Source organism: Nicotiana tabacum, chromosome 12, assembly GCF_000715075.1.
Source record: "Nicotiana tabacum cultivar K326 chromosome 12, ASM71507v2, whole genome shotgun sequence".
NCBI lineage: Eukaryota > Viridiplantae > Streptophyta > Magnoliopsida > Solanales > Solanaceae > Nicotiana > Nicotiana tabacum.
In genome coordinates this window covers 7,272,440-7,344,036 of record NC_134091.1, presented here as the reverse complement: position 1 = coordinate 7,344,036, position 71,597 = coordinate 7,272,440, and the positions used below count along the sequence as shown (strand labels likewise).

General features: G+C 37.4%; 4 protein-coding genes across 14 annotated transcripts in view; all 4 read left to right on the top strand.

Annotated features, from left to right (window-relative positions):
* The window catches only part of LOC107776186 (protein BASIC PENTACYSTEINE6), a 4,723-nt gene extending 1,672 nt beyond the window's left edge, over nt 1–3,051 (top strand). For 5 of the 6 annotated variants that reach the window (XM_075226110.1, XM_075226111.1, XM_016596045.2 and 2 more), the window contains exons 2-4: nt 414–470; nt 754–894; nt 1,915–3,051. In XM_075226110.1, coding sequence (XP_075082211.1) covers nt 841–894; nt 1,915–2,844 — 984 coding nt within the window. In that variant the 5' untranslated portion in view covers nt 414–470; nt 754–840 and the 3' untranslated portion in view covers nt 2,845–3,051. Of the gene's footprint in view, nt 471–753; nt 895–1,914 lie in introns of all 6 variants that reach the window. The other variant, XM_016596042.2, reaches the window with a different exon arrangement.
* Nucleotides 3,052–23,698: 20,647 nt separating this feature from the next.
* On the top strand, nt 23,699–28,164 carry LOC107776185 (bZIP transcription factor 30). Of its 5 annotated transcripts, XM_075226108.1 has the most exons (6): nt 23,777–23,916; nt 24,147–24,254; nt 24,351–25,181; nt 25,317–25,449; nt 25,532–25,616; nt 27,708–28,164. In XM_075226108.1, exons 2-6 carry the CDS (start codon nt 24,190–24,192, stop codon nt 27,923–27,925), a joined length of 1,332 nt encoding a protein of 443 aa, XP_075082209.1. In that variant the 5' UTR covers nt 23,777–23,916; nt 24,147–24,189; the 3' UTR covers nt 27,926–28,164. The 5 variants fall into 5 exon arrangements, with proteins under 5 accessions (XP_016451526.1, XP_016451523.1, XP_016451522.1 ...); XM_016596040.2 differs by lacking the exon at nt 24,147–24,254 and having other exon boundaries at nt 23,699–23,916; XM_016596037.2 differs by having other exon boundaries at nt 23,749–23,916; nt 24,147–25,181.
* A 1,600-nt stretch (nt 28,165–29,764) lies between these two features.
* On the top strand, nt 29,765–40,920 carry LOC107776184 (uncharacterized). Of its 2 annotated transcripts, none has more exons than XM_016596035.2 (16): nt 29,765–30,327; nt 30,581–30,642; nt 30,723–30,790; nt 31,575–31,696; nt 33,502–33,607; nt 33,739–33,790; nt 35,701–35,818; nt 35,901–35,931; nt 36,022–36,045; nt 36,178–36,329; nt 37,849–37,930; nt 38,436–38,558; nt 38,640–38,693; nt 38,774–38,843; nt 39,054–39,087; nt 40,166–40,920. In XM_016596035.2, exons 1-16 carry the CDS (start codon nt 30,141–30,143, stop codon nt 40,504–40,506), a joined length of 1,626 nt encoding a protein of 541 aa, XP_016451521.2. In that variant the 5' UTR covers nt 29,765–30,140; the 3' UTR covers nt 40,507–40,920. The 2 variants fall into 2 exon arrangements, with proteins under 2 accessions (XP_016451521.2, XP_075082208.1); XM_075226107.1 differs by having other exon boundaries at nt 36,022–36,046; nt 36,206–36,329.
* A 25,900-nt stretch (nt 40,921–66,820) lies between these two features.
* Nucleotides 66,821–71,597, top strand: part of LOC107775883 (protein IQ-DOMAIN 32) — a 6,062-nt gene continuing 1,285 nt past the window's right edge. The window contains exons 1-5 of the mRNA XM_016595681.2: nt 66,821–67,172; nt 68,597–69,238; nt 69,345–69,533; nt 69,785–69,871; nt 69,982–71,596. Coding sequence (XP_016451167.2) covers nt 67,083–67,172; nt 68,597–69,238; nt 69,345–69,533; nt 69,785–69,871; nt 69,982–71,596 — 2,623 coding nt within the window. The 5' untranslated portion in view covers nt 66,821–67,082. The remainder of the gene's footprint in view (nt 67,173–68,596; nt 69,239–69,344; nt 69,534–69,784; nt 69,872–69,981; nt 71,597) is intronic.

Genomic DNA, 71,597 nt, shown 5'->3' with positions numbered 1-71,597 from the left:
CACCATTTAGCTGTTCCAACAGATTCTGCTGAAATAATTTTGAAAATACTTAGTCCTGAGTCTTATCCCGAATTAGCTTATTCATATCTGTTCTGCCTTTCAGCACCTCCTATGAATTTAATTCTACACGTTTTATGTCATGTCACTCGGTTGAAATCTGATTATCAGAATTGCTTTATCTTGTCCTAACTCGTAACTAATCTGCGCTTTCATTTCCCCTTCTGGGATGGATATTAAATTTTTATGTCAAGTCCGGATTATTGTAATCTCTGGACCTCTACCTATTTAACAGCACAAATATGTGTATTTCCACCGTCACCAAAGCGTTAAAAATCTCCCGTTCTTTGCTTGTCCCTGCTTCCTTACGTTTCTCTCAAGGTCAATGGAGCTAACGATGAGTGTTTGTCTTTCAGGTTCTTTACGATTCAGCCTTGATTAAGAGAATGCAGATCTGAGTCTGTTGGTTGTTGGTAAGTTTGTGATTGCTGAATTCATTTATTATCTCAAAGCTCTAAATCTATGTATATGCTTCCTGAAATGGAATGGATTAAAATTGTTGGATTTTTTCCCCTTTTTACAACTCTTGTGTTTCCGTTATTTTCTTTTGTTAAGAGCATTTGAAGAGAAAGGTTCGATGGTTGATTCTTCCTGCTCGTGTAGTTTTTTAAGTATTAGAGATATATGGCATCCGGCGACACTATCCATGCCGTGAAGAAGATGTGACGTGTTTTATTTTCTAAATTTTGGCGACAGGGATTGATTTTCCTTGATGAGTATATGTCAGTTTTATCGGAGTGAAGGCTGAAATTGATTTTGACATTAACCACCCACATATATCTTATGGATGACAGTGGGCATCGTGATAACGGAAGGCATAAACCGCCTCAGGGTCAGGTATGTAGCAGCAGTTAAAGTTGATTTCCAGTTTCTTAGTTTGGATCTTAACTAGGATTCCCAGGTGTTGTAACCAGAGGAGAATCCAAGATTTAAACTTGATGAGTTCAATCTTTATGTTCTTTGTTGAAAACCCGTTGAACTTTAAAAACTATGGGTTCAAAATGTACCATTTACTGAAGTTTTAGAGATGTTACACATGTATATCTAAGCGTTGAACACGTACCTTCTTATTTACATCCGTCACTGATAGTAACTAATTATAGCCTGTTTGGCCAAGCTTCTCAAGACAAAAAAAGTGCTTTTTTTCCCAAAAGCATTTTTTTTTCCTAATTTGAGGTGTTTGGCGAAGCTTATTTGGGAAAAAAAAGTGCTTTTGGGAAGAAGCAGAAGCAGTTTCAGAGAAGCAGAAAAAAGTAGCTGCTTTCCAAAAGCAGAAGCAGTTTTGGCTTTTCTTCTTACCTAAAATACCCTTAACAAAATATAGTATATACCAAAATAACCCTTAAACCTAATACTTAGGATATTGATTTATAAATATTTCTTCTTATTTTTTAGGAAACTTTCTAATATATAGTGTCTTTAGGGGTGAATGCTTTTATATTTGTTGAAGGAATTTTAATATATTTAACTTATATTAAAAGAATTAAGTACTTTTTAATTTTATTTTCATATTTTACTTAAATAAAATGAATTTTTTTTAATTATTGCATGTAATAACAAAATTTTAATATTATTTATTTACTTATAATATTAATTATTAAGTAAATCTATTCATGTCCTTATTCGTAATTTGACACTTAAAAGCACTTTCTAAAAAGCTTGGCCAAACACAAATTATTTCTCAAAAGTGCTTTTCAGACTGATTAGCCAAACACAAACTGATTCTCTTCAAAAGTACTTTTTTCAAAAGCACTTCTCAAAATAAGCTGATTTCTCCAGCTTGGCCAAACAGGCTATAAAGGCTCCGTTGAATCTGTTATATGAACAGTGGATTCAGTTTTTTCCCCCATATTTCAGTGGTTGATGCAGCATCAGCCATCAATGAAGCAGATAATGGCAATCATGGCAGAAAGAGATGCCGCCATACAAGAGCGGAATCTGGCCCTTTCTGAAAAAAAGGCTGCCTTGGCAGAGCGCGACATGGCTATCCTTCAGCGGGATTCAGCAATAGCAGAACGAAATAATGCAATCATGGAACGGGATAACGCTATTGCTACTCTTCAGTATCGGGAAAGCTCGATAAGTGGTGGTGGTCAGATTGCCCGGGGAGTGGTAAAACACATGCACCATCCTCAACAACATGTACATGTACATCATCAGCCACATATGGGAGAACCTACATATAACCCGAGAGACATGCACGTGAATGAATCCATGCCAGTTTCACCTGTTGCACCGGAGCCCACAAAGCCCCGTCGGAACAAAAGAGCTAAGGAGCCAAAGGCAATGACGGGTTCCAAGAAGACTCCAAAAGCATCAAAGAAAGTAAAAAGGGAAACTGAAGATCTTAACCAAACGACATTTGGCAAGTCACAAGAGTGGAAGGGTGCACAAGAGATGGGCGATGCAAGTGATGACCTTAATAGGCAGTTAGCTGTGTCAAAACCCGATTGGAAGGATCAAGACCTGGGGCTAAACCAAGTCGCATTCGATGAAACAACAATGCCAGTCCCAGTTTGTTCCTGCACTGGAGTTTTAAGACCTTGCTATAAATGGGGAAACGGAGGTTGGCAATCCTCATGTTGCACGACCAATTTGTCGATGTATCCTCTACCAGCCGTTCCTAACAAGCGACATGCCCGAATTGGTGGTCGAAAAATGAGTGGAAGTGCATTCACCAAGCTGCTTAGTCGTCTGGCGGCAGAAGGCCATGATCTATCAAATCCAGTCGATCTCAAGAACCACTGGGCAAAGCATGGGACGAACCGCTACATCACCATCAAATAATGTTACCGCTCATTACATTCCTTTATTGTGGGTGAGAGAAGGATTCTATTAGCGCAAATTTAAGTTTATCGTCCTAAAATGTCAGCTGTTTGCTTCATAGTTGTATCAACGGGAGATAACTGTAAAGAAGCATTGTATTCAGGAAACTTTCTGTTGTATCAAACGTTGATGTTAATTTATTGAATATCTAGTGTGATGGTTTTATAAGGTTCTTGACTCTGTTTACAGTAGTTTGCTTCTTTTTGCTGGCCTTCTCTATTTTAAAACCTTGCAGATAATATCTGTCCCAACTATTCTCTTTTGTTTACTGCCATAAAAAAACTTGTTCTAACATTGTTGCACTACAACAACGACAAACCCAGTATAATCACACATAGAGGGTTCTGGGGAGGATAGTGTGTTCTTACCCCTATCTTGTAGAGATAGAGAGGTTGTTTCCAATAGACCCTCGGCTCAGAGAAGCATGAGCATCATAATAATGAAGAGAAAAACAAGCGCAACAACGAGAAGTCACGTTAAAGCAGCATAAATAAAAACCAGACAGTAAGATGACCAAAGTGAAAGAAACGACAAGTAGTCATAAAAATCAAATACCAACAAAATATGAAAGTACGTACTAATACTACTGATAAGAACACGGAGGACACTAAACTAACTAACCTACTATCATAATCCTCGACCTCCGTACCTTCCTATCAAGGGTCATGTCCTCGGTCAGCTGAAGATGTGTCACGTCTTGCCTAATCACCTCTCCCCAATTCTTCTTCGGTCTGCCTCTACCTCTCCTCAGGCCCTCCAGTGACAACCTCTCACATCTCATTGACTGAGGTGTCTGTGCTCCTCCTCTTCATATGTCCAAGCCATCGAAGCTTCGTTTTCCGCATCTTGTCGTCAATAGGGTCAAACCCATCTTGTCCCAAATAACTTCATTCCTAAGGGGTTCTAACATTGTTACTCTCTTAACTAATTTTCGTTTTCTTTTGTATGAGAACAACGATTAGACAACAATAATGAACGCAATAGGACTCTAAGGTGTTGTTTGGTTCGAAGACAAGTTAGTCAAAAATTAGCAACGCGGGGATTAGTAATACGGAGATTCTTTTTCTTCTTATTGGATCTTTTCAAGAAAAATAAGAAATAAATTATATTCGGTTTGGTTTTTAATCTATTTATCTATCTATATCTATATCTATCTACATCTATATCTATATTATTATAAAAGCACGAATAATTTATGCTAAATGTTGAACGACTAAAATATCCTCGAAATATTGATCAACTTTTATGCCCTTAAATATTTGTATAATTTAAGGATCTAATTGTACATTACCTAAAGATGGAATTCTTTTTCGATTTAAACTACACATACACCGGCCCTACAAACTTGATCCTACCTGGATTTGAAAGACACGTCCATAATTCCCTCTTTTTTTATGTGTAAGATGCTTATATGCATATAATGAAATTGCATACATGGAGCTATAACCTCTTTTTGTATTTTGTATTTGTTTTATTTCCTGTATGGTTTTATTGCTATCTCACAAAAATTGAGTCATTATGTGTTGAAATAGGGAGGAAAAAAGTTAAATAAAAAGCTTAAAGTTTTGATTAGACCAACCATAATAAAATTATTCATCTTTGAAGCCTAAAAATTTACATATAACAAATTATTTAGAATTCCAAGGTCCTTAAATGCAGTAAAGTTTTATTATACCTTCGTAATTGATGGAGTTTTATACCTTAAAAATATCAGTCCCTCGAGAAAGGTAATAGATGAGTTTTTCATGTATAAGAAACTTATTAGTATATGAATAAGTCTTTTCAAAATTTATAGTAAAAACAACTAAAGAGACATACTCCTATATTTATTAGTCTTTCTAAAATCAATCCTAAACAAAGATAGAGAGGATACAAGCATGACGAACTATACCAAGTAAGGGAGCAATACATGCCTCCTTACATTAATTTGATGAATGAAAGCAAATTAAAGCTTATGCAGTTAGATTTCTACGATTTCAGTATCTATTTTATAGTTCAACTAAATATGTTCTGAATATTAATGCGGTTAAAAATATTACTACTTTTTTACGCAAAGTTTCTACTACATGACAATAATTCTATGGACGACGTGGCAACACACGTCTATAGAGACTAGTTATATTAAAAGCACGAAGGCCATTAGCGAAATGTTATTCGCTTTTTTTACCCTTTAAAAATTAATTTCACACTGGACAAAATAGTCATTTAATTATTTTTCTAATATTTAAGAGTTTAAAATCAACTAAATGTTTTATTATTAAATCCAACATAAAAGCCTCCACCAACCACCCTTTATTATTTATTTTTCCAGATTACTCCATGCCTAGATTTAAAATCTAGGCATTCAAAATCTCTGAAAGGATCACATTAAAAGACCAAGTCATTCAAGGACTATTCTGTATTTTGAAGCAATCTTCCTGCATTTCCAACTTTTATTTAAATTTTTATTTATGCTGGTTTGATTCTCGGATTGGCACTCAAGCCAGATTGTGTTATTAAAACGATATGGTATAAGGTAGAACCGTAGAAGGAATAACAACTCTAATCAATGATAAGTCAATAAAAACATGAAATCTCTGTGTAAAATATTGATCACCTTTTTACTATTTAAAAATAAAGTTTACATTAAATATAATACTCATATTATATTTTTTAAATATTTAGACCTTTAAAATTAACTAAAATTAGAATATTATTTTGTTAATTGAACTATTTAAAAATTCTTAATATTAAGTAATTTAAAATTAAGTAGGACTTGACTTATATTAATTCTTTCCACAATTAAATGATATAAAATAATTATAACTCCTTCCTTCATATTGGAATATTTAATATCTTTTCTCGACAAAATAATCCTGAAACTCTTCTACTTTATTTTTTGCTTCTTAAAATATAAAACTTGCACATACATATTCCACACGAAAAGTATGATGGGAATTCAGTAACTTTTCATAAATTATTAAATCAGAGAAGTGATTATGTTTGAATAATTTGTTTGTCTTATTAAATTTCATGTTTTAGGAATGCTTTCTTTGCCCACACACGTTTCGCAAAGTTATATAAATGATAAATTATTTTACCATTTTAGTAACTAAACCTCGCTACATAAATAATATTGAAATATTTGAGGGGAGATAAATTGAAAAGACAGAAGATATAATTTTTCAATTTGTGTTATTCGATAAACTTTGAAGAATCCTAATAAAAGTATAGTTAACCATATCTATGTCTTCTCAAATGAATTTGAGAATTTATTTTCAAAGATATTTCCATAAAATCTCTTAAATCTTTAAGATTGTGTTCTTGTTCAAACTAAAAGGTACATGTGATATTTTATGAAATTGAACTTAAAAAAAATTATAAAATTGGAAGAAAGTTTAAGGTGGAATACATGCACCACATTCTACTATAGAATAGGATTCTATTCAATCACCAGCGATATAATTATTTCAACCAAAGACCTAAGAGGATCATATATCATGGCAAAGGAGGCTATGGACGAAGAAAACCGTAACTGTTGTGTCCGTCTGGCGGATCCAGGGCCTAACGACTGTCATTGTTGTGTTGGAGAAGACGATGGCGCTAATTTTCCTCCCATTGCGCGCGTTTATAGGTACAACAACAACATACCCAGTAAAATTCCACTAGTGGGGTCTGAGGAGGGTAAGATGTACGCAGACCTTACCCCTACCCCGAAGGGTAGAGAGGCTGTTTCCGGGAGACCCTCGGCTCAACATAAGAGACAATAATATCAGAAAAGAAACGAAAGAAGAGATCTGTAACAACTTTTGTAGGTGTTCAATGTTAATTTTTGGATTACTAACTTTTGTTTCGTATATAGTAGTAGTATATATAGTTGCAGTCATAATAGGTGATCGCTGCAACGCGACCTGTGGTTATCTGAGCATACCCATTTTCTTTTGCTTTTTGACTGTTATTTTGTGTCTTACACGTCCGTAAGATTTGGAATATAGAATGAGAAGAAGTAATTTCTGGTAGACGAACAAGTTTAGGAGTCAATTCTACTGTTTTCCCCGTTGTTTAATTATAATACTAAGTGTTAGTGATTTCCCAGTTCCTTGTACTCTTTATTGTATTTTGGTGATTATATTTTCTTGGTTATTAATACAATGAGGTGGGAACAATTAATGTCAGATTTGTTACTTACCGTAATAATACTTTTATAAATATGTAGAGGTTAAAAATATGTTTGTAGCCCGGTGCATAAAGTATTCTGTGTTTACGTAGGGTCTGAATATTAAAAAGATAGTTTGCAAAGATAAAATTTCAATGGTTAATTACCTCCCTCAATGATTGACAGTAAGGAACAAATTAAAAATAAAAGAAGTTTGAAGTCATTGGTGCACTCCATAGTGACAACAACAACAACTCAGTGAGATCCCACAAATAGGGTTTGGAAGGGGGATAATGTGTACCCTACCCTTAACCTAGGGGTAGAAATGCTGTTTTTGAAAGACCCTCGGCCAGAGAGGAAGAATAGGAACAAACAAAAACAACAACAAGGCCAGGAAAATGATACTAACAATGTAAGAACCGGAGAAAAACAAATGGGAGAAAGCCGAAGATAGTACTAAAACAACCCTAATACTGACACTCTAAGAATCGAAGACAGTGTACTAATCAGTTAGCCCTAATAAACCTGGAATAGATCAGAAAACACACTACGATCTACTACCATTCTACCCTAATCTTTAACCATGTCCTTGGTAAGCTGAAGTCGTGTCATGTCCTTGTTTGCCTCGAAAATACGAGTAATAATTAAATTTGATTAGTGATTTTAAAGATATGTGATTTAGTTCAATACCAATTAATAATCAAGAAATAAGAAGTAGAAATGAAAGGTAGAAGTGAATCAAACCAATGTTACTTAGCAGCAGTGACCTCGAGGTGGCTTAGGGCAGTAAGAACAATAAAATAGGAAAAATCAAGTAAGAACAATAAAGTTAAAGGACAATTCTGATGAATAGTAGGCAAAAAGTAGAGAGTATATTCTTTGCTCAGTGATGATAAAATCATGTTACAAATGATTGGGGTCCCCTTTATATAATAGGGGAACCCAAAATAAGGAATATTTCTATTTACAGTAAGGAATATTCTTGATACAGTTGTCTAACCGCCTAGTACGGAATCGTACAATCATATTCCGGGATTTGCGCCATGACTTTGGGACGTGGAATGAATCTAACTTGTTCTGGTACAAATCTATAATGGTACTATTTCAGGGTCGAGCACACTCGACCTCGGTATGCATCGTGCTTCGTCTTCGAACTATGGTCTGGTCCCTCGAGCTCGAACTCGATCTTACCCGGACTTTGACTTAGGACGGGCCCTCGAGTATATGATTGAAGACATTCGATCTCGACCGTATACAGATAGTCCCCGCATTTCTTAGAGTAAGATGATAAGAAACGATTTGAATCTCGATCTCCTCGATGTCTTGATCATGTTGCCAGTCTCGTGATGTCAGCGTCTGAAGTGACTGAAAGGTTGCATCTGCGCAGCTTCCTAGGTCATTAATTAGAGGTGGCAGACGGTCGGTCTTTTGGCTTCCCCAATACGTTTAAGTGACCTTTATAAATAGGCCAACTTCATGATTTTTGCAAACTTTATTTCTTAATTCATTCCCAAATCTTGTTAGCTCCTTCAACTTCCCTGAAATCACACTCTTCTTAATTTGTTCTTTACTCTATCATCAACCTTTCCTTATTCATTCGAATCACAATGGCTAAAACATCCAAAACAGTTCCCCAACAATAAAAGGCCTCTTCTTCATCACGACCATGCATAAGTAAATCGGTGGTGCCACCTCGCATCGAGGAGTGCATTCCCCCGCCGTGTGAAATAACATTTGATTTTAAAATCGGAAAACCTGTATCGACACTAGGACGATGTGAGCCTATGTCTCGATACATCTGTTTGATAACCAAGGATGAGCTCGAGCAGGTAAAAAAATGTTGCATCTGGGGTGACAAAGATGTGGTGATCCCTTCCCTGGAAGAGGACATCACTACCCATAAAGCAGGGTATTTAAGCATGCACACCTACCCATTCACGCTGGGTCCCGCAGATCCAACTCTGGGTCTCGTAGATCCAGTTATTCTTGATTTCTGCCAACGGTATCAAGTGACGCTTGGCCAGATCTACCCTTCATTCTGGCGGATTGTTCATTTGATCAGATTCTTTTTTAGCCAGGTCAAGGGGATGACTTTCACTCTTGACCATTTAACGAGGTTGTATAGTCCTCGACCATACCGAGGTAGCTTGATAAAACTGCAACGCCGATCCTTAAAATCTCTCTTCTCCAGTATCAATAAGGACAAAGACCGATGATGGATGAGCTGATTTATCCGAGTCAGGACCTCTGACTTGATTCCTACCGAGAGGATGTCATTCCCCGGGGAATGGAACATGAAACGTAAGTACATGGCGACTTTATACCTTGCTTTCCTTTTTCTTTCATGATTTTATCTTTTTCTCGATATAACCCTTCTCCGATAGTGCAACTATCACTTGGATTCCTGGAGCGGTCCCAGACCTCGAGGGTTGGGTCCGCAAACTGGCCTCTACTTCTTCATATGCGGAGCGCTGCTGGCACGATTTAGCTAAGGGCCGATGGGAGGCAAAAAACCACGGTGAGTTTTCTTGTTTGTTTACTTGTGTTCCTCAATGCAATACTTACTTCATTTCTATGCATGCCTCGGAGAAGCTATTGAAATGCAGCCGCCCCACCTGGTGAAGAAGAGATCTCAAAGCCTCCCAAAGAAAAGAAGAGAAAGAGGGGGTCACCTGTAAATACACCAAAGCGGAAGAAAAGCACGGTTCGAAAGCCCAAGGCCGATACTGTGGCCTTATCTCCAGAAATATCCCAATGCCTCCGACACCAGGAAGAAGAAAAAGACGATCACTGCCTGTTGGTTGCTCATGAAAGAGGAAGACCTGATGCTTTGAAGACCGCTGAACCTGTGGTGGCAGAGATGGTTCGTCCTCGAACTGAAGAAATCTCTGAGGGGAGCTCGAGAAAAATCAACATAGACGATTCACCGCAAGGACCCGTCTTTTCCGAGGGGCAACTCCGAGATGCCCAGGACATAGAGACTCTTGATGTAATAATGATCCATGAAGGGCATGATATCTTTCGAGAGTGCTTCGCTGGGATCGAGGATGGCCCCGACCCAGATGCTTCTTTCATTTTTGATGAGGCCCGACGCCTCTTCAAACAAGTAAGTATTTGTCCTTTGAAATCATGCTTGTATTTTATCCTTGTTGTTCTAAATCTAACCTATCCCTTTTTGTGAAGGTCGTCGTGCTTCATAAGAAAGCATTCTCTAAGTCTCGAGCTGAGCTTGCTCAATGTGAGGCCGAGCTTAAAAAGATCTCGGAAGAGAGGGGCATTCTTAAAATCATTTATGCCAAGAAAGAGGGGAAGATCAGCGATCTCCGAGTCGAGTTAACGAAAGCTTCTCAAGAACGGACCGAGCTTGTTGAAAAGGTAATACAGCCTTCGAAGGTCGGTTGTGTACTTGTTTGTTTTGATGACTAATATTTCAGTTATGCAGTTTCAGCAGAAGGGCGAGTTGGTGGAGCAGCTTTGGGAGGAGCTAAAAGTGAAGGAGGCCGAGACCCTAGAGTGGAGGCAAGGCATGGACAGTCTCGCCTCTGAGAAAGAAACTCTTCGAGAGCATTTGGCTTCACTTGAACGCCGGTTTCAAAAAGTGAAGGAGGAGAGCCTAGCTCGAGGCCGCAAAATCAAAGAGCTTAAAACTAAATCTGCTGTTGAACTGGCCCAAGCCAAATCTGACGCTGAGGCAATTGCATCTTCATACCGAGCTGACGCCAAGGCATCCAACACCCGGGTAAGAGAGATCTCTACTGTGACTGAAGTCAAGTTATCATGTGCACTCGACCATGCGAGGTGATAGTCCCGTAGAGAGACCCTCGAGGAGGTGCATGCTCGCGACTTCGATTTCTCTGCCGACATTGAAAAGGCAAAGGCCTTGGAAGAAGAGGTCACCGCTTTGCTTTCTAATGACGAGGATTCAGCCAGTGGCTCTGATAGTGGGGGAGACAAAGAAGAAGACCCCGAAGATGAGGCTCTTGAAGGTGCGGATCCCGGAGATGCAGTTGACGAAGATGCGACCCCGGAGTAGTTTTAGGTTTCTTTATTTTGTTCTTGTGTAAGGACTCCTCGTGGTATTGTTATTTTTTTGTAAAACTCCCCTTATAAATATAAGGCATCCTTTTGTTTTATCCTCGACTTGTGTTGAATTTTGTTCTCATTTGTGGAAGATTTCGATAATTCAAATAATCAGCTCGAGTACCGGTTTGGACTCAGAACGTAGTAAACCCTTAGGTTTTTATTTGATCAATATAATACCCTTTAGGGTTTTGTTAATCCTCGAGCTAAATTTAAATTGATTTGACGTGAGCTCGGGACATAGGAGTTTCCGAGTCCGAGTCAAGTGCGAACGAGGCCTCGACCTATATATGTTTTGACCCTTAAGCCTTTTAAGTTGGCCCTTAGGCTCTTATACATCGGCCCTTAGGCTCTTAGACATCGGCCTTTAGGCTCTTTAAGTTGACCCTTAGGCTTTTTAAGTTGGGCCATTTCGGCCTCTAAAATAGCTATAATTTTTTCCTCTTTTCTGTCTAAAAGACTTAGTAAAACTTTTGTATGCCTTAGCATGTATTTTTTGTACCCATTGGGTTTTTCGAGGGTTCGACGTATTGGAACCTTATTAGTAATTTGTTTGTGTAAATATAATCGAATACCTCTTGATGTTTTTGCGAAGGCTGATGTTTATCGAAGCCTTTAAATTATTCGAGGGCTGAATTTATCGAAGCCCTTAGGTATTTCGAGGGCTAAATTTATCGAAGCCCTTTATATTTTGCTTTTGCCGAGGGTAGCCTGATTTAATCAGTTTTTCAATGATTGAAGGCTTTTAATTTATGGCGAAAGTCGGATGTCTCCAAGCCGTATTATTTTGGCCGTAGCCTTTATACGACCGTAGTTTTTGATATGGCCGTAGCCTTCGAGTATGTCACTTGGACTTGTTTCCCGATAACTTTTCAAACTTGTCAGAAAAGTTAGTCCCCAAGTATATTGGCCTTTGTTTCGAGGGGGTGCTTCTTTGAGGTCTTATGGGTCCGAGTTTTCAACAACTCGGATGTATTAACTGTCAATGACAGTCCTCGAGTATATCAGGGTGTTTTGGCCCTTGAGTCGCTTCCCGTAGAATTGTAAGTGTAGAGCTCGTATGATAGTAAACTTCTTTGAGATACAAAGTGTTTTTGATATAACCAGAACGCTTCTTCAAATAATTGATACATGCGTACATGTTTTGTCGTCGGGGCTCGACTATTCTATATGGACACAGTTCATTTGACCGTTTGACCCATTACAAAGTTCTCCTTTCGAGGCCCTCTTAAGAGTGAAGTATTTTTCTCAAAAATATAACCTCCGAGGCTGATGCCCCCCAGTATTCGTGGTTGATTGAAAAGAAGCCTTAGATACTGTTGAGTTCTCCTTAGGTAGCACATAATTGTTGTCTCATTAAAAACCTTGCCGGTAAAACCCATTTGGGACAAAATCCAATCTAATGGAAAAAGAGTGCAACACATGCTTTAAAACCTAAGGCCTTCGTGTGAAAAGGGGTGTCTTTGAGATCGCGTGCCTTCGACAGCTTCGATCGAAAGATATGTAATAAGTTAGTTTTAAACTTAAACGGACAAAAGGATAAATTCATACCTTAGTAGTAGTATCGCCTGAGTAACGATATGTTCCAATTGTTTGGCAGTTGTTGGCCTTCCATTTTGCTAAGTTTGTAAGATCCTTTACTGACAACCCCGAGGACTCGGTACGGTCCTTCCCAATTCGGGCCTAGTTTCCCTTTATTTGGGTCTCGAGTATTGAGGGTGACTTTCCGTATGACTAAGTCCCCGATTCTAAAATATCGAAGGTTGGTTCTTTTATTGTAGTATCTCTTGATCCTTTGTTTTTGCGCGGCCATCCGAACAAGCACCGTTTCTCGCTTTTCATCTAACAACTCGAGGCTAGCATTCATGGACTCGTGGTTTGACTCCTCCATTGCATGCCAAAATCTGGCGTTGGGTTCCCCAACCTCGACAAGGATGAGGGCCTCAGAGCCATATACTAGAGAAAATGGGGTGGCCCCCGTGCTAGACTTCGATGTTGTCCGATATGCCCAAAGGACCTCAGGTAAAACTTCTCTCCATTTTCCCTTTGCATCGTCTAACCTTTCTTTAGGTTTTGAATGATGGTTTTGTTTGTTGACTCGGCATGCCCATTTCCAGTCGGGTGGTACGGTGTTGATAAAATTCTCTTTATTTTATGTGCTTCGAGGAACTCCGTTACCTTGCTGCCGACGAATTATTTTCCGTTGTCACATACAATATCGACAGGTATCCTGAATCGGCATATGATGTGGTCCCAGATAAAGTCAATAACTTCCTTTTCTTAGACCTTCTCGAAGGCATGTGCTTCCACCCACTTAGAAAATAATCAGTCATAAATAAAATAAATTTAGCTTTACCTGGGGCCGTTGGTAAGGGTCCAACTATTTCCATTCCCCATTTCATGAAAGGCCACCGGGATAGGACTGAATGGAGTTGTTCTCCGGACTGATGGATCATCGGTGCAAATTGTTGACTCTTATCACATTTTTTGACAAATTCCTTAGTATCCTTTTCCATGCTATCCAAATAGTAACCTGCTCTGATGATTTTCTGAACCAAACACTCAACGCTGGAGTGATCCCACAAGTGCCTTAGTGGATTTCTCGAAGAACATAATCGGTATCCCCCGGCCCCAAACATACTGCCAATGGACCATCGAAAGTTCTTCAATATAATATTCCATCTTCTTCTAATGCAAACCTAGCAACCTTGGCTCGCAAGGCCCTCGATTCTTTGTGGTCCGATGAGAGTTTTCCACTCTTCAAATAGTCGATATACTTATTCCTCCAGTCTAATGTTAAACTTGTTGAATTTATCTCGGCATGACCCTCTTCAACCACGGACCTCAGTAATTGGACGATAATCCTCGGAACGATGTCATCTTCTTCAACCGAGGATCCCAAGTTAGCAAGTGCATCGGCCTCGCTATTTTGTTACTCCTTGAAGCGGTGCAAAGTTACTTGTAGCTTATCCAGGTACCGTTGCATTCTATCTTATCGAACCTCGAAACTTTTATTTACTTGGTTTACCACCAATAGAGAATCGCATTTGGCCTCGATGACTTCTGCTCCCAAGCTTCTGGCTAACTCGAGACCTGCAATCATGGTCTCATACTCGGCCTCATTGTTAGTTAATCTTGGAGTTTTGATAGACTGCCTAATGGTATCACCCGTGGGTGGTTTTAAGACAATGCCGAGCACGAACCCCTTCACATTTGAGGCACCGTCCGTGAAAAGGGTCCATACCCCCGATGTTGTACCCGAGCTTAGATGAAGTTCTTTCTCTACTTCGGATACGAGGGTCGGCGTAAAATCGGCCACGAAGTCAGCTAAGATTTGAGACTTGATGGCCGTTCGAGGTTGATATTCGATATCATACCCGCTAAGTTTGACGACTCATTTGGCTAATCGACCCGATGACTCAGGCTTATGCAAAACATTTCGAAGGGGGTAGGTGGTTCATACACATATAGGATGACATTAAAAATATGGTTTTAACTTTTGAGATGCGCTTATCAATGCAAGTGCTAATTTTTCTAAGTGAGGGTATCTAGTTTCAGCATTTCCTAGAGTTCGACTTGCATAATAAATAGGAGATTGTGTACCTTGCTTTTCTCGAACCACTAGTCCACTTATCGCTATCTCATACACTTACAAGTATAGATAAAGTTTTTCATCTACCTTCGGGGTGTGAAGCAAAGGCGGGCTTGACATATATCGCTTTAATTCTTCTAAGGCCTGCTGACATTCACGGGTCCATGCAAAGTCCTTTTTCTTTTTGAGCAAGGAAAGAAACTGGTGAATCCGATCTGATGACCTCGAAATGAACTGACCCAAAGCAGTTATTTGACCTGTCAACCTTTGCAGGACCTTGACACTATCCACGACCGTGATGTCTTCGATGGCCTTGATCTTATCGGAGTTAATTTCAATGCCCCGGTTCGACACCATAAAGACAAGGAACTTACCCGAACCGACTCTAAAGGCACAATTTTTCAGGTTGAGCTTCATGTTGTATTTTTTCAAGATTTCGAATGTTTCCTGCAAATGAGTCAAATGGTCATCTGCGCGCAGGGATTTAACCAACATATCATCAGTGTAAACTTCCATTGTTTTACCTATTTATTTTTCGAACATTCTATTAACTACGCGTTGGTACGTAGCCCTTGCATTTTTTAGCCTGAAGGGCATTACATTGTAACAATAAGTCCCAAATTTAGTAATAAACAAAGTCTTTTCCTAGTCCATCGGGTTCATCTGAATCTGATTGTACCTGGAGTAGGCATTGAGAAAAGTTAGGATCTCATGGTCGGACGATCGATGTTAGGCAGTGGGAAAGAATCTTTTGGGCATGCTTTGTTTAAGTCCTTACAGTCTACACACATTCTAAGTTTTTTTGCCTTTTTAGGAACTACAACTACATTGGCTAACCACTCGGGGTACTTTAGCTCCCGTATAGGTCCTATTTTAAGAAGTTTGGTTACCTCGTCTTTTATGAAAGCATGCTTTACCTCGGACTGGGGCCTCCTTTTTTGCTTCACTGGTTTGAACCTGGGATCGGTGCTCAGCCGATGCGTGGTGATCTCCGGTGGAATCCCTGTCATATCTAAATGGGACCAAGCAAAGCAATCCATATTATCAATAAGAAATTGAATGAGTTCTTTCCTGAGTTCGGGGGTCAATCCCGTTCCCAGGTATACCTTTTTCTCGGGCATGTGTTCTATCAAAATGACATGCTCCATCTCCTCGATAGTTGATTTGGTTGCATCAGATTCTTCGAGAACGATGAAGGTTTGGGGAGTAAGGAAATCCTCGTCTTCGTCTTCGATTACCTGATGCTCCGATTCTATCGAGGTTGGAGGCGGTGATTGCTATTTGGCCGCTTTTTTACCTCCGACGCTCGATTTCTCCAAGGTCGAGGCTCTAGAGTTGGAACCACTTCCTCGATTGCAAACATCTCCTTTGCAATATGTTGCTCCCCGTAGACCGTTTTTACTCTTTTCTTTATTGGGAACTTCATCATCTGGTAAATAGTTGAAGGCACTGCCCTCATGTTGTGTATCCATGGTGTCTCGAGGAGTGCATTATACCTCATGTACCCCTCGATGACATAAAACTTCGTATCTTTTATGGTCTCGGCTACATTTACGGGTAATATAATTTCTCCCTTTGTTGTTTGACTTGCCATGTTGAACCCATTTAGGACCCGGGATGCAGGTACGATCTGATCTTGTAGGCTGAGTTGTTCCACGACCCTCGATCTGATTATGTTTGCTGAGCTACCTGGATCTACTAAAACACATTTAACTTGAATTTTATTCAAAAGGATAGAGATTACCAGGGCGTCGTTGTGAGGTTGTGATATGCCTTTTGCTTCCTCGTTATAGAATGATAAGACGTCCTCAAGCACGTAGCTCCGAGTCCGTTTCTCTCTGGTGATTGATACTTTGATGTGCTTGAACACAGGTCGCTGAGGGATATCGATTCCACCAATGATCATGTTGATTACATGTTGTGGTTCTTCTTGCTCAGTTTTCCTTGCATCCTTTTTCCTGAAGTGATTCTTAGCTCGATCACTTAGAAATTCCCGGAGGTGGCCCTCGTTGAACAACCGAGCCATTTTTTCCCTTAGCTGCCTGCAATCTTCTATTCTATGACCATGTGTGCCATGATATTTGCACATCAAGTTTGGGTTCCTTTGAGAAAGATCGGTCTGTATTGGCTTGGGCCACTTGGTGTCTTTGATTTTCCAAATAGCTGAAACAATCCCTGATGCATCTATGCTGAAGTTGTACTCTGATAATCGAGGGGCCTCGCCGGGTTGGCATGCTTATCGAACCGCTCTTACTCATGAGTCCCCGAGAACTTTGACCTCGATCTTTTCTCCAATCGCTCTGAAGGGCATTGTGGCTCGGGCCGCAGTTCCTTCGATCAACATATGGCTGATACCGTTCTTTGTTGAATTTTGATTCCTGGTCTGTGTCCTTCGGGGGCATGGCTGCAAATCTGTAAGGATGAACTGAACCCGAGGGGCTCCCAATTGGTCGTCCTGGACCCTAATTTTTGACTAGTAACAATTGTGCACATTCGACCATGTCATGACTGGATATTCGATCAAGTTTTGCTTTAGCTGTCGAGACGTAGTCGAGCTCCTTTCATTCAAACCTTGCATAAAGGCTTGTACTTCCAAGTCATCGAAGACCGACGACAATTCCATTGACACGAACTCCCTAAGTATCTCATCGTTCCTTTATTTTATTTTGAAGACATCTGATTTTCTCGTGGCCACCTTTATGGCCCCGACGTGTGCTTTCACGAAGGCATCTGCTAACATGCAAACAAGTCAATAGAGTTGGGGGCTAAGTTGTGATACCAAATCATAGCTCCCTTTGATAGTGTTTCCCCAAACTTTTTCAATAACACTGACTCGATTTCATCGTCATTCAAGTCATTTCCTTTAATTCCACAAGTGTATGAAGTAATATGTTCGTTAGGGTCGGTTGTCCCGTTATATTTGGGTATATCAGGCATTCGAAACTTCTTGGGAATGGGCATCAGAGCCGCACTGGGAGGGAATGGTTTTTGTATAAACTTCTTGGCATATAATCCTTTCAAGACCGGAGGTGCCCTTGGTATTTGATCAACACTGGAGTTGTAAGTCTCCATTTTTTTGTCATTTTCCTCAATCTTCTTTCCTCCGGTCTTGATCCTCTTGGCGAGCTCTTCAAACATCCTCATAATGGTGGGGTTAGTCCCCGAGTTATTTCCGTTTGATCTCTCCGGTTCTAATTCAGCATGTCGAGTATTTTCATGTTCATCTACGCTCGGAGAATTATTCTGACTTTGAAGTTGAGCGATGGCGATTTGCTGAGCTTGCAACATCTCGAATATCACTTGGAGGCTGATTTCCCCATCTCTCATTCCTCGTGCTCCTTGGCCACTAGATCGGGCTTCCCTGCGTTCATTCCCTACGGGGTCTGTGCCTGAATCCACATTTAGAGCATTATGTGAACTGATATCAACTGGCTCCATATTTGGCACTTCTTCAGGGTTTATTGGTGGTACACCGATCCCTATATTGATGTTTTCTCCAAGACCTTCGTTGTCATGAACAAGTGCATTTTGTGTTCTAGACATGTTTCAGTTTGAGAATCAAAAAATCTTGACAAGAAAAAACGTAAAAACAACATGTGTAATGTGAATCAGTAAAGAAATAATCACTATTATCTTTGGCCCCACGGTGGGCACCAAACTGTTTACCTCGAAAATATGTGTAACAATTAAATTTGATTAGTGGTTTTAAAGATATGTGATTTAGTTCAATACCAATTAATAATCAAGAAATAAGAAGTAGAAATGAAAGATAGAAGTGAATCAAACAAATGTTACTTAACAGCAGTGACCTTGAGCTCAGTGACCTCGAGGTGGCTTAGGGCATTAAGAACAATAAAATAGGAAAAATCAAGTAAGAACAATAAAGCTAAAGGACAATTCTGATGAATAGTAGGCAAAAAGTAGAGAGTATATTCTTTGCTTAGTGATGATAAGATCATGTTACAAATGATTGGGGTCCCATTTATATAGGGGAACCCAAAATAAGGAATATTTCTATTTTCAGTAAGAAATATTCTTGGTACAGTTGTCTAACCGCCTAGTACCGAATCGTACAATCATATTCCGGGATTTGCGCCATGACTTTGGGGACGTGGCAAGAATCTCACTTGTTCTGGTACAAATCCATAATGGTACTATTTTAGGGTCGAGCACATTCGACCTCCGTATGCATCGTGCTTCGTCTTCGAACGATGGTCTGGTCCCTCGAGCTCGAACTCGATCTTGCCCGGACTTTGACTTAGGACGGGCCCTCGAGTATATAGATCGAAGACATTCGATCTCAATCGTATACAGTCCTGCCTGATTACCTCTTCCAATACTTAGGTCGCCCTCTACCTCTTTTTCTACCGGTTAGCGCCAACCGTTCACGCCTCCTCGCTAGCGTATCTAGGCTTCTCCTTCGAAATTTTAACTTGACTAAGTGGAGCGTGTTTCTTTCTTATTCTCTTGAATTACCTGTGCAAAAACATCTTGCTTTCTCTTGTTTGGAGTTCGAGAAATCCATAAGAGAAATACAAAAAAGGTTCAATGAGGGAGTAGTATGTAGTTTCTTAGTCCTAGAAAAAGGAAATAACTAAAATTCTGCAACTCATTAGATGAGTCCTTTATACTATACTCTATTTGTTTCATTTCATTCTACAGTATTATTATTTGGAGAATTAAGTAATTTTTTTCTTGAATACAACTTTTTTGTATGTATATAATTTAAATGTTTTTAATTGTAAAATATTAGAATTTATATCTCTTTCTATGTAGTTTATAATTGTGTATATTTGTTTTAAGAAATAAGAAATAAGAAATAAATCTCAAAATTGAGACCAAAATTAAATTAAAAAAATTGACCCTTATACGTTGAACCCATTTACGCCAAAGTAGTCTATATTGGTGCAATGTATCTGTTCACATAGAAAATAAGAATAAAAGATACTCCCTCTGGTCTAAAATAAGTGATTTTTTCGCCTTTATTTTGTGGTCCAAAATAAATGATTTTTTTTAGATTTCAAGAATGAATTAATTATTTGTTTCCTACATTGTCCTTGGAGTAAATAATATTGGAGTATGTGTTAGGAGTGTTTATGTGAAGAGATAGTAAAAGTTAATATGGTCAATTTTGTTGCTAATCTATATCTATCTATATTTGTACTATATTAAAAGCACGAAGGCCCTTAGCGAAATATCGTTCGCCTTTTTTACCCTTTAAAAATAGATTTCACATTGGATAAAATAGTCATTTAATTAATTCCCTAATATTTAGAACTCTAAAATTGGCTAAAATTTTGATTATTAAATCTTTCCTTATTTGTGATAGGTACGTAGTCCTAAAATTTAGGACTTTAATATTAATTAGTATTTTACCATACATATATTTTTTCCTTGTTTGAACTCCATATATAACGTAACTATAATTATTTTCATAGGAGTATTACTTTTAGTGGATGTAGATTCTATAGAAAAAAGAGCAAACTAACGTGTTTTTTAATGAAATTAAAGTAATTAATAGATCATGCAACGTTATGCCTAATATTTAAAAGGCCTTTAGGATTTTAAATAAGTAATATAACTTTCCCACGTTTAGTTTTCGTATAAGTTGTAAAACTATCAACTACAACATTTTGAAATAATACCAAGAAAGCTTTATCATGAATAAAATGTGCAAATATACATGTAAAATAAAGGTTAATACTTTAAAATATATCACTTTCTTGGACTTAATTATTTTTGTTAAATCTTTATCTTGGACTTGAAAGCCAATTAATATTTAATTATCTTACATAAATTTATTTTATTTGAATAATATAACATAATTATAATTCCTTTCATGCTATTATATGTGAACTATAATAGTTCATACTATTATATTTGAACTACTTTTCTCTCCAAACAATATTTTTCTATTTAGTATTTTTTTTTGTATAATATCTTTAAAAATTATGCTTAATAATTAAATTAAAATACTAAGATACTATTTAAAAATATAAAAGAGAGAGAGGGAGAGACTAGAAAAGTATTTGGTAACATTAATAATTCTGCAAACACAAATATCCAAAAGTAAACTATCAGATCGATTTTTTATCCCTTAATACAAAATTTATAGTAAATAAAATTATAATTACAGTTAAATATTTAAAATTTGGGTGAACTAATATTAAGAATTTGAATCAATAAAAATAAATTATTTTCGTTAATGTTGAGACCGAATAATTTGAATTAACCAATTAACAAAACAATTCTATCCAATTCCTTTCTAAATTCATCATATTAGTTAAAAAAAATTCAAGTGAAAAAACTCTTAGGATACATAAACCTGTTTTAATAAAAAGAGCATTCGTGGTAAAAGCAATCAGAAAATAAAATATAATCAGTGATGATGTAGTATTAAGAGTTAATTAAAATAATTCAAACTTGAAGCAATAAGGATGAAATAATAGAAGATAATTTATTTGAGTTGTCATTAATTATTTTTCTCTCATTTTGCATTTGTTACAACAAATGACAGTTCTCTATATTTTTTGAATTGTCGTTAGAGATTTTTTTTTTGTGATCTTGACCGTTAACACTCACTAGATTTCTCTTCAATCATGATAAATATGAGAATTCTTCTTTTTTTATATGTTTTTATCGTGTTTGTATATTTTGGATATATTGAATACAATTACTATGTTAATGTAATAATATTAATTTTTAGTATTAAAAAGTATTGCATTTGTTTTAGTGTAAACTATTATTTTTTTAATAATTTATGCTTTATTTATTTATTTAATTATTTATTGATGAGCGCGAGGTACACATACAACGCACGTACAAAGAAACTAGTTAATGTTAAAAAGTGAATTTCTTAATCTGCATGAAAAACAATTAAAAAATTACTTATTTTGAACCGGATGGAGTAGTACTTACAAAATATTAATCACACTTCTTGAATTTCTGATAGATATTATTTCTCCAAATAAGTGCGAAAATTTAGGCATTGTAAAAATGAGTTCTCTCTTTCTAATATCCCAAAAAGGAAAGTATGCATTTCCGATCCCTATTTTTCTAGACAAAAAATGATGATAATTTCAATGATGAATAACTTTACAATTGTCCCAGTGGCCACAAGTGAAATTCCATAAGATTGGACAAAGAAAGAGAATTAGGAAAACTACACAGAAAATAATAACCGGCAATATATATATATATATATATATATATATATATATATGTATATATATATGTATATATATTTGTATATACTTATTTAGCTAGTGAATATAATTATTTTTGGCCGACTGGCTAAATCTATAATTTGCCCAAAAATATTCTCACACGGTTAATTTTGACTAGGGGTATAATAGACCGGGTTGGTTCGGGTTTTTCAATTACCAAACTAAAATAATTGTCTTGGATTTTTTAAATCTATAAACCAAATCAAACCAATAAAAGTCGGGTTTTTCAATCTCGTTTTTTCTCGGGATTTGTAGATTTTTTCCAATAAAATCTTCATAGCATAAAATATATAATCTGTGCTCTAATATTTCTTAGGTCCTAGTAGGATAAAACCATATAAGATGTTATCCAATAAAATAATGTGAGATGAGCCATAATTATGCTAAAATACTCAACAAATCACATAAAATAAGTATTGTTAATTATTAAACCATAATAAAAATAAACATAATCTAAAAGTACTAAGTCATACTAAAATAAGTACGACTAATAAGTACTAAGTATTAATTATATGACTAAATAATATTAAAAGTGTTATGCATTTTCACTCTCTAAACCAATGCAAAACTACAAAAAATAATATCCAATGCTATTGTCATTCCTTGTATTGAATTGAATTTTTTTATTAGTATTAGTATTGATTTGATTTTACTTTGGGTTTATTTGCATTACTAACTTTTATGGGTTATAAAACATATTTGATCATTCAAAAGATCTAAGTCCAAATTTGAAAAATACATTAAAAGAGAGAACTATGAAAAAGTTTAAAAAATATTTATAAATTACATTATAATAATTATTTTTATGTATGAAATATTTTTAAAACTTGTATACATGTAATGTTGGGTTTGTTTGGTTTCGATTTGACTTTTTTTATAGTTAAAACAAAACCAAACCATATTCAATTTTTTTTTCAAATTAACTCGAATTATTGATTTGATACGATTTGTCAATTTCTTTTGGTACGCCCCTAATTTTGACTATGGCCGGTCTGAAATGCGTAATTTCAATTTTCGTTACGCACCATAGAGAGGAGTGGAATTGTTAAATGCAAATGAAATGAGGTGTCAAATCTTAAGTCAAAATCGTAGAAAATCCTGTTTTTGTCTTAGCACGTAACATTGGTGCATTTCGATAGTGAGTTCGAAGAGAGAGATCATTTTCTTTTCTATTTTTTCAAAATCTGAAACTTACTGATTCGATTAAAAGTGAATTTATATTTAAATTTAATGAATTTAACTTTTAAAATTTTTAATATGAAATTCATTATAATTCAAAAGTATGAGTTCATATCTAACAAATACTAAAATACTTAATTCAAATAAATCGGATGTCGAAGCATGTATTGGATCCGCAAATGATCCGACTAATAGGAATTCAAATATAAAACTCAAATTTTATCTAATGACGTTATTTTCAAGATTTGAATTCGAAATCATCAATGAAGGTGTGAAAACTTTTACTATTCTATCCTCAAAAGGAAAAAAACAAATGGCCAACATGAAAAATATTTCGAATCCGATTGATAGATTACTTGTTAAGTTGTTCATAATTATTTAGTCAAAAAGAATTTATTTTGATCCAACCGTCTATTATTATTTATTGATTTTATTATAAGTCATATCTTATTATAAGATTCATCGACTAAAATCCGATTTTATTATTATTATTATTATTATACTTATTTTAATTTGAGATTGTTTCTCCACCTCTGCCACCTTACCCCACCTCATAAAACAACCCGTCATTTCTTTAAGTAATCCAAAGTTTTTGTCCCTTTCACTTCTCCTCTACTCCTCTCTTATATGCTCTTTTCTTACAAAATTCAACCGTAATCACCGCCATTTTCAGCGGGAAATCCACCCCCACCCCCTACCCCCACAAAAAAAATCCCATCCCCCATATACCCACCTCCCCCCAAACTTCACTAAGAACAACGTTTGCACGTTTGTTTCATTACATTAGACTGTGGCTCCTTAAATTCTTGATATATATTCAGGTACTTCATTTCTTCCTAGTTCTTCGCACTCTTGTCTTGTTCATCTTTTGTTAGGGGTTTTATCTGTACTGAAATTAATTACTTGAATTGGGTTTTGGGTTTAATCAGGTTTTTGGGTTTTGAAGCAGTCTCTTTAGGGTTTTTCAGTGAGCTGAAATTTTGATTAATCTAATAGAAATTGCTGAAGTTGTTTGATCATTCTGAATATAATTGTTTTTGCACATTGCCAGTTTGATTAGGGTGTCATAAAAATTGAATCTTTGCTTGATTCTGATGGCTCAGTCTAATTCTAAGCCACCTATGAGTCACAATTTTGGTGTGGGAGCTTCTCATGTAAGGTCTTTATCTCAACCAAGCATTTTCTTGAATAACTGTTTGCCCCCTTTGAGCCCTTTACCTCCTAGCGAGTCGTTGATTGTTTCGGCTAATACTAGTTTGAAGGACACATCCATGGAAGAAGTAGATGTGAATTGTCAAGTTCCAAAAGCTGTGTCTAACTTTGTAAGGGAAAATGCGTTGCGGGGTAGTGACGGTCTTCCTCCTCGGAAAGGACATCGTCGATCTAATAGTGATGTTTCGTTAGGATTCTCGGATATGATTCAGTCTTCGCCTCAGTTGATTCCCATAAGTGTGCAGAGAATTTCAGGGAGAGCAGTGAATCTTGGGGATAGCTCGGGGAGGGAAAAAACAATTGATTTGCAGAAACAGCCAATGGGTTTGAGTAGTAATGGAAGGATTGATGTAGAGGGAATTGGTGAGAGGAAATCGAGGGGAGAGGTTACGGATGAGTTGTTGTTTTCCTACATGAATTTGGAAAATATAGAGGCATTGAACTCTTCTGGCACTGAGGATAGAGACAAGGGCAGCATGGTCAGTGGTGCAAAGGTAAGCGGTAATGAGAGCAGCAACAATGAAGCAGAAAGTCTTTTGAAAGGGAACGGTGTTAGCAGCCAACTGACAAGTTTAAGGGAAGGGGTCAAGAGGAGTGCCGATGCAGATATTGCTCCAACCACGCGTCACTTTAGGAGTCTTTCCATGGATAGTGCAATTGGAGGTTTTCACTATGGAGATGAGTCACCAAAGTTACCAGCTTCTCTGGTAAACCATTCCGGTCAGCTGTCACCTAGTAATTCAGGAAATGAAAGTTCGAGCCAGCGCAATTTTGACTTTGGAAATGCTGAATTTAGTGAAGCTGAGATGAAGAAGATTATGGCAGATGAAAAACTTGCTGAGATTGCAGTTTCAGATCCAAAGCGTGCCAAAAGGTATGGAGATTAGCTGCTAAAAGATTCTTGTATATATTTGTATCCCTTTAAGAAGCCCAACTTTTGGTTATCCATAATATCGAAAAAAAGAGGGCGTCATGTATGCAAATCTTACTTGGCAGTTTCTTTCCTCAGGATATTGGCTAATCGTCAATCTGCTGCTCGATCCAAGGAGCGTAAATTGCGTTACATTTCAGAATTGGAATATAAGGTTCAAAAGCTACAGACAGAAGCCACTACTTTATCCACACAAGTTACCATCCTGCAGGTGCCTATAGAAAATGTTGTGGTTTTCCTTCAACGCTTCTTTTTTCAGTTTTATTTATTGGATTTTCATATACTTGGTACAGAAAGATTTTACTGAGCTCTCAAGCCTGAACAGTGAGCTGAAATTCCGCGTACAAGCCATGGAACAACAGGCACAACTTAGAGATGGTATTACTTTTCCGCTTTCATTTTCTTTTGGTTTCTAAGTATCTAGTGTGTTGCAAAAATGTATCTTGTGTGTTACAATTGGGAAGCGACCGAAATAAAATGTTTCACAGTATAAATGTTTATGAGTTAAAATATACTTTAATGAGTATTTTCTGAAAGTTGTCATTAAAGACTTAAAGTCATCAATTTTTTGGAGTTTTTGCAAAATTTTGTGGAAAGCTTTCCAATTTTTATTGGTTTCTTGTTTCCTTTTCTGTAGTTTGAAAAGATGTACATTCTAAGAGTATCAACTTAGTGGGTGTTTGTACATAAGAATTGTAAAATTCCAAAATTGGGGGGAAAATTGTTTTCAAGTGAAAATGATATTTAGAGTTGTGTTTGGACATGCATATAATTTTGGTTTGTTTTTGAAGTCTTGTGAGTGATTTGAGTAAAAATTTTGAAATACAGCTTTTTGGAGTTTTTCAAATTTTCGAAAATTTCTAAAATGCATCTTCAAGTGAAAAAATTGGAAATTTCATGAACAATCGTGGATTTCGAAAAAAAGTAAAAAATTTCTGGAAAAAAGGAATTTTTTTTTATGTCCAAACGGGCTCTTAATTTCATAGATTGTTTTAGACATTGGTGGCCTCCATCTGCCTTGAACTTAACTGAAGTTTATTCGATTAATGCATTTGCAGTATTCTTTCAAGATAAGAAGTTCTATGCTGATAATTTTCAATTTATTTTGGCAAAATGAATTTATCTGCATAGAACCTCTTATCAAAAGAGGGGGAACACCTCCTTTGTATTTTGCTTGCATCCTCTCGATGTGATAATATCCTTAGTTTGTCTAAAAAAACTTTTTTATATTTGTAATACGTTTGGTGTGACAATTACTTCTTAAAAATAAAATCATAAAACTTGAAGAAGTTTAAAAATATTTGGGTGTTCACTGAAAACAGCTGGATAAGTAGTTTTATAGAAACAAAAAATTGCCATTTAAGTTTTGTCGAAAGAAAAGGTTGCAAGTTAACCTGATTTGAACTTCATGGCTCTAGCCTTCTGCATATTGTTTTTGTTGCTATTGTTTGAAGAAAATGGGAGGAAAGAGATTTTAATGGTGGTCGTGAGCTCATAATTGAGTAGATGGGGTTTATGAAGTACTTCTATGTGAGACAGAAAACAGAGGAGAAGAGATTAGTATGAGAAAAGCTTTTCAGGATAATTGAAAAGTAAGTAGGGGACGCAAATTCGATTATGTAAAGTTTAATTGGCAGATGGATGGGGCACGTACACAAACGAGGAGTTACTAACCACAATACCAACTCAGTGTTATGTGAAATTGATGCACAATCAATCACTATTTAATCAACTTTGTTTGTTTGGTTGGAAATTTTCAAAATGTAAGTGCTGCGAAAATTTCAATTTTCCTCTCTGAGAACCGACCCAAAAACCGAATCAGTGAACCTAAATATTTAATGTAGTCGTTTCAGTAGGATTAATTTGATTCTAACCAATAACGAACAGGCCTACTCAGAAAATCATGATTTTCTTTAACTGTGTACCCCAACATCAGCACCTGTCCTTTGATAGGTCCTTCAACTTCAACATTATCAACTGTTGTCTCACTGGCAGTCAAGTAAGATGTTCCAGCTGAACCGTTTGTGTTTGTTTTTGATAGTTTTTTATTGTGCTTCCCAGTTCTGTTGCATATCATCTCTGCCCTCGTGGACATGTCACTGTCAGTAGGCTGTACAGCATACATCTTTTTTTTCCCCTTATTTGGTTTCCTAAGTTTATTAGGGTGGAGGTTTCTCTTAAAAAGTTGCAATTATTGTACCAAACAATTCCTTTATGAAATCTGTGAAGGCTAAGGCATTTGAAAATTAAATTTTCCAGAGAGCAAAGTTTGCCTGTGTTCCTTATCCAAAAAAAAAAAAAAAAAAAAGTTTGCCTGTGTTTGTTTGATTACTTTAGAACAAAGAGTAATTTTAAGGTAGAACAATATATTGTTCTAATCATGCCTGCTCTGTAGATGACTATGTGAATGTCTTCTTGATGCACCTATGCACAAAAACGCAGAGTTGTAACTTTAGTTTTGCGCTGCAGCTCTGCATGAGGCATTAACTTCAGAAGTTCAGCGTTTAAAGCTCGCAGCAGGAGAACTTAGGGATGAAGGACGGTTGCCTAATAGCATGATACAACAGATGCCAGTGAAGCATAATATGTTCCCGATGCAGCGACAGCAACCTAGTCAAATCCAACAATTATCCGTTGGAAAACCAACCACTGCATCATCGGCTTCAGCCACACCTGCATCCGCCTAGTGGGCGAATACAGACAATTGAGGAGGTGAAGATCGTCTTTCAAATGAAACCAAAAAGTTCGTTACCCATTACTGGTCTCTCATGCTATGCACAGTGCTGAGAACCTGAGCTTTAGATAGTCATTATATAAGGTTTTTTACACATTTCTGGCTACAACCCTTAATTCTATATGTTTTAAATCATTATTTTGTTCATTGGAAATGACTATGACAATAAATTGGAGTCAAACTTTGAGCCAATGTGTTCTCATCTACTGTTTTCTAGTTCCAAGGAAATTGAGGGCTGACTATCTTAGTTTAGTCTCAGTTCCTCTGGATTTCTACTACTACTGCAACCTATTGTTCAGTCTGCTTAGTGCATGTTGCCTTTTCCATCATTCTTAAGCGTACGTCGCACGTCATACGATTGGAATCTGTTGATGAAACTTTGGTAAGTTTAGAACAATATACTTGGATTGATCCCCAGCTGTTGCCGAGCTCTTACAATCTACTACAAGTCTTTTTATCTGCTGGTCTTCCTTCTTACTCTGTACTTGCAAAGTATAAGACCATATCTCCTCTCACAGAAAAGTAGTAGTAGTTCAAGTTTAGAGTTAGTTTAACCCCATTTGACTAAAGGAGGCTAAATGAAACAAGGAAAAAGAGAAGTAGTAAAAGGTGGAGACAAGGAAATGCACCAAAGGTAATGTTGTCTAATGTAATGAAACTTCCTTTGTTGTTTAATGCTTTTAGTAATCTAAAGTACAATGATGAACTGCCTTCAAATCTTAGAAATTAGAGTTTAAATTTCAGCCGAGATAAATATTAGATTTTTTTTTTTTAAACCGACCCTGTGGACGAGATTACTACTACTTAGTGCTCTAAGTTGCTTGGACTCAGATGCAGGTATCCGATACGGGTGCGGATGTAGAAGTCGGATCCTTCATAATCCAAATCTTAAGATTCAGGGGTACGGATACGAGTACATCAATTCGGATAAATATAATTCAAATATCTAAAAGCAAAGTTATAAAAATATGTCTAAATTATGAAACATTATGTGGAAAACTTATAGGTATTCCGAAAAGGAAAAAATATTGATCAAGAGGAGAATCCGAGAAGGAGATAAAAGTAAAATAACTGACATAGAAATTTCTATATACAAAATATTTCATCTTCTTCAATTTCACCTACCGTTTGTTTTAAATTCAAAAATTATTTTATCTATCCTGAATCTCTCCATTGATTTTGGTCAACGAACCCAAAATCGATTGACCAGATCCGGTACGGATCCCACATCCACAACTATGTCGTATCGACACGGGTGCGACACTCAAAACGAAGAGTCCGAACAACTTAGCTTGTGCTAGTGGGAAATAATAAATATTGTAAGAAATAATAGAAATGTATGTATACTAGGCTAGATACCATTGTCACAAAATAAGTAATCTAAACTACAAACAACATGGTATACCTAATATTTATAGTTTGCTACAATCAACCTGAGATCAACAAGAACAACATCCCAGTACAATCTAAAACATGAAATCGCCATATACAATTGAAAACCTATGGTCATAGGATCACTGCTACTTAATTAAGCATATAAAAAAATTAAAAAATAGTGGAAGGTGTAAGAGAAAAATCCAAAAAGAGCAACTAAATAATGACCAAAGAGTCCAAAAAAAGGGCATATGCCCTCCACCCCATAGGGAAAAGAATCAAAATTCTCCAGTGGACAAAACCCTTAAACCCTACACAAATATCGCAAATTCCTATAAAATAAAAAATATCTGTCCGACAGCGACCACTAAATCGAACATAACGTACATATATTGTATTGTATAGTAGAGTATAGTTTGTTCTAATTTTCCAAATTCAAAAAAAATCACACTGCAGAAAAAGCGAAAAAAGAAAAAGGAAAGCACTATAATTATCCATTCCACCAATCCGTATATCTACTTTCGACCCACAAATTTAATAAAGCCTCACATTCTCGGAATACACAAAAACAAATTAAAATCTTCTTTTAATAGCGTTATTTTGTAGGGTTTCTGATGTTTACTTTCTGAAACTACTACTATTACTTTGGTTTGCTTATAGACCCTTTTGCCGCCGATTCCTTTCAAATCTCCGTTACTCCGCCGATCACCGGCAGTTTTGTTGTATTGAGGTTACGTTTCAGTTCGATCTACGTTTTTTTGAATTTTTTCGACCGTTGAGTGAGTTCGCCGGAGATGTCGGAGGTAGAGGCAGAGAAGACGGTGGAGGAAGAGGTGGTGAAGGGTGGTGAGCTGCTGTTTTGTGGATGTACTAGTTGGGATGCTATTGGTCGCCGGAAAGTGGCGGAAGGGAATTTGATTTCTCCGACGAGGCTTCGACCGCTTCTTGGTGTCAACATTTGTTTCGTTGCCTCTGGCTGCGGTATATTATGTTCTTTTTTGCTTTTTTCCCTTAAAAAATGATTTTTGCTTAGTTGTATTGCTACACTTGCATTGTGTTTTTTTAATCTTTTTAGTTTGCTTAGTGAAACTGGTTAAAATGTAGTGGAATGTATGTTGAGGATTCATATAGTCGACCCCGATTAGTTTGGATTAAGTCAAAGTTATTGTGTTTTAGTGATTCTGCGCCTATTATTCTTTTTCATTTTTTCCCTTACATGTTGGTGGGAGTGCAGCTTCTTGTCATTGTGTAGCACTAGATACTGAAGGACGTTGCTATACATGGGGAAGGAATGAGGCAAGTTGTTTTGTGTGTGTTTATCTCTGTCTGTTTATGCTGCTTTTGTTACCGTAATGTGAAGTATGGTAGTTTTGCAGAAAGGGCAGCTTGGTCATGGAGATAAAATTACACGTGATAGACCAACTGTTGTTTCTGAACTCTCCAAGTAAGTTGTTCTTGGCTTGTATCTTCCTTCAATGGCAGATATAGCTGATCTTTTTTGAAATATTTACCAAGTTTAAACCCGCTACCACAATGGAGTATTGGTTGCAGTGGTATAACGTACCCTATGGCTAAAAACCCTATATTTGTCCTATTTTCCCCTGCTTATAGTTATTTGGTTTTCTCAAAACCCTAAATTTGCCCTATTTTCCCGTGCTGATAGCTCTTTGGTTCTCTCTTTGTTGAAAACGTTGAGACAAACCTTTCTATTTTATTTGCTTAACAAAAAAGAATCTACCTTTATTTTGTTTCTTCATTGTTTGAGGCCGGTTAAGCATTTTTCAAAAGTTAGTCGCCTCTATAGCCATGAAGAAACTAAGTTGTAGGTTTGATATTCGTAAGATGCCATCATGCTACAACTTTATTTTATGCTTAATTAAATGGTTGGTCATGCCTCTTGACTGCAACTTGGAATATTAGGAACAACATGAGTTGTCTTTAAAAAATATATAGGTTTGTTATGATAATTTAAGCGCATATGTAGATGATTTCAAATCTGTAGTTCTTATGAGGGAGGTGTTATTGGGCTCGTTTTCTTGCTTCCGTTTCTTATAAGGTACAGTAACAGTAAACATTTTACTGCTAAAACTGAATGTATATGTGTATAGAAGCAAGAAATGCTTCCAATACCCTTCTTAAGTTCCCTCTATGGTTAGTCCATATCTCCTGAAACCTTTATGTCTATTAAGTATCTACTTCTGTCATTAAATAGAACTTTTTCATTCCAGGCATAAAATCATTAGAGCCGCAGCTGGAAGGAGCCACACAGTGGTAGTGACTGAAGATGGACAGTCCTTTGCTTTTGGTTGGAATAAACATGGGCAGCTTGGTACAGGCTCTGCAAAAAATGGTGAGCACCTTTGTCACCCTACTTTGTTCCTTCCCTCTCTGTTCGATACATACTTGTGAATTAGTTTGTGTAACATAAGATATGATGACTATATGCCTTTGTTTCACCTTTGTGCATTTTTGCTTAATGCATTTCTCTGATGGATGCTTTTAGCTGCCTATCTTACAATAGGGGCCAATTCCTCTTTGGAATTTTATGTATGGAATTTAATCCTATTTTTGTTCCTGACTGAAAAGCTGGTAAATTTTAGTTACGAGAATGGTGAATGCGATTCTGTCATGCCTTACAAAAAGCTGGTTAATACTCTGCAAGAAGTGTTAAGTCTTTTAGATGAAGAATGCATGAAATGGTGGACAGAATTGTTGAGGGCCATTTTGCGTGTTTTTCCAGTTCTTTCTTGCCTTAACAGGAAAATTATATGCTTACCAGGGTTTCCATTTAATCACCTTGTTGTTCTAGGAAACCGTCTCGTTGAGGTTGATTTGGTGCTGAACTATCTTGACATAAGTAAGAATGATAATGTAAGTAGTAACAGTGTTTATCTTGACATATGAATTATTCGAGGGCTGGTTTGTGCCAATATCTTCTGCCAGAGCTCTTTACTGTGTCCCACTTGAGGAATGAGTTGCATTTCTATCGTAGATTGTGTGAACTTCACTTGTAAAAGAGATGAGATTGATGAGAAGTTGAGAACGCTAGTAATTTGGTAACTAAAAAACTTAAGACACAGGTTTGTAAGTGACAAGTCCATTTTTTCAAAGAATGAAGAACTTAACAACTTAGAGATCTATATTTCTTTTCTTTCAAAAAGCGTTTTCTGGAACATTGATCATGGACTTGAATCAAAAGTGAGGAGATGGAATCCATGCAGAGAGACAGTTAAGGTGAAAGGGTTGGGAATATGTCAAATTCAGTTACTTGACTGAGTGGAGTGGAGGGGGGAAGTTGATAATGTAATCTACTATTCAACCGGGCTAGTGGCAAGTTTACAAATTTTAGTCATGCCTTTGATTCCTCTGGATGTTGTGGCAAGTAAAGGATTGCTGAACCTATTTATCTGATTCAACTTCTGTTTGGTTATAGAATCTGTTATGCTCAATTTTTCTTTTTGACGGTTAGGCTATAGTGATTTACAGAGGAATTACGTGTGCATATCCTCGCTCAGCTAATATTGTACAGTTATTTGTGTCGATGTGAAGTTAATCTAATTAGCACTGGATGGCGGAGACATCTATGTCCATATTCCCAAGGGTGCTCGAGGTTTAATTACAGCAGTGTGGCGTTTGATAACGACTAGCGAGTGGCTTTCCCCCCCCCCCCCCAAAAAAAAAAGTTCCATCTGTCTACCTCTTTCTTACTATTAGCTAAAGCATTTAAGAACTGCAAATTGTATGCATGATATTTACATTTACAGTTTGATAATGTATTATCGACAAGATCCATAAAACTCTTTGGTAAAAAATTTAAGCAGTAAAAGGAAAGTAAGTGTAGCAGATTGAAACATAAATTTGTAATAGGCAGCAGAGCCTGCTTGTACATGCATTTCTGCTGAAAGTTTGTTCATTAAAATATTTAAGATCATATAATCTAGTGTAGGAAAGAACAACAATTCTTTGATTATATAAGCCAGTGCGTAGGACCTTATAAGAAAAGTTGGGGTAGTAACGAACCAAAAACTTGCTTTACGCATCCTACTGTCTTTATTTCCTAGCATTATGAGTCTATTAATTTCTTCTGTCTTGGGTTAGTTTCCATTCTTTTGTAAAATAATAAATTAAGATCATCACTTTTTTGTATTGTTGCAGAAATTGAATCATCTCCAGTCCAATGTGCTGTCTCTGAAGTCAAAACTGCTACTTGTGGGGCTGAATTTACTGTGTGGCTAACCTCAGTTGAAGGAGCTTCTATATTGTATGGTTTGTAATTTTTTTTTCTTTTAACCACCTTGATAATGCTTTGTATGAATAGAAAATTTTTGTTGTGCCATTTTCAGCTCCGATTTTGCTTACTCTCTTATTCGCATGTTATTTTGTGGTTTCTAGAACTGCCGGTCTGCCTCAGTATGGTCAGCTTGGTCATGGTACTGACAATGAGGTACGGTTTGGAAATTTTCTCATTTGTTTTTACTTTATCTTCTGTGACATGGACAAACGCTTCCAATATTTCCTTCTTACATATCGGAAATTTATGTCTTCAGCATGATGTATAACAAAATCTCGAATTGCAATATTTCCTTTAGCAGCAACAGTATGTCACCACAAGATCATCTATTCAATGTAATTAATAATGATACAACTTTCTTGATACTTGTTCATAAATTGAAATCATAGTTAGCAGCAATTGGATGAGCATAGTTGTTATCTTCTCCACTTTATCTTGTATTTCTATCTAGGCCCCCTTGTCCATTGCAACTGGTAGAGCTTTTTTTTATATTAACAGGAAAATTGAAAATTTTGACCATCTAAGGTCTACTTTCTAAAAACTTACATCTTTATTTCTCCTTTAGCCTTGTTCTCTTCCTGCTTTGGCACATGAAGTTAAGGAGATTGGTACACTAAACAGGCAAAATGTATGAGGATGTGGAAGTCTACCGTGTGATATGTAATTGTAGGAGCATAATTATTTGAACTAGTTTATTTTTTGTTTATTTATTTATCCTTTTTGTGCACCTGTATGACGTGAGGATGATAACCAGTCATGCTGATGTTGGTGCTTGTTTCCCTATCAAAGCACTTAAAAAACATTCATGTCCCAACATCTCATTATTTTTACTAAAACATTCATGTCCCAGCCTCATTAATTTTACTGACATGTATCTCACCAATCTGTACCATGTAGATGATAAGTTATGTGGATGGCACGTTTTACACCGAATAATCAGTGATTTTCTCCTTCACAATGGAGTGCTTTTATACTTCATATTGGGCTTTTATTTCTTGATGATTTCAGTTTTAATTATTCTCCGAAATTAAATGTAGAAACTTAAATATAAATGCGCCAAATCTGTAATTGGGAACACCATAGCCAATTTTCCCCCTTTCATGGCAAGAACGGGGGTCAGTCTAATAGTATATTTGGCCAAGCTTCTAAAATCAGCTTATTTTGAAAAGTGTATTTTTCTATTAGTGCCAGTGTTGTCAAAGGCGCTCTTAAGCCCTGAAGCGAGACTCAAAACACGTTGAGCGCTTCGCCTCGCTTGGTGGGCGCTTTAGTGTCGTATCAAAGCTCTAAGACATATTTTTCCTTGCCAATGAGTGTAATCCTGAAAAGGCGAACTTAAACAATTGATATTTCACTTTATCGTGATTTGTTTTTCAATTTCTTTGTCCATATAATTGTTAATCATGCTTATAATGATTAGTCTTGGACTACATGCATATTTTTACTTTTTCTCCCGTTGTGCCTTTTTCATTAAAGCCCACGCATTATTTGCGCTTTGCACTTAAAGCCCCAACGGACCTTAGAGCTTTTTTGTGCTTTTCGCCTTTGATAACACTGATAAGTGCTTTTCAAAAAAGTACTTTTAGTGAAAAGCAATTTGTATTTGGCTAATCAATTTGATAAGTACTTTTGAGCAACAATTGTTTGGCCAAGCTTTTAGAAATTGCTTCTAAGTATAATTTTCTCAAAAGCGTTTTTCACAAAGGTACTTTTGGGGAGAAGTTACTTTTGTCTGCTACTTAAAAACTGCTTGTGCTTCCACTCAAAAGCACTTTTTTTCTTCTTAGAAGCTTGGCCAAACACCTCAACTTTGGAAAAAATATTTTTTTTCTTTCAAAAAATTACTTTTGACCTTGGAGAAGCTTGGCCAAACAAGCTATAAATGAGTTGGCCTGTGGTTAGTTGTGCCTTATCGCAACACATTATTCGAGACCGTGGAAGCTGATATTTTGATTTTTAAATTTGGAAGAGATTGTAATAAAACATTCACATAGTAGCATCTTTATATTTGAAATTGGGACTTGCATTCTTTGAATTAATTAAGGATGCCCTGTAACATGCAGTATAATACCAAAGATAGCTCGGTAAAGCTAGCCTATGAAGCTCAACCCCGACCTAGAGCTATAGCAGCTTTTTCTGGAGAGACTATAGTCAAAGTAGCTTGTGGAACAAATCACACAGGTTCATCTCAACTTAAATTAAACAAATTTAGATATTGTCAGATTTGCTTAGTGCCTTTACCTTCTCTTTTTCTGGATTTCAGTTGCAGTGGATAAGAATGGATATGTATACACGTAAGTTCTACCTTAGCTTGTTTGCTTTGACTTGACAATATGTACAGAGACTGACTTACTCTTTCCTCTGTTTTGGCAAACAAATCCTAGGTGGGGATTTGGCGGTTATGGGAGGTTCGTTCATTCTATTTCATATTTTCCTATGTCTATGTAGTGGAGGTCCATTGCACCACCGTGTCTTTTCCGTGCTCTTTTTGGATCTTATAAGTATAAACAAAAAGATGTGCTTGGTTTTGCTGATTGCAGGCTTGGTCATAGAGAACAGAAGGATGGGCTTGGTCATAGAGAACAGAAGGATGAGTGGACTCCTCGACGAGTTGATGTTTTCACACGGCAGAATGTCTTGCCTCCAAATGCAGTGGTTTCAGCAGGTTCTGCCAACTCAGCATGCACTGCTGGTATGGTTTTTCTTGTTCCTTTTGGTGTCCCCGTTTTGTTTTGATATCATTTTTGAAATTTTATCTGTACACTTGTAAGCTGCTCCCCATGTGAAATGCCATCATCATTGATATCTCTACTAGCTCCACCTTTTCTACACGAGCTTTTCTTTTCCAAATATTTTTTTTTTCAAAAACTCTCCCCAAAAGTTTTCTAATGGCTCCTAATAAGTTGCTACAGCCTAGAGGTGTTCTCACATGAGTAGATTGCGATCTTTAAATGTATATTCTAAAGACGATTATTATTACATGTAGTGCTTCCACGTTTAGTTATTGCTTTGAGTGAAGAAGGGAAAAAATCCATTATCAACACTATATAATTGATTATTCCCACGAATAAGTGGATTGTTAGCCGGCGTCTTCTTTAGAATGTGAACATAAAGTTAGCTGTCTAGTTACGTGTAAAAAGTGTAAAATTAATGTCTGGTTATTTTTGGTTCTTGAAGTACAGATTGATTACATGTGAAAATAAGTAAGGTGTTATTATGGGCTAATCAAATCCTTGTTAATTTTTAATACAACAACAAAAAAAACCCAGTGTAATCGCACAAAGTGGTATCCCTGCCCTGTGAAGTGTAATCGCACAAAGTGGTATCCCTTCCCTGTGAAGATAGAGATAGAGAGGCCGTTTATTTTACCACCTTACTTATTTTCACATGTAATCCACACTTCAAGAACCAAATATAACCAGACATTAAATAAAAATAAAAGAAAAAGAAGCAGACACAACAAGCAGTAACGACATCAAAGTCCTTGTTAATTCTTAATATGTTAAATTCATGTCTAAATTTTAAGTATTCAACCAATCAACTATGCCTTAATTCCAAATTAGTTAGGTTTTTTTCTTTTCTAAATTTGTATTCTTTGTATCCATCCTACATTGAAAAGATTATCCTAGTTTGGCTTTTTGGGTATATTCACACTGATATCTTCTTGCAATCCTCCTTAATCCGATTTTGGTAGTGGACAGGTTTTGTGAAGCTTACGTCAGTGGATTTAGTGGTTCTTAATTTTTAGTAATCATTGGTCAAAGATCGTAAAAGAAAAAGTGACCAATAGTAAACATACAACCCTGATCCCAAAATACTCTACCAGCCTTGATTGCATGGAAATTAAAACTAAATTGATTGAAATATTTACTATTGTTAGTTAGTGGTTAAAATTATTATGTGACATGTAGACTGGTGAAGGAAATAGTTGGTTTGAACAAGCATAGTTCTTAGTTGTTTAAATTTTGGCGGCCGAGTTTGTCATACTAGGAATGAGGTTAATCTTTTCAGGACACAGTAGAAATAAAAGCAGGTTGAGTATCTTTTATAATGGAGTGGGGCGGTAGTGTCTGTCTGAAATTTGCTCTGCAAGTAAAATCATTCTACACAAGATGTGATCAGGCCACTTTCTACTAATTGCAATATGGTGGGCCCATGAATAGCAATAAACATCTCTAACTTAAAACTTCTAATAATGTTTTCTTGTGCAGGAGGAGGACAGCTTTACATGTGGGGCAAAGTAAAGAACAGCGGGGATGATTGGATGTATCCTAAACCTCTTCTGGATTTGAGGTTTTGTTCTTTATAATATTTGAATTTCCAAATTTTATTTTGCTCATACTATTAGTAAAGATGACAGAATGAGCTGCTTGTGCGATGTTTTCCATGTACTGGGTGAATTATAATGTTTGTGATAACAATACTGGGCGAAGTATAATTTTGTCAATGTTTTCTGGTTACATCTGCGATAACATCAATGAAGATGGTGTTTGAAATTTCTTTTCCTTTCGTCTTGTCGTTAGGGGTAATAGGGTGATTTCAATGCAAAGTCTTGGCAGAGTATCTTTGCAGTCTTGGTTGCTTCTTTGGATATATTGTGTTCAAGTTGCAATTTTCACTCTTCATGTAGGAAGATCTTTAATGGCAACCACGCTTTAATGGGGTATTGTTGTATCCGCTTACCCAGTCATTGTCTGGGGCTATATCTAATAGGGCATTCTCTATTCAAAAGCACAACATTTTTCTTCTGTTATTAAGACTACTGGATTGATATTTGTGCTATATTCTGTATTTCTAGTGGATGGAACCTGCGATGTATGGATTCTGGACATATGCACCACTTTGTCGGTGCTGATTCCTCGTGCATTAGTTGGGGCCATGCACAATCAGGGGAGCTGGGTTATGGACCAACTGGACAAAAGTAGGTTTGATTCATATCTATTCTTTTTTTGGTTGAGTTCTGTGCACTTACTCTTCATTTATTTCGTCCTTTTCTCAATAGATCTTCTGCAGTTCCTAAGAAGGTGGACATTTTAGATGGCATGCATGTTATCAGGTTAGTCTATTTCTGAAAAAAATGTTAATCTTAGAAGATGGAACTTTACATGCTGAATCCTAGGGTCTCCCTTTTTGTAGTGTTGCTTGCGGATTTGCCCACTCCATGGTTGTGATTGACAAGACCAATGTTGAAGATCGACTTGATCAGGTAATATTACTGTTACAGTTAATGTTTTCGCCTATATGTGTTATCTTGATAATGAGTATTAATTTATATTGATAAATTTAGACCTTCCTATGGCATGTCATTTTTTGGTTTGGGTGTGGGGGTGGGTGGGGTGGGGATTATAAAGACATTTGGTTTATTTTTATTTGCTCTTGTGTAAGTTATCTAATTTCTTCCATTTATTCCTCACAGCTTGACGTATATGATGGCAAGGCTTCTGAGGAAGGTACAGCTCTTACCTTTATCTATCTCTATATGTTCAGAGATTAAAAGTATGTGGATAAAAGTTCTTATAGCTAGTTGTAGGATTTTTTGGGGGAAATATACTTTGCTTCTTCTTTGTTTTTGCTTCAAGTGCGATTGAATCAAGTATCCATGGAATTGCTAATTCCTTTAGGAGATGAAAGAAAGGGGTGTCAATGATGGTCAATTCATCTCCTCCCCAAACCCCACCCCCTAACCGTGGATATGTTTTGTGAACTTATTTGTTAATTCATCTATCGTTATATTCTCCTAGAAAACTGATCCTAAATATTTGGATTGTCTGCATTAGGCACCACAAAAACCTGTCTGCATCTAATTCACTTGACTTCTGCTAATTATGCTATTCTCCTCTATTTTACCCATTCTATCTTATTTTATGCATTAAATTTTCATACATCAGGCTATTCTCCTTGAAAACTGAACATATATATACAAGTTGGCTGGATGTAGATACCACAACCCCATTTAATATCACTTCCCCTTCCTTCCCTTTAAACTTGTACTGCATGCATTCCATACTTCTACTGCTCTTAAAATCCATATCCTGTAGAGCGCTTCATATTTTTGGATCATTTGCAAATAGCATATATTATGAAACATTATCCTGCAAAGCATCCATAAAACAAATAAGGTAGGATAGCTAAAATAAAGGACTGCAATGGGTTGTTATACTAGTAATGTTATATGAGAGTGAATATAATGTCGGTAGCTTAAAATGTCCACGAGATGAATGTCACAAAAATTGATAACATTGGATTGAAAGTAGAGGATAAACTTAGAGAAGGTCGCTTGAGATGGTTTTGTCATGTCTTATGTGGACCTCTAGATTGTAGTGCTCAATTTGTCAACTGGTTTAGGATGTTTGTTGTGACCCTCTCTTCGTGGTTGATTATTAAGTTAGAGTAGACAGACGTGCCATGTGAAAGGCAAAATTGTTCACTTGTTGAACTGAGGAAATAGTTGGCATGAAAGTCCTATTTATTTTTACAATCATTCAATGCCTTTTCTTACTATAGTTGCAAATTGATCTTTTGCTGCAGCGAGCGTAGAACCTGTGAGTGAATCTCCAGTTTCTCAAAAGGCTTCCAAAAAAGGGTCTGCTAAGGCACCTGCAAATTCAAATAAGAGGAAGAAAAAAGATGCATCATCTGATTCTGAAGGTGAGGAGGAAAATAGTGATGATGAGAGTGATGACTATGAAGAAAAATCTAATGGGCGAGCTAAGTCTTCCAGCAGAGGTCGTGGAAAGGCTGCTGGAAGAGCTACAGCAAGTAAAAAGGGCAGTGGCCGTGGGAGGGGTCGACCTCCATCAGCAAGTAAAAGCTCCCAGCCTGAAGGGAAAGTAACGCCAGGTAAAAGAGGAAGGCCCAGGAAATCGTAAGAGTACAACTTTCCTGGTTAAGCTAAAAGCTTCTCAATATGATGAAGTGTATCTTATTCTCCATTGGCTACTTAGTTGCACTTTAAAAAGTACATCATTTTCGTCATTATTTCCATTCTACATTCTGAAATTTAGCAAGTGTAAAGCATTTGTGCTTTAAATTTGTTACCTGTATTGACATAGAGCATTGACCGCGAAGATGTAGGTGTTTGTCCGAGTTTGTACCTGGTCAAGCTCGTTTTTGGGGAGAGGAGAAAAAAGGGAAAGAAAAAAAAAACTTTTCTGGCAGTGAGGTGTATTGGATTTTTTCACTAACCTTATAAGTTGTAGCATTCCTCTCTGATGGCTAATTTCTTTGCTAATTTATGTTGACCAAATCTGCATTGCAATGGAAACAAATCTGTGCTTATCATCTATGATAGCTAGTAATATGGTGGTCTAAAAGAAGTATTAAACGGAATGTATTGTTCTGGATTAGCACTGTTAGTAATGGTTTGTTCTTGTCTTGTATATGATAAATGATAGTGATTTTTCTTCCTTTTATTTCCACACATGCCCTTCTGCTAGTTATTGGTTTGTAGAGGCTGAAAAATAGAGCAGACTATCGTAGTTTTGGGTTCCCATTTGGAACACACAGTGGATACTCCTTTGATGTGTAAAACTTGTAAGAAATGTACTCTAGCACATATGCAAGAATCATCTTAAGTGAATTAAACTATATAATAAGCGTAGTTTCCCTTCTTTTTGTGTTGTTTTCTTGTCTTTCTATTTCTTTTTCAAGTTATTGTTTTCCTTCTAGTATTTGTTTCATTTTCAGAGATGGTGCAAAGGCATTCTTGCAACAGACGTTGTAGTGATTCCAATGACCACAAGTTCGTTTATAATTATGTTGATTTCTTAGTTTTGGACCCTACATTTTAATCGTTGTTGCTTGTAAAGTCAAGCATGGAATAGAAAGAAGTTATAAGCCAGACGTTTAGTTGCTTTCATTTATGGAAAGTTAGTGACTTTTCTCTTTGGGGGAAGCAAAGGTGGGGACCAAATATAGAAAAACAAAGAGGAGTATTCAAGTTTATGTCTCGACTTGGATTTAAGTCAATAGTTCTACCAATTAGCGTTCATTCAATCATTCGAAAGCTACTATTCCTGCAATTTTTTATTTTTTTTACATTTTCTTGAGGAGAAGAAAAAAAAAGACCGCCCCCCCCCCCCCCCCCACAAAACAAAAAAAAGAAAAAAGAAAATGAGAGAAGACAGAGAATTGAGTAAAAGCCGGGATGATCTCTCTTGGGATATTCGATAAAATTGTAAGGCTAAATACATAGACAACCCATTAAACTTGCTCAATCTTTTATTTTGGCACTTTAACTCAGCTTTGTTCCACTTTGGCCTTCCAATCACATTTCTTTTGTTCTACTTTGACACAAAAGCTAACTAGATTCCATATGTGATTTGCCTCACCCTTGTAGGCGCGTGAGAACCATTTTTTAAGCCAAATTTCATACTCCCAATGTAGAGGCGGATCCAGAATTTAAATTCTATGGATTCAATTTTAATGTTTATAATATTGAACCCATTATATTTTAAAGTTATGGGTTTATATCTATTTTTTTTACAATTTTAATGAATTTTTATATACAAATTTTTACTATGCGTCGAAAGTTATGGGTTCAGTTGAACTCGTAGTTATTACTGAAAATATATATAAAAAAATATTTTTTCCACGGAGGGTGGGGGGGGGGGGTGCAGAAAAAATGAAAAAAATAATAACTTGAAATTACAAATTTTTTTCTTGCGGCGCTGGATTTTTACCTGGGATAAAAGTTTTTGTATCAAATTGGAAAAAAAAAACCCCATTATAATTTTAAATGTTATGGGTTTATATCTATTTTTTTTACAATTTTAATGAATTTTTACATACAAATTTTTACTTAGCGTCGAAAGTTATGGGTTCAGTTGAACCCGTAGTTATTATTGAAAATATATATAAAAAATATTTTTTTCCTCGGGATGTGGGCAGAAAAAATGAAAAAAAATAATAATTTGAAATTACCAAAAAAAGGAAAAAAAGTAAAAAAAAAATTTTTTTGGGGGGAGGGTGGGGGGTGGGGGGGTAGCAGGTGGGTATTTGCACGCGCTGCATTTTTACCTAGGAGAATTTTTTGTGTCAAAGTGGAACAAAAGAAATGGGGTTGGAGGGCCAGAATGGAACAAGGCTGAGTTAAAGTGCCAAAATGAAAAATTGGGCCAAATTTAATGGTTTGTATATGTATTTGGCCAAATTGGAATGATACAGAGATTCACATGAGTTTTGCGCAAGGATCACTCGCTTAAAGTTTGAGTTTCATTTCTCAAAAAAAAAAAAAAAAAAAAAAAAAAGAGGATTAAGTTTACTTAAAGTTAGGTAATACCTTGATCAAGATAGTTAACTTATCAATTAGATAATGATTGATTAGAGCGATTACAATAGTTTATGGCAGTATATTGTTTGTGAGTTGTAACACTTTTCTGAGTTAATGATAGGAGATGCTCTAGGGAAGAACCCTTTCAAACCAAAATAGAATTGTCCTTTTCCTTTTCTCTAATAATAAGGCAAAACTATAATGCATTATAGAATGAGATGGATTTGGCCCTCTTGTCATTGTTACATGTGTAAGCCTATTATTTTTGTAAAAATAGCACGATATAGCCCGTTTTCGGACTGGTCATTCAAAAATTGCCAGCGTTTACCAAGTCAATAAAAAATAGCCACTATTTTGCTGCAACAGAGACCGGTCCAGCATAATATACTGGACTTCAGTACACCTGTGTATGAACTCCAGCATATTATGCTGGACCGGTATACTTTGCTGGCTCCAGTATAATATATTAGAGACTGGAGCACCGGTGCTCCAAACTCCAGTATATTATGCTGGACCGATATACTTGCTGGAACTCCAGTATATTATGCTGGAGTTCTAGTGTACTTATGTTGGAACTCCATCATATTATGCTAGAGTTCCAGCATACTTATCCTGGAACTCCACTATAATATGCTGAAGTTCAAGTATACTTATGCTGGAACTCCAACATAATATATTGGCGTATTTTTCGGGTTTTTTGAATTGTGTTTTCGCTAAAATTTATCTTTATATAAAAAGTGGCTAAATTTCGAATTTATCTTTACCAGTTGTAAATCTGGCTATTTTTGAATTTCTCCCATTATTTTTTAGATATACTTGTATTTTTTGCCGCTCCCATAAGTAGTCGACAAAAAATATATATTTTTGTATATTGTGTATTATATAGATATAGTATACATTTTTTTATACTTATATATACTTTTTGGCTAGTGAATCTAATTAGTTTCGGTTGACAAGTCAATTTTGTATTTGCCCTCTTTTCTAGCTTAGATTTGATGAAATCAATAACCATGTTAACAAAAGTTTTATGAGAAAAAAGTGTGGGGGCAGTACTTCCCTTGGGAACATAGTGTTTTTCCTGTAATGATGATTTTACAGAGCACCATTGAGAAGGACTGAAGAAGAATGAGAAGGGTTAAGTCACTTTTGTGTAATTCTAATGATTGGAACTTTTCTCCATGTGTCTAAGGTTCACCACCCATTTTAACATTTTTATACAAGTAAAAAGTAGCAATTTTGTGTGAAGAACTTTATCTTGTGTTAAATGGGACAATCTAGTGCACAAAATATCTCGTATTTTCGTACAGAATTTGGAGAAAAGTTGTGCCCCAAAGGGCGTAATGCAAATAATCTACCTTAATGCAAGTAGTATGGTTGCTTTCAGAGTTCGAATTCGTGGCCTATGATTATAAGGGGACAACTTTGTCATTGCACCAATGCTCCGCTTCGAACTTTATCTTGTGTTGTTGTACCTAAATGTCAATTTCCCTCTTCTATTTCTCAACCTACAAGTAATTTGGGACTTTTATTTGGACAGTAGTGAATTGTGATAATGAACTTATGCTTCCAAAATAAGCTTCATTCCCTCTTGGAATATTTGGTCTTAATCTATAATTTTTTTTTACTATTTAAGGTAAATGGGACCTGAAAAGGCCATTTAGCCTAACCAAAATCTTAAAGTAACAATCAGGATGAAGCTTATATGACTACAATTTATTCGACTATAATTCAACCGTAATCCAGTTTGGGAACTTTTCTTAGATTATCTCATTTTGGTTGAGAAAATAGACTATCATATTTTTATATCGTTTGGGACAATCTTAACCTCATGAGATAATTTGGAGTTAAATTAGGATAAAGATTCAATTTATTAACACGAAGTGATAACCCATTCATAACTTGGTCTACCTATATTGTGTTCTGTATTATGTTATCTACCCTCCAATTAACAGGCCTGTATGGAGGCAACAACAAGAATGAATTATTATGATCGGAAACTGAATCCTAAAATGACTTCGAAACAGGTTCGAGAGTTTCGATAGAAAACCTTTCCTATTTAGTGTCAGCTGATCCTTTAGCGTCTGCACCAACTAAATCAGAAGCTTAATTCGAAAGACAAGAGTAGGCTCGAGGAGGATCAAAAGAGGGAATTGCCCGCATCAATTGAGTGGATGCGATATTGTCTTTTTAGGTTTTGGGTAATCCTACTGATCATGAGATTGTCTTTTAAGTTAAGTTAGGTCCGAGATCTATTTTCTTATATTTTAACTGTTCAAAAATTGTTGCTATCGATTAGCCTAATCCCTTGGTAACAAATTCCTTTCTTGTCTTACCTAAACATTTTCTTTATTTTTTCATATTAAAAACCCCTCGTTTAACAAGATTTTACATATAGCTGGTGTAGGGAAGAGGGACAACATAATCCACTAGGTGGATGTGCTTTTTATTTTCTTGTTTTATTCTAATTGTATGTTCAACGTAAAAGTCCCTATCTAAGCTTAACAATTATTTTTATTTAATTCAGAAATTAGTACATCACGTACTTAAATAGTTGTGAGGATGGACAACTATGCACAAAATGGAACTCAATCGACATTTTGTAAGCAAGCAAATAAGTCAATCACATTTTGGGATATATGTTTATCTTCTTTTGTTTTTCCTTTTTTCTTTTTATTACTCCTTCTGTCTCAAGTTATCTGTCGTGATTTCTAAAATTAATTATATCAAATTATTTGTCATTTTAACAAATACCTTAATTTTGAGCAAGTATTAAATGAAGAGTAATTATATCTTGAGACATAAATAAGTAAAATAATCAAAAATATTTTCTTAAATGGCGTATAAAAGAAAAATACGATAAATTATTTGAGACCGAGGGAGTAACATGTTTGGACAAAAAGTCAAATATATTTCGTGTTCAATGTGCAACTGAACATCAGAACATGGATCCACTCTTTCATCATTATGGAGTACAAAATTATTTATTGCTTACATCCGAAAAGAAATTAAAAGCACTATCCGCTAGAAATTAATTAAGACTTTAAATAGTATAAATGATTACTTGATAAATGATTGTCATAAAAAAAACCTAGCTATACTCTTTCACTTTATAAATTAGTCAAAGTTGCGAGATAAAAATCTTTTATCCCAATCAAAAAATATATGATTATATGATCTTTTTTTCTAAGTTTGCTAAATCAAAATTTATAACATTTAAAAACGTATAGACCTAATATAAATATTCAACAAAGATTTACGACGTATGTGTATGTAGGGATATCGAATGTGTCTGAGCCTGCCTATACAAAATGATACCTTGGGATCAAATGCGTAAAAATTGTATGGGGCGTTCTATTTGGTCGCCCCCATTTAACCTATACTCATTTTTTTTAAAAGTCTTAACTTGTACCCACTTTTTAAACAACTTCAATCCCCTTTCTCCTCCTCAAAGTTATATCCGCCCTCAAAGTTAGGTATTATTCCTTTTTTGAGTCACCTTATATCTTCATAATCAATTAGTGGGTTTAATTGATCAGTTGTGACGGTGAAGCACGCAAGAGATGCATTGTGCATCCTTCGGTTCAGCGGCGTTTTTTCGACGTTATCGTCTCAGATGTCCACATGCCTGATATGAATGGCTTTCAGTTACTGTACAAAGGTGTTTGGCGTTTTGGTTTCGAAGTTATATTTATTTCCTGCTTTGGAATAGCAGCGTAGCTTTTGCTTTTTGGCATATGTGGACTTCTAAAATAGGGAAAAAGAAGTCATTGCAGGCAGCATGTGAATTGGATTACCCAAAAGAAAAACATATTTGTGAATAGTTTCAACGTTCGAATCATATGGAAAGTCAGTTAAAACTCCAACTCTAAGAAGGCTGAAGTTCGCCAGTTACAAACCAAAATTTCAGCTCTAGAGCTGAAGTTCGACAGTTACAAAATAAAAACTTCAGCTCTAGAGTTGAAGTTTGCCAGTTACAAAACAAAAACTTCAGCTCTAGAGCTGAAGTTCGCCAGTTACAAAACAAAAACTTCAGCACACTTGCTACATCAGTCCCGTATACTAGAATGCTGAAGTTTTGTGTGACTGCCTTTGCTACTTCAGCCCCGTATGCTCAAGTTACACGAAAAAGTGGGTACATTTGCAATTTTTTTTACAAAGCGGGCACAAGTTAAAACGTGACCCAAAAAGCGGGTATAGATGCAAATACCCTGTCACACCTCCTTTTTCGCCCGCGCCGCCGTGAAAGGATGCAGAAGGGAGTTTTTTCCAATTAAAGGACAATCGAAATGAGATTTATTTATTTATTTCAAAGTCGCTACTTGGGAGATTTATGGTGTCCCAAGTCACCGGTTTTAATCCTGAATCGAGGAAAAGAATGACTCTGTATTATAGTACGCAAATCAGAAATTCGGATAAGGAATTCTGTTAACCTGGGAGAAGGTGTTAGGCATTCCCGAGTTCTGTGGTTCTAGCACGGTCGGTCAACTGTCGTATTTAGCTTAATTATCCGAGTTTCGTGGTTCTAGCACTGTCGCTCAACTGTCGTATTTAGCTTAATTATCTGATTTTATACAATTATGAACTTATGTGCAAAGTTTAAACTCTTTACCGCTTTTATTATTATTATTATTATTATTATTTTAACAGAGAATTACAACATTGTGAAAAACGTATCTCGAACCACGTCACATCAATGTACCCGTGGTTATCGACACATTTCGACTCTGTTGAGATTTGGATTTGGGTCACATAAATGTGCACCCGAGTTTAAGAAAGTAAATTGTTAAAGGCGCGCCTAAAGCGACTAGCGTATCATTATTTTGGGTAAGGCCGTGAAATTTGCTAAACAGCCGAATCCGAAGTCTATACAATTATTAATCAATTATTGAGGGCCCCGCAACTTGTGCGTTTTATTGGGCGAGGCTCATCTCGTTTATTTTTAAAAGGATAATCCTAAAGTGACTATATTTTTTCTATTTAAGTTCGTCTCTAAAAAAAGAGAAAAATTCTAATTAATTACATGCTTGAAAAGGCCGCTACTTATTTATCGGATTAAGACAAATGCAAACTGAAAATTGCAATCGAGACAAAGGGAGATTGTTTCATGCCTTGTTCTATAATTGAATATTACTAAAATTGAAATTATAAATAGAATACGGAATTTACAAATAATATTACCAAAATAAACTAATTATCCTCTAACTAATTTAGACCCACATTGTTAGATGAATTGAACCGTTGGAATTAATTGTTTACAACTATTTGAAACTGGAATTAACCTTAATCACTAATGCTTATTCGAAAGTTTGTTAAACTTAATCGCTAACTCGTCTTGTTTGAACTCAACTCATGCCTATTGGATTAATGATCTTAGCAATTACTACTACAATCCTAACCTAAAATATAGTGGGCCTACTGATTCTACGAAATTACTGGCCATTTTTGATTCTGCCTAATATTTACAGATCTCCATTACTAACATGATTAAAAATTTACAAGCTTTGACTCATTTCTATTCTGGTTTGTATGAATTCAGAATTATACTTCACTAATTAAACTAAATCAAAATAATCTCCAGTAATGACTATCTATCAATTCATGTACCCATAGGCAAATAGAAACCAGTTCAAACTACTTAAAATAATTCTAAGTACAGTCCAATTTTCAGTATAGTTGTACAATGTAAATACATGTTTAAGATGAGCATAAACATATACAATATTTCCTAATGCACATTCTAATACGTTAATTGAACACACTTTAATAGGCAATCTGTTAAGCCTTTTAATTCAACATTTTTTGCAGTTTGAAGTCACCTCAGAACTAATCTCAGAAATGTGTACCTGGAAAGGGACCACAAGGAAAAGGAAGAAAAGGATCAGCAGGAGCAGTAGCAACAACACAGCAACAACAACAGTAATGGAAACGGAACAGCCCAGTAACAGTGTTTAATAAAACCAGCAGAATTCCAGCAACACCCCAATGAAACAATAACAAATAACCAACTAAACTCAAGGAACAAACCAAATGAAAGCCCAGAAACACCAACAACAATCAACGGGCAGAAACAAAGTGAACCAGGAATGCAATAGGACAATCGATTTCTGACTCTCTGTCTTTCAAACTCTTAAGGAAAGAAACTCAGAACTTCAATTCAAAAAAAACCAACACTAATTCTGATTTTCAGTAGTCAAAGCAAGACCTCACTCTTTCAGTTTTTAGTTCTTAAATTACTCACCTTTTTTAGATTGAAAGACCAGTTAATGTTTTACCCTTAAATTCTGACCCCCTTAACTTGTGTCAACCTCTTCCTCTTTATAGCCAAACTTGAAGGACTTAAATTAATCCCACCATCTTCTCCCCATCCCCCTTTTGAATCCCAATACTTAATGTTTTGTCCCCCACTATATTAAACAAATATATTAGTTCCCACTACCACATATCTTTTCTTTATTTAATTCCATTATTCCCTACTACCGCATACTTTGTCCCCAACTATATTAAACAATGTATTAATTCCCACTACAACATGTCTTGTCCCCCACCATGTATTAATTTAATATTATTAGTACTTAGTGGGCTGAGCACTCAAATTAATCATTTTTTAAAACTTAAAATCTCGATAATGCCCCTGAAAATACTGCAATTTACCATTCTACCCCCATCAGCTCTATCCAATCCTACTAAATCAATTAACCAAACTATAGCAGCTATAACCAATTCATCTAATCAATTTCCAACTAATAATCAAACTCTGCATAATAAACTCGCCAAACAAACTCCTAATCGACAACATTCATGAATTAACAATAGAGTCAGATTCATATCAACAAACTTAATAGGACAAACAAGTAGATTTAAATCACTAAACTCAACATCAGTTGAACTTCAAACTAAATCAAACAACATCATAACAAAGATGAATGATTCAAACTAAATCAAAAACTAAAGACCAGCACATAAACACTCGACATTAAATCACTTGATGAAAAACTAACGAACTTCAAACAAAAATGAACACGAATTATCTCTAATACAAACAAAGACCTGGGTTCGAATTCAAACCAACCTATCGAAACACGAACATAATCATAGAAAGAAGAAAAGGAGCGGAAGATGAATTCACTGAACGAAAACTAAAAGAAAAGAGAACGGAAACCTACTAGTTTGAAGTCCGGGTTCGAACGGAACCTCAACGAACAACGCCGAACGGGAACCTCAAGAGTTGTTTCATGGCTACACTGTTGTGAATGGGAAGCGGTAGAAGAAGCGACGATGATGGTAAAGCTCAGAGACGACGGGGAAATAACAGTTGGCTGTTGGTGGCTGGTCGTGGAAGTTGCTACTGGTTTGGGGGCGATGGAGGTGACGATGGTCGTTTGGACGTGACGACGACGGGGCTGGGGACGATGGACGCTGGTTCGTTGCTGGAATGACAGATTGGTTGTTGCTGGCTGGGGTTATGGGTGACGGGAGGCTATTGGAAGCTGATGGGTGGTTCGACGCTACTGGAGTGAGGTCGAAGGGTTTGGCGATGGAGTTTGGCAGTGTGACGGGCTGTTTCAGGTGGAACGAGGAAGAAGATGATCAGAGCTGTCTTGAACGGATGGACTGGAATGGTGCTGGTTGGGCGACGCTGGAGGGGTCGTTTGGAGGGTGGTCGCCGGGCTGTTGTGGGTGAAGACGTTAGGCTGTGATCTCTGGCGAGTTTTTGGCGGAGACGAGGGGCAGCAACGTGGAGAAGGTGATGGGCAACTATAGAGGTGAGGTCGTTTGGAGCTGATGCAGGAGGAATGGGCGGGTGTTTTAGGGTTTGGGGAAAATGAAGAGTGAAAAATGGGAAGGGGGGGTAACTCGTTTGGTTATGGGGCGGACCGGGTCGGGTTGACCCGGTAGGGGTTTGGTTAAGGGGTTATCTAGTTTTGGGCTTGTGGTTTAAAATTGAAGAAAAGGCCCAATCCGATTTTCTTCTTCTTTTATTGCTTCTTTTTTCTTCTTTTATTTTTTCTTAAACTAAAACTAAATTCTAAAAAATCATACATTATCCTATAGAACTAAATTAATTTATAAAAGTACAAATTAACTCTTAATAACAATTAACACACAATTAAATAGCAATTACGATAAAATCACACAATTTGGACATTAAATGCAACGTACATTATTTTTATGATTTTTTGTTCTTGTAAAACAAACTTAATTGCTCCTAATTGTAGAATTAAATCCTAAATGCAAATGCGACATATTTTTATATTTTTTATTAATTTAACAAATAAACATGCACGGACAAATACAAATAATTATCCAAAAATGCCACGAAAATTCTCAAAATTGCACACAAAGAAAAAATTATTTTATTTTGAATTTTTGGGAGTAATTCTCACGTAGGGCAAAAATCACGTGCTCACATGCCCCATCAAAAGCGGAGCTAGCATATAGTATGCGGGTTCGGCTCAGCTGAACCCAGTTACTTTTGCTTAAAAATTGTATTTATACTTAAAAATTCATTGAATATGCATAAATATTTAATTGTGAACCTAATATCTAAGATAAACTTCAAATTCTAATTTCGTCTCTACTTGAGACGGTAGGTAATCAATAAATTACTATTCTGAAAACATGTGTCACAATTTTGAATACTTTTAGCTTAATTGAATCTTCCTATTAGTTATAATAATTCTGTTTACCTTGAAAATGGTAATTAAAATTAGATTTGATTTTGAGGTTCTAAAAATACGTGATTTATTTTTATGCTAGTTGTTAAATAGTAGATGCTAAGTGTGAGACTAGAAAATGAGATAAGAACTTTGAAAGCAGTATGTTTAAGCAAACCGAGTGGTTGAGAATCGGGGCCTCGAGCCAGATTATACGGGGCCTCGAGGTTGAGCCAGATACTAAGCAGTGGACAGCCGATGAAGGACTAACAATTTTGGGAGCTTTGATGAAGCTCTATATGATTAATAATGAGCAATAAATGAAGAACAATTAATAGAACACAATGAATGTAAGTAATACATGTAAGTAATAAAATCAAGAGAATATGTTTAAGTTAGAGAGCAGAGAATATTCTTGTATTGAATGTTGTGTGTAATATCATGTGTGCAAAAAATAACAAGGGTCCTCTTTATATAGGACATGGAATCCCAACATAGTACAGACGCATTTATTATAAGGTTTTGAGGCTGGTACAACCATTTAATGCCACGGTACGGGCTTGAACTAGCCTAATAGACTTGGTCAACTTTAATCGCATGCCTTGGGAACTTCCCATTTGTCCATCATAGCCTTTGATTTGCACTACCTCGAGGTCGATCATTAAAAACCCTCAGGGTCGAACCTCGAGCTCGGCCTCGAGGCTTCAGGGGGCGGTCTCACGAAGCACCATAATGATCATAAAATCGGACCCTCTGATTTTTACCGTATACAGATAGTCCCTGCGTTTCTTAGAATTAAAATGGCAAGAAACGGTCTTGAATTCTTACCTCTTCGATACTATCCCCATGAAGTCAGCCTATCAGAGCATTAAATGCCATGACTCAAAAGATTGTGCAAGGGTCACTGTCCACACGACTATCGAGAAGCCCATACACCGATATTAGTTCAGCCTTTCCACTTCCCAAACTCTGCTCGTGTGGCTTCTATAAATACCTCAATTGTTTTTCCATTCTTACTTTACAACACCTTCAAGATTTTACCAAGTTCACCATCTTCTGCATTCTTCTTCCTTCTGTGCTTGCTTCTTCATTTTCCTTCCTAGAAACCCCTCTTTTTCATAATCATGGCCAGAACCTCTAGAACGGTACCTCAGAAGGAGGGCACCGCCTCCTTGTCACACCCGTCAAAATGCAAACCAAAAGTACCCCCAACGGTCGAGCAATGTACCCCTACCAAATTTGATACTGTATCCAATTTTTTCGTCGAAAATCCCCCTGCCACACCAGGCCGATGTGAGCATGTATCTCGGTACATCAGCGTGGTGATCGATACGAACAAAGTGAAGAAAGACCACCGATGGGGAAGGCAACGTTAGTAGAAATCCCCAGTTCTAGGGAGAGCATAGTAGACTATAAAGCTGGATTCCTCAGCGTGTATACATACCCATTTACTTTAGGCCCTGCAGATTCTTCGGATCCTTCTTCCCTGTTGATAGATCCGGTGATTCTCGATTTCTGCCATGAGTACCGAGTGACACTCGGTCAGATCTATCCTTCTTTCTGGAGGATCGTTCATATGCTCTGGTACTTTTCCAACCAGGTTGAGGGTATTACCTTCACCCTCAATCACTTGATCAGATTATACAACCCTCGTCTCTTTCGGGGTTTGATCAAGCTTCATCCTCGATACGCGAGGCCGTTCTTTTCGAGCATCGATGAGGATAAGGATCGGGGGTGGATGAGCTGATTTGTCCGAGTGAGGACCTCGGACATTATCCCGGCTAATAAGATGCCATTCCCGGATGAGTGGCATATGAACCGTAAGTGCCCCTACCTCGAACATATTTTATTGCATTTTCATCCCCTTTTGAAAAAATGATCTTCTTTTGATTATGCAATCACCATTTGGTACCCTGGTATGGTTCAGAACCTATCGGGATAGATCAGACAGTTGGATTCCGCTTTCCCTTATCTCGATCGTTCTTGACGTGACTTGTCCAAAACGCGGTGGCAGGCCAAGAACCACGGTATGCTCTTTACTGCTATCTTCACCATGTTTCCTTATGAATACCTTTTATGGTGGTAAGTTTGATGTATCACGCTTGTGTAGGCCTCGGGGATAGAGTGTTTATGAGACCATCTCATGATGGTGAGGAAGCGACCTTGGAGCCTAATAAGGGCAAGAAAATGAAGAAAGAGGCGTCGACTGCGTCTCCCAAATCAGAGAGACCCAAAGTTCAAAGGCCTCAGACTAACACCAAAGTCTCGACTTTGGTTGTTGTGGCAAGTCCCCGTGCCGAGGATAAAGGTGATGATGATGATGAAGGCCCTTTGGTACAAAGGATGACACGAGGTGCAGATATTTCGCAAGTTGTTGGGGGAAATCCGTCGAATCGAGGGTACTCTATATAGACCTAACCCGTGATGAGGAGACCCTCGAGGAGGGTGCTAGCACAGTCCTCGAGTTCCAAGTCGAACATGGTATAGTCCGCACCGATGATCCCGCTGCTGGTGACTTTGGAGGGCCTGAACCTGAAGCTTCTCAGTGGCGAGATGAGACGCTTAGAGAACTTAATGCCCTGCATGGCTTTAATTTGGGCCATTCGTACTCGCTAGGAGAGTTCAGGGATGCACAGGACCCAGCTGTCGCCGATATGAGGGTTTCTCATAGAGGGGAAGATTTACTCGAAAGCCTTCTCGTAGGTGTCGACGAGGACTTTGACCTCGATGCTCCCATCGTTCTTGAGGAGGCGGAAAGGATTCAGCAGCAGGTGATATTCTCTGGCATATTTTTAGCGCTTCAAATTTTTGCCTTTGTTTTTCTAACTTCCCTGCTCTGTTGCAGGCTAAGAAAATGTACGACCATGCCTTTTCTAGGCTTCGAGACGAGCTTTCGTGCTGTGGGAAGGAGATCGAGAAGCTCACCTCGGAGCTAAAGGAGTCGAAGGCCTCCTCTGCCTAAAAGGGGGAGGAGTTGAGCAAGCTTCGGGCGAATTTGGAGGGAGTGCACCAGGAAAGGGCTGGCCTTGCTGAGTAGGTATCATGGTATCCATGAACTCGTCTTTTATTCTTATAACTTAAAGCTCATCGACTTGTTTTGCCTTTGCAGATTGGGCAAAAAGATGCCCTGGTGGGGCGACTTCAAGAAGAGGTTGCAGCCGAGGATATGAAGATCCTCGAGCTGGAGAAGCAAAATAAGGTCGTGACCTCGGAGAGGGACCTCTTGCGGACGGAGTTGACATCAATCCAGGGCCTTCTCCGAAGTGCTCAGGAGGAGGATATTGCACTATCTGTGGCCAAGTCTGAGGCCGAAGAAAATGCGTCTTCATACATGAAAGATGTCGCTACTACGAATAAACGAGCCTGAGAGATATCAGAGAAGGCCGAGCAAAAGCTGACTCGAGCCATCACTTACGCTCTCTCAAAGGCAAGGAGGCAGGCTCTCGAGGAAGCGAGCACTAAAGGCGCTGATCTTTCAACTGAGATTAAGGAAGCCCGAGTCTTGGAGGAAGAATCAACATTTTTGGCCACTTCGGACGAGGGTTCCGGAGATGATCCAGAGAGCAGTGATGGAGAAGAGTAGACCTATATAGTCTTCCTTTCTTTTTTGTACATGAATTTTTCGGGGGGGGGGGGAGGGAGAGGTTTTGTAAAGACACCCATTATAAATATATTTTTGGTAATGTAAGAAGGTTTTTTTGCTTCAAGTCTTCGAATTTTATATTTCAGCGTTCACGCGGAGTTAGCCTTTGAATTTTGATATTGGCTCTTCGGAGCCCATATTTGGAGTAATCGAGACCCTCGAGATCGGGCACCATCTCGAGATTAGGTCGATAGCTTTTTAGAATCGATGCTTATAATAGCAGAAATCCTCGGGGTCTCAACGTCTCCTGAGCGTTGTGTGATAGTATAATCTATGTAACTATCCCTTTTATAGAGCTCTTTTTTGTGCTAGTTCTCTTACCATTTCAAGAGCTTTCGCCCAAGCCTTTACCTTCCTTTTTCTTATTTTATCATAGCCATGCATGCTATGTCCAAATCCGTTCACCAAGGAGAGGAGAGTTCTGCCTCTGCTTCGCACTCGGTCGGTGGTACACCACTGGTATCTGGTAAGCTAAATTTGAGGTGCTTTGTCATGAGGAGGGACTTTGCGTTAGAGAGACCTCCCAATATTCAGGGGCATCGGGAGAATACATCGAGGTTTATCTCCTCAATAGGGGAGGAGCACCTCGAGGCAGTTAGAAAAGACTGCGGATGGGGAGAAGAAGTGGTACTGCAGGTACCTTCCCTGAAAGAGAGCATCATGGCTCATGTCGAGGGTTGATAGGGTCGTGCTCTAATTCTGTAGAAGATGTCAGGTTACCCTGGCACAGGTTCACCCGTTATTTTGGAGGATAGTGCTGATGATAAGGTATTTTGGAGATAAAGTCAGGCTCGAGTTCACCCTCAGCCATCTTCTTAGACTGTATCAGCCCTTGCATCATCGAGGCCTGATTACTCTGCGACATCGATCTACTCGGCCATTTGTTACAAGCAATGAAGAAGATGGGGACCGAGGGCGTATGAGTCATTTTGTCCGAGTGCGGACTGTCGATATTATCCCCGCAGAGTTCCTTCCATTTCCTAAGAAATGGAATTTTACACATAAGTGGTACACTTGTGTTCTTATTACTTTTGCCCATTATGGAGGAGGACTCTGTAAGATACTTTCTTTTTCTTTTCTTTTTTGCAGCAATCCCGTGGATGCCCCATAAGGTTCCCGACCTAGCGGATTGGTCTCGAAAACTGGCAGCTTGCTCGACTTTCGATAAGCATAAGTGGCGAGATCTGGCCAAGGGTAGATAGGAGGCAAAACATCACGGTACATGGTATGTGGCTTGCTTTATTTGAAAGGTACTTTCTTTTATGTGTACTAACTCCGTCACCGCAGACATTGGAGATTTGTCTGAGATGTGGTCGTGCCCCCTCGGGGAGGAGGAAAAATCATCGGTTTTGGGGTCAAGGACTGATAACAAACGGAAGGAGTCCTCGAAGGACGAGGTTGCTCATAGAGACAAAAGCCCTGCTCGAAGGCTCAAAGAAGATATATTTGCTGATCCTGCGACATCTAAGGCTTCTAGCCTTGGAAAAATGGTTCCTCTCTTGCCACCATCTTCATTTCCTGCCGAAGGTACTTCGAGGGATGTTCAAGATCAGGCCATCTAAGTCAAGAGGGGTCTCGAACGACCATGTCCCCATCGAGATCGGTTCAACTGGGGCCGGTGAGACCATGCCAGTAGGTGCATGCTCAACCTTTGAGGAGGCTCAGAAGCTTTGTTCTGTGGTGAGCTTTAGTCGACTTTGTTGATTTTCTAATTTTACATTTTCGTTTTCTCATTGAGCTTCTTTTTCATAGGCCTTTGACAAGCTCAAGTCCAAGTTTCTCCACTGTGAAGCCCAGTTAAGGAAAGCCTTGGATTGGGAGAAATCCCTTAGGCTTCTTTGTGATGAAAGGGGAAAAGAAATGAGGCACCTTCGGCACGAGGCGAATTAAAGCCTGAACTACGAAAGCCACCTTGAGAAACAAGTAACTTTTGCTCCGAGGGAATGCATGCTCCTTCTTCTATCCTCAGAGATTAATATTTTGATACCTCAGTTGCAGAGCAAGACAGATGATTTGGAATGCCTTTGGGGTAAGGTTGGCCAGGCCAAGCATGAGTGTAACGAGATAAGGGCTCAGATAGATGTCCATGTTACGGCCAAGAAGAATGCTCTGGCCAAGGTTTCTGCCCTCGAGGTGCAGCTCCAAAATGCCCGTGAAAATAGCTTGATTCAGACGAGCATGATTGTAATGCTCGAGTACGACTTTTTGGAGATGAAGGCCGAGGTACTGGACACCCGGGCTGAAGTTGAAGAGATTCGGGCTAAGGCCTACAAGAAAGTGGTCGTCTATTTAAAAGACATTGCTGACGCTCGAGCTGAGCTGAGAGGGGCTTCCGATCGAGAGAGCAGAAGCAACGAAGATGTCCGGTGCAAATCTCGGAGGGAAACCCTAGAGGAGATCCATGCTAGGGTCTTCGATATCTCGAAAGAGATAAAGCAGGCAAAGGCGGACGAATATGACGCCAAGTTCCTTTTGTCCGATGCCGAAGATGATGAAGAAGAGACCGATGGGGCTGTAGTCCCCGAGGGGAAAATAGATTAGGCTTTTTCTTTTTGATTATTTGCATAGTGCTCTCAAAGAGCATTTGCAAATATAGCCTTGTGTTGTTTCATATATGTATAAATAAACAAACCTTTCGGTTTTCTCCTTCCATGAATTTTCCTTTTGCTTGAGTATGTCTTTCTTTGTTTTGAACTTATACTTTTGTCGATGATTGTCCAGGTGAACTGGACTTCGCGGTAAAACCCTTAAGTTTGAAAATCAGCCCTGAGGCTCGTTGGGCTGGCTCGTAGGCTCTTACGCATTTGCCCTTAGGCATTTTTAATTAACTGTCTCGGGCTCAGTCTTCGAGTAGGATTTCGAATCAAGCTCATTGACCCTTAAGTTTTTGAATTTTAAGCTGGCTCTTAGGCTCTTACGCGTTGGGTCAGTACGACCTCTTAATATAGGCTGGTGACAGTGACTCTTACGCGCGGGGTCACTACAACCTCTCAATATAGGCTGGCAACAGTTGCTCTTACGCGTTGGGTTGGTACGAACTCTTAATATAGGATTTATTTTTCCCTCGCTAAAAACCTTTTGAAGTTTTCGTGTTCGCCCGACTCTTCAACGGCTTAATAAGAGCCTCAATTGTAAGTCGTTATGTAGCGATAAATGAGCACCTCATGAGATTTCGCTCGATGGCTGAATTGTTTCAAAGCCTATTATTTGGAGCTGATATGATCGAAGCTCTTTTGCTTATGTCGAGGGTAGCCTGATTAACCGATTCTTTTCGAAGTTTTTTCGATGTAATTGAAGGCCTGTGATTTTATTGCAACGGTCGGGCATCCCTTAGTCGCGTTAGTTTGGCTGATATAACCTTGTGATCGTAGTCATTGTATTTGGACCGAGCCTTTTAGTCCCCGAGTGAAGTAGTTTCGACGTCTATATCGAGAGTATACCTTTTTAGGGGTCTTATAAGTTCAGATATATAGCTTTAACTTTAAGATCGGGATTATGCCTTTTGTAAGGTCTTACAAATTTTGACATGCCTTACTTGAGGTCTTATAGATAAGTTACTTGGTACAAGTATAGTTCATGCCTTGCTTGAGGTCTTACAATTTTGGTGTTGCCTTATAGAGGTCTTATATTGTTGATAATGCCTCGTGGAGGTCTTACATTTTCTAGTATTGCCATATGGAGGGATTTCAGTCTTGAGGTTGCCCGCTTAGGGTCTTACGGCCTTGAGTTTCTGATAGCTCGGTGGGATGATAGTCGACGACAGTCCCCGAGACGTCGAAAGTATTTTGGCTCTGGAGCCATTCTTTGTAAACTTCGTATTGCCTCATTGAGGGCTTATGAGTTCGATGTTTCCAACCCGGAGGTCATGTGGCCTTGAGTTTTTGGCGTCAGTCCCCGAGTGTTCGGGAAATTTTTGCCTCTAAAGTTTTTTTTTGTAAAAGTAGCATATTTATTTGAAGCGTAAAGCGTTTTCATGGAGGAGAAAATACTCTTTGATTACTTGGTACAAGTACACATGTTTTTGTCGTCAAAGGCTCAATTATTCTATGCGGGCATGGTTCATTCGACTGTTTGGTCCGATACATCATTTTCCAATTGAGACCCTTTTTGGCTCATCTTGACTTCTTCGAGAAGGTGATCTTCCGGGGGGGATGCCCCCAGTGTTCGAGGTTGATTGAAGAGAATCCTTGAACACTTATGAAATTCTCCTTAGGTAGCATATATATGTTGCCTCGTTAAAAACCTTGTCGGTAAAACCCTTCTTGGGATAAAACCCGATCGAAGGAAAAAAGTGCAACGTATGCTTCGAAACCTTAAGGTCTTCGAGCTAGACAACACTTCGACTGTTTTGATTGGGCATCTGCACAAAGGTTAGTGTATGATGTAAATAAAAATGGAGATGGTTATACCTTAGTGGTGATGGCGCTTTGAGCCTAGACATGCTTCAAACATTTGCTTCAGGGACTCGGCACAGTCCTTTGCTTGTTTTATTCAGGTATAGCTGATAATGTGTCTCATAATTGCTACTTCACTGCTTGTTTATCCTTTGGCTCCTTCGATGTTGGAGGCGTTGACGTCGGTACCACATCGTGCATTGCGAACATTTCCCTCGCTGCATGTTGTTCCCCATACATGGATTTTTATTCCGTTCTTTGTCGGAAACTTCATCATTTGATGAAGGGTTGATGGTACTGCTCTCATGCAGTGTATCCATGGTCTTCCGAGCAAGGCATTGTACCTCATGTCTCCTTCGATGACATGGAATTTGACATTTTAGGTCGTGCCAGCCACGCTGACCGGGAGGGTAATTTCCCCTTTCATTGTTTCGCTCGCCATGTTGAATTCGTTGAGGACTCGAAAGTCGGGCACGATCTGGTCGAGCAGTCCGAGCTGCTCCACCAACCTCGACCTGATAATGTTGCCCGAGCTACCTGGATTCACAAGCACACGTTTAATTTGAAATGTATTCACAAGAAAAGAAATTACCAAGGCATTGTTATGAGGTTAAGACAGGGTCTCGATGTCCTCCTCGCTGAATGTAAGAGCATCTTCGGGTATGTAACCCCGAGTTCTCTTCTCTCTGTTGATGGATATTTTTGTGCTTTTCACAATGGGTTCCTGCGGGATGTCGATTCCTCCAACGATTATGTGGATGACATGTTGCGGCTCATCCATTTCATTCTTCATGTTCGCCTCTCTTTCCCGGAACTGATTTTTGGCTCGATCCCTAAGGAACTCTTAGAGGTGCCCTTTGCTGAGTAGCGGGGCTACTTCTTCTCGGAGTCATTTGCAATCTTCGGTCCTATGACCGTGTTTGCCATGAAATCCGCACACTAAGTTGGGGTTCCTCTGAAAGGATTTGATAATACAGGTCTTGGCCACCTGGTGTCTCTAATTTTACCGATGGCAGATACGATGTATGAAACGTTAACGTTGAAGTTGTATTCCGACAAGCGGGGTGCCTCCGTCGGTCCTGTGTGTTTGTCAAATCTGGATCTGCTCATGAGTCCCCGAGGATTCTAATCTCGATCTGTCCTTCGATCATTTCGGGGTATGTTACGCCTTGGGGCATTTCTCATATCTTCGATGTTGGTTGGTACCTTTCTTTGTTTGGCTTTGGCTCCTTTTCCAGGAGTCTTCTTGGATATACCGAGCCCGAGAAGGCTCCCAGTTGGTCGTCCTCGACCCTAATCTTTGACTGATATCGGTTATGGACATCCGACAAAGTCACGGCGGGGTAGTCAACCAAATTCTGCTTCAGCCGCTTCGAAGCCACCGAGCTTCGTTCGTTCAAGCCTTGGGTGAAGGCCTGCACTGCCCAGTCATTGGAGACTGGTGGTAATTCCATTCTCTCCATTTGAAAGTAGGATACGAACTCCCGCAACATCTCATTTTCTCTTTGTTTGATTTTGAAGACGTCAGATTTCCTTGTAGCCACCTTGATGGCACCGACATGTGCCTTTATGAAAGAATCTGCCAGCATGGCAAATGAGTCAATTGAATTTGGAGCTAAGTTGTGGTACCACATCATGGCCCCTTTCGAAAGTGTTTCTTTGAACTTTTTTAGCAAGACAGATTCGATCTCATCATCCCTCAGGTCATTGCCCTTTACGGCACAAGTGTAAGTTGTGACGTGCTCGTTGGAGTCCGAGGTTCCGTTGTACTTCGGGAGATCGGGCATTCTGAATTTCTTCGGGATGGGCTTCGGAGCAGCATTTGACGGGAATGGCTTCTGTACGAATTTTTTTGAATCAATACCCTTCAGGATCGGGGGTGTGGCTGGGATCTGGTCGACCCTTGAATTGTAGGTCTCCACCTTTTTGTCGTTAGCTCCTATCATTTTTTTGCCCGATTCAATCCTCTTTGTGAAATCACTCTTACCTAGATTACCTTTTGATACACCATCTGTGTTACATTTAATAGGTCCTCGAGCATCTTTATGATAGCGGGGTCGGCTGCTGACCCGTTGTTACTCGATCTTTCCGATACATGTTCGGCTCGAGGAGCCGTTTCAGGTGCTGCTGTGCTTGGAGTTTTTTTGGTGGCTTTACAGTTGAGCAATCGCCAGCTGTTTAATATTTCAAAAATAACGTGAAGGCTAACCTCTTGTTCACCTCTTGTTCACCTCGTGCTAGGATTTCCTAAGCTTCTTGTTGGTTTTCTTGGCGTATACTCCTGTCGGTGTGGGAGTTGATGTCGACGTGTTGAGCGTTGCGCGAGACCACGTCTATGGGAATTGGTTCTGGTGCATCTTTAGGGTTTCGTGGTGGTACACCAACACCTGGAATAACTACATCATTCTCTCCATTGTCCTCAAGACCGTTGTTTTCATGTGTGTTTACTGAGTTAGACATTTTGACATGAAATCAAAGATTCTTGGACAAGAAAAAGCATGAAAGATAACTTGCGTTATGTAGTAAACCAGCAAGAAAATAACCACTATTATTTTTAGCCCCACGGTGGGTGCCAAAATAGTTTACCTTGAAAATGGTAATTACAATTACATTTGATTTTGAGGTTCCAAAAATGCGTGATTTATTTTTATGCTAGTTGTTAAACAATAGATGCTAAGTGTGAGACTAGAAAATGAGATAAGAACTTTGAAAGCAGTATGTTTAAGCAAACCAAGTGGTTGAGAATCGGGCCCTCGAGCCAGATTATACGGGCCTCGAGGTCGAGTCAGATACTAAGTTGTGGACACCCGATGAAGGACTAACAGTTTTGGGAGCTTTGATGAAACTCTTTATGATCAATAATGAGCAATAAATGAAGAACAATTAATAAAGCACAATAAATATAAGTAATGAAATGAAGAGAATGTTTTTGTATTGAATGTTGTGTGTAATATCATGTGTGCAAAAAATAACAAAGGCCCCCTTTATATAGCAGGGGAAATCCCAACATAGTACAGACACATTTATTACAAAGATTTGAGGTCGGTACAACCATTTAATGCCACGATACGGGCTTGAACTAGCCTAATAGACTTGGTGAGCTTTAATCGCGTGCCTTGAGGGTTTCCCGTTTGTCCATCATAGCCTTTGATTTGCACTACCTCGAGATCGATCATTAAGAAACCTCGGGGTCGAACCTCAAACTGGGCCTCGAGGCTTCAAGGGGCGGTCTCACGAAGCGCCATAATGATCATAAAATCGGACCATCTCATAAAATCGGACCATTTTTACTGTATACAAATTCTAGAATGATCAAGTGACCAGCCAATGTATTGATGTATTGATAAGATCAAGACCTGTTTTTTTATGCGAGTTATCCGTTAATTATTTGGGTTAAATAACTCTCATGAACATGTGTAGTCCATGTACATATACTCCATTATTTCAACCTCACATGCAAAATATTGAAAAATAAAAATAAAAAATTCAACGATTCGCATGCGCTGTCAGTTGTGGAAAACGGGTCGGAGTTTCTTCTCATGTGCTCCGCATGTGTCCGCTAAGCTGTCCAGAACTTGGCCAATGTAGAAAAAAAAATACTACTGATTTAGCTTATTATTGTCTAACTACTATTTCTGATATTTTGATAAGCTTTATTATAATATAATTTCTTAAATATCCATTATCTATCTCTTAAATATTTCAATTTAATTAACACCACTTATTATAGAACAAGAGAATTTGAAAAAGAAGAAGTACAAAGTAATAAATTTCTTTTTGTAAAATATCAACTATTTAAATTGCTAAAATAACGGACCAGAAAAAGTATCAAACCGTATTGTTGGTTTCATAACAACGATTACAAAGTATGTTATAGTGACATATTTGTCAATTATACATACGTGTAAATGATAGAAGTTTTTCCAGAGTTTCGTTTTCACTTTTCACGCCCCTTAATAAATAATAAATAAAGTACATAATTTGTCATGATACCCATATTAATTAATGTATATTTTATTGAATTTGAGAAAATGATTTGAAATGAGTAATAAATACTATGGGTATAACAGGAAAAAAAAATTGTCGATATGCATAAATATCAAATAAAAGTGAACGGATGGAATACTAAAATTCTTCGTAGCGAAATTTTATGATACCAATTCGAGTTAATTGGATCAGTACATTTTCGACACAAAATGGTTTTAAAAAATGTAGTACAATTTTGTGACAGTGAGTAGGAAATTAATATTCATATGATATTCTTAAAAAATTTATCATAGCCTATTTTTTTTCCTCCTTCGCTTTCTTTTTCTCAACAAAAGACAAAATGCATAGCCTATTTTTTTTATTGGTCTTGCATAGAAAATGTCAGTCTGCTCATGTTACTTACTCCACTAGATTTGTATGAAGCGGAGACCACACTATATTTCTTGTAATTTTGATGATTTCTGCTGCTATCCGTATATTTTGTTATTTAAATACCTGCTAACTATATTCCACTAGCTTTAAATGAAGTTGTGACCCTTTATTTCTTGAGCTTTCGATCCTTTCTGCTGTTGTCTATATGCTTCTGTTGTTAACAGTCCATGTGTTTTGGTTCTGCTAGCTATGCAAGAACTTACAGCTACAGTAGATAACCATCCTGATTCAGTTGCTATAACTGGCTATAGTTCTGGTTAATCTTTTGTTAGCGATGCAATCCATATTTTAAGTGTCTAGTTCTGTTGTTGCAGACTAATAAAGCTTAAAGCTAACATAACAATGAAGATGAGTATCATGTGTTATGTGCATGAGAGAGAGAGAGAGTTAAAAGTAGTCAATTACAACACAAAATATTCAGCTATAGAGCTGAAGTTTCCCAGTTACAACACAAAAACTTCAGCTCTAGAGCTGAACTTCAGGCCCGACTACTAGAATGCTGAAGTTTTGCGTGATTGTCTGTGCTACTTCAGCCCTGTGTGCTGAAGTTATGTGAACAAGCGGGTACGCTTGCAATTTTTTTGCAAAGCAGACACAAGTTAAAATGTGAAACAAAAAGCGAGTATAGATGCAAATGCCCCACTAGTATTATATGACGTTGTAATCTCGGGGTATTCTTGCAACAAGAAGCCCAAAGGGGCCCACTTCATGTGAATTGGTCCACTAACTAGGGCCCATCACCGTTTTGTACCTTATCTTTTATTTCTGTCTCGCATCTATAAGCATCACAATTTACAAAGTAATTTAGAAGTGCCATCAATTTTGTAAAACTAATTAGTAGATACCTTTCTTCTGTTTTAAGATTGTTCTCTTATCCTAAATAAGAATAATTAATAACTAATCCATCATTAAGATTTTGATTTAACTAATCCCATCATTGATCAAAGTCACATCAACGGTGTAAGTATATATAATGTTGATAGAGAAACACCAACTATAATCATTTTGCTTCTTTCTTTTTTGTTTAATAGACTTTATCCTTTGGGAAAAGGTCAAAATTGTCCTTCTACTATAGTATATTGTTTACTTTTGTCACTCGTTTTACTTTTCGTTCAAATCTATCCTTATCGTTAACAAAGTTTACATAATTGCTCCTAACCCTAATGTTCCTCCACTGTGGCAGCCAACCCCTCTGATAAGTGACCAATTTGCCTTGGGCACAAAGAAATATTAAATTTTAGACAAAAATAGTTAGTGTGATTAACCTACCCTTAATTAAATATTGCAACATAATTTAATGTGAGGAATAAAAGACTTTTTAGGGATACACACATAAGGATAATTTTGGAAAAACAAATTAAATTTTTCCTTGATTATATAAATGGACACTTATTTTGGATCAAAATAAAAAGATAAATTGGACACTTATTGTGAACCGGAGGGAGCACTTTAGTTTAAGCTTTCCGTTCACATCACTGAACAATTGTAGGACTATGTAATTCTACTAAATATTATCCAAAAAGTCATATTATATGCAAAACAATTATGAAAAAATATTTCATTCAGTGTAATTTTTATTAATTAACATATATCGGTAATGATGTATAGAATCTGGAAGTTGCATTTTTTACAAAAATAAAAGGAAGGGAAAAGGACAAAGATAAGCTAAACTACCTTAAATCTTCATTAGAGGAAGGTATATGCGAAATAAAGATAGAAAAAGAATTAATTAATATAAAAAAAGGAAGAAAAATTACTTGGAGTCATTATCAGAAAAGGATGAAGTGTCACTTGAAGAATAAAAGAATTAATGGAAAGGTGATAATTTGTGCCATTTCTCGTGATTATTTGCTGTACGAGATATTGGTGAACTACTCTTGAAATAGTTTTTTGTGTTATTAAACATATTTGACTGTTTTTCATTTATTAATTTTCTTTTGTCCCTTTCAATTTATTCAACTTTATTCAACACTATTTCTATATAAACTACATATATATTGCCCTTCCAACATTAACAATAATCAGATCTTCCTTTGAATCCAAATGCCACCTAAAATTAGAGGATTCACAAGTAAACTTATTGCAGTATTACACTAAAAAGTAAGATTTCATATTTGTAATTTATTGCAAAATTTATTTTAGTTACATGAATTTTATAAAAATTACATAAAAGATCGGTAAAATAACATAGATAATCTTTGTAAGATTATTTTTTCCATTCAAATATAAATAGATATAACAACAACAATAATATACCCAGTATATTCTCACAATATAGAATATGTGGAGGATAATATGTATGCAAACTTGTTGTTTTCGTTAGACTCTGGGCTCAAAAAAATTAATTCACAGCAGGTTTAAAAAAGAAAAACAGTAGTAAAGAAACCGTGTTAAAAATAATAAAGGCAAGAATAGTAACAACAATAAAATAACAAAACAATAAAAAAAATCGTAACTAAGAGAAACAACCGATAGAAAAAGAAATTAAAATTAAGAATATACTAAAAATAGGAACTACTTTCTACCCTTTTCTAAACATAAAGTGCTAAATATTCTAATTATTTAATACTACTTGTATAGCTGTATTAAGTTAAATTTAAACATTTTTATCTAATAAAGAAAATATCATTTTCAACTTATTACACATGTTATAGATATGAAAGTTGGATTGAATGTAAAAAACAAGAACGGGACAAAACAACAACAGATCTGAATTTGGATTTTTTTAAATAGGATGATTCTTGTCTTTTAGTCTCAACGGAAATATATTCATATCTTTTTCTTTTCTTTTATAATAAAGAAAACTACTGGGGTCTGTAAAAATAAAAGGAAAATAAAAACCACGGACCTGAAAATACTAAAGTCAGCTAGATTTTAGGAGAGTGTTGAGGTCCGTGTTCTTAATAAAAACTTTTTATCTTTTAACTTTTTTATTATTATCAGCTCATTAAGTACAATTTCCAACAACTATAGAATATCTACTACTACTACAACACTGGAGCAAAAAAAGGCTAGAGAAGACTGGTCAATCAGTGACTGAGAGGAAAAAAAGAAGAAAAAAAAAATGGGAAAATCAACAGCTTCTTCTTGTTTCAAGATAATTGCTTGTGGCAGTGATTCAGTTGAACATGATGAACTTGAAACTCCTTCTGAGGTATAAATCTATACCCCTTTTTCTTAGATCAAATTTTCAGTTGTTATTTTACTGATTTTTGTATTGATTAATTAATAATGTATGTTAAAAATTGAATCATTTTTGTGAGAAAATGGTTTCTAATGAATCTTGGATCAACCCCTCAAATTGTGAAGTCTGATTCTTTTGTTTTTTTACAAAATTGTTATTTCCTGTTTTTTTTTCCACTGATAATGTAGCTTAAAAATTGAATTTTTTTGGGTCAGAAAAGGGTTTTCAAATGAATGTTGGATCAAAATCCCCTTCTTTTTTGTTTTTCTGCAAATTTGTTAAGTTTTAAGATGATGGGATTTGTCCCTTTATTTTGATCCATGAGTAGAGCTAGTTGTTTTTCTTGAATAAAGGAGCTTTCTTTTTGTGGAATGTGTGTAGAAAAGTTTTAAAAATTTGTCATTGGATCTCAATTATGAGTGATAGATTGTTAAATGTAGACTGATTAGGTTTGGATTTGAATTTGTAGCTTAGTTGGGAGTTGTTAGATGTGTTCACAACACATCAAGGTTAAATGAGATTGGCTGATATATAATTCAATGTATCTCTAAATGGAAATGGATTGAACTCACTAGTGTTCACATAAAATTTCCATATGTTTTTTTTTGGCCAAATATATGCTTGTCTTCCTTCTTTACATAATTATGGCCTTGCTGCTGTGGAGTCAGAAATATAAGTTGAGCTGACAATTCCAGCTATGAGACTTTCACATTACCTACAACACCCCCCCCGCAGTTGGTGGATGTGCTTAAGTAAGGAAAACACAAATCAAGTACTAATTCACTGACATAGATGTGATGAAACATGATTAAGATGACAACCATGTGTATGATTTCATTCCTTATCTACGGCCTTTGCATGGGAGTTTTTCGGGGTTGTTGTTTTAAGAGAAAGGCCAAAAAAGAAAAGCGCATCATCTGTTGCAAAAGTGAATACATATGGTAAAGAAGATCTCATTGTCAATGGTTTCATTTTCCTATCTGAGGCCTTTGGACATAATAATTTTTCTTAGTATTTGAAGTTTGATTGATGTTCAGATCATTTTACTATATGCATCATGACTCATTGACATATGTATGTAACTTGATTTCAGAAATGCTTATTCCACAATCTGCATGTCACCCTCTCTTGTCACAATTGATCTATAGAATGGTCTAATCAGGGACTCTGATTTACTTCCACTGCTTTCCCTTTCCTATCTATACTTTATTGGTTAAGAGACATATTGATAGAATGTGGAAGTGCTAAACTCTTGATACTTGCAAGACGATTTCAGATCATTATGGATGTTCAGTTAAATATCTTGCGCAACCCTAACAAAATAACTTTGCAGAATTTAACTTTTGCCATGTTCTTTATTCTTTGTGGTTGAATTATTTGAGACATTTTTGTAGAGTAAGAGCTCAAGCGACAAGCGTGGATGGAGTTTCCGCAAGAAATCAGCCAGGCATCGTGTATTAAGCAATACAGTAGTTTCAGAAACACCATCTGGGAACAAGGACTGGCCAGAATCTGCAAATGCCAATCTGCAAACGCAATCTAACTCTACCATTCCAGAGAAGGCATCTGTCATCCAATGGGCAGATGAGAAACCCCAGTTCTCAACAGCCGAGAAGCCCAAGATCTGCGCAGACGAGAAGCCCCAGATCTTAGCGGACGAGGAGCCCCAGGTTTCGACAGCCGAGAATCCCCAGATCTTGGAGGACGAGAAGCCCCCTGTTTCCAAAGATGAGAAGTCCTTGGTCTCTGAAGATGAAAAGCCCCCGGTTTCCGAAGACGAAAAGCCCCCGGTTTCCGAAGACGAGATGCCCCTGGTTTCTGATGACGAGAAGCCCCTGGTTTCTGAAAATGAGAAGCCACGCATCTCATTAGACAAGAAGCCCCGTGTCTCAACAGATGAGAAACCCATACCCTTATCCGTGGTGGATGCAACACTATCAGAGCCAGTAACATCTAGAGTCAATGATGGTAAAGCTGATGTTACTCCAGATGAGCATGTTGTTATTGTTATCCAGACTGCAGTCAGAGCATTTCTGGTACCTTAATTTTGTCTTCTCTTCTTTCCATTGTCTTGAACATTTAATGGTTAAAGCTTTTGGCAAATTATAAATTAATTTTGTATTTGATGGTTTCTTCTCCCAGGCAAGAAGAGCTCAACTGAAGCAAAAGCATATAACTAAATTGCAAGCTGCTGTACGTGGACATTTAGTTCGCAGGCATGCTGTCGGAACTCTGCGATGTGTCCAGGCTATTGTCAGATTGCAGGCTATTGTGCGAGCACGCCATGCTAACCGCCTTGCAAAAGGATCTAGAAATAAGGAGAAGTTAAATGTAAGTATGAAAAGATGAAGAGCTTGATACTATATTGGTAATATTTCTTGCTCAAGCGTAAATCTGAAGGTTTTGGTCAGCTCGCTTTTGAATTTTAGATTTGACTCTGAGGCACTCTGTACCTATCATTTGAGACATTTCTTTCTTTTCCCTCTTCTCCCTCCCACCTTTTGGGTGTTGTTTCTGTGCAGAAGCCCTTTCGACTAATTTTTTAACTGATGAATCACATCTCTGATGTTTCGTCCTTTCAGGGAAAGGGAAAGGAGAACTCAGGAACAAAATCAGAGGTCACATACACTTCTATTTCGAAGCTACTAAGCAATAGCTTTGCTCAACAGGTATATATTATAGTCATTTTCCACTATGGGATCTAAAATTTGCGACAATTTTGTTAAATATGCTTCATTTCCTGTCCAAACTGATTTGTCATTTTATCCTTTGGTGCAAGCTCCTTGAATCAACTCCGAAGACCAAAAGTATTAATATTAAGTGTGATCCTTCCAAATCTGATTCAGCCTGGAAATGGTTAGAGAGATGGATGTCTGTTTCATCACCAGGAAATGAACCGTCACCACAATTAGAATTATCAGCAGAACAGCAGGAAAAGGAAAGTAGTGTTGAGCACTCCAGCAACCTTATTGAAAGTAAAGTTCAGCTTGATTCTGAGTCAATGGACTTCAGACAGGATGACGAGGTATCGTTATCTGCGGCTCTGTCGGAAAGTGACGAACATTTGATCACTTATGATGCAGATAGCTTAGAGGTGCAAGCCGACATACCAGTACCTCCTCAGCCTAAGAATGTTGATGAAACAAATTCAAGAGATGACAATTTCTGTTCTATTCCTACTCAATATAAGGAGTCCGAGCTGCTCCCCAAGCCAGAGACCAATTCTTTCCCTGCTAAGACCGAAGCTGACAGTGAGGATACACATTCCCTTACTGTTGAACCTCCAGAGACGTGCAAACAGGTCGTACATGGATCAAGAAAGGCAAGTAATCCTGCATTTATCGCTGCTCAGACAAAGTTTGAGGAACTCACTTCGGCAGCTAAATCAACCAAAATATCTAGTTTGTCCAATCATAAGACTGAAGACGAATCCAGTGAAGATACATTTTCATCTATCACTGATCAATCATTTGGGGCAAGGGAAACTGCCATGTCAGAAGCTTCTGTTCCTCATAGTACAAGAGCTCAAGTTGGTGGTTCTGAATGTGGCACCGAGCTTTCTATTTCTTCTACCCTGGACTCACCAGATAGGTCTGAAGTTGGAGCTCGCGAATTTGAGCAGGAACTAAAGCCTTCATACGATCAAACTGGCCATGACAAGAACAACGGATATCCGCACATTGGAGACGATAGTATAAATGACTTATTGCACTCCGACTATGTTCAGTCAGGGACAGAGGATCCTACCGATAATGCTAACAGTGAGCTGAAAGATGTTATGGTCAGTTCAGATCTATCACACGAGGAGAAGCCAGAAAACAATTCAGTTAATGTTCAAATAGAGCAAGAAGCTAAGACGGATCGGCTATACAAAGTGTCACCAGATGCATCTCCAAGGAGCCATATAACTGTTCCTGAATCCCAAGGGACACCTTCTAGTCAGGTGTCAGTGAATCCTAAGAAGATCAAAAGTGAAAAAAGTGGATCAAATCCCAAACGTCATTCCTCATCTGCTGGCAAAAAGTCTCCTTCGAAACCAATCCATGATTCAGGTACAGCTAGTTTGGAACAATTACCTAAGGATCATAAAAATGGAAAGCGACGGAATTCTTTCGGTTCAGCAAAAGCTGGACAAGTTGAACAGCAGGAGCCTAGAGATAGCGGTAGTAGCAGTTCTCTCCCAAGTTACATGCAAGCAACAGAATCTGCAAAAGCCAAAGCTCTCCCAAATAGCTCTCCGAGATCTAGTCCAGATGTCCACAATAAAGATGAATTCATTAAAAAGAGACACTCACTTCCCGGTTCAAATGGTAGGCAAGGTTCACCTCGTATCCAGCGGTCTTTGTCTAATGCACAGCACGGTGCAAAGGGAAACGGAACTCAATCTCCACAGGG

Bases quoted from the DNA above. Each gene is read 5' to 3' on its own strand.
- LOC107776185 (XM_016596037.2), top strand. From the start codon at position 24,190: ATGGCTCAGTCTAATTCTAAGCCACCTATGAGTCACAATTTTGGTGTG. The intron at 25,182-25,316 runs GTATGGAGATTA...TTCTTTCCTCAG, and splicing joins GATCCAAAGCGTGCCAAAAG to GATATTGGCTAATCGTCAAT. The intron at 25,617-27,707 runs GTATTACTTTTC...TTTGCGCTGCAG, and splicing joins ACAGGCACAACTTAGAGATG to CTCTGCATGAGGCATTAACT.
- LOC107776184 (XM_016596035.2), top strand. From the start codon at position 30,141: ATGTCGGAGGTAGAGGCAGAGAAGACGGTGGAGGAAGAGGTGGTGAAG. The intron at 30,328-30,580 runs GTATATTATGTT...GTGGGAGTGCAG, and splicing joins TTTCGTTGCCTCTGGCTGCG to CTTCTTGTCATTGTGTAGCA. The intron at 33,608-33,738 runs GTATGGTTTGTA...TGTGGTTTCTAG, and splicing joins GTTGAAGGAGCTTCTATATT to AACTGCCGGTCTGCCTCAGT.